We start from the raw sequence: 70,565 nt of genomic DNA, 5'->3' as shown, positions 1-70,565 counted from the left end.
AAATTTAAGGTATTCTTCAGTTTGACCTGACCTCAGTGACCCCTATTGTAGAAGCTAAAAAGGCATAACAGTAGTAGGCTGAAGAATACCTCAAATGTATAACCATACATGAACACGCTCCATGTTGATTATTAAAATTAAGTTTTTACTTTTCACCATTAGCCCTTTGGAAGTATTTACAGAAGCAAAAGAGGAAAAAAATTCCACTAGAATTAATGCCTGACTTAAGAACATGTACCTGCTCTGAAGGGAAGGGTATTTCTTGTCATTGCATTGGTCAGGCTGTGGGAATCCTCAAGAGGTTTTCCCCATCGAATATTGTGTACCCACTATGGAACTGAAAGAATGGTGAGTGGGGAGCTGATACTATGATGAGGTGATAAGCAAGGTAGATAAACTTCTGCCCACACAGAATACAATCATACTTCTTCTTCTACAAGTATTCACCAGCGAGAACTGTAAGTGAAGTCCAGGAAGTGTGGCTGGTGTCTCCTTAATGGTAATTATTTTTTGTGTGTTTAAATGAGAATCTTCTTGCTTCATAAGAGATATATTTAAATCCTCATAGACATTATGAATATATCCACAGAAGATTCAGTGCTAGAAAATAAGTTTTAGAAAATAATAGTTATCAAATCAGCAGAGGTTTAAGTCTGCTTAGTGTCTGGGTGGCCACATGGAAGATAATTGTTTGTTTGTTCTCATCTAGCAGTTCTCAACTTGTGGGTCATAACCTACATTATTATTCATAACAGTAGCAAACTTATAGTTATGAAGTAGCAATGAAATATAGTTTGGGGTCACCAACGTGAGGAACCATGTTAAAGGGTACAACATAAAAAAGGCTGAATTTACACAATATCTGACCACAAGTCCAGCACTACAACGAATTATAGGTGGAAAACCCAATACAAGGAGGGAAACTACATCCTAGTGAAAACAAGAAAATACCTAAGCAAGAAAACCAAAAGAAGAAAGACACACAGGCACAGTTCTACCTCTAAAAGCAAAATAAGCAAGAAACAGCAACCACTATTCCTTGATATCTGTTAACATAAATGGACTCAATTCCCCAATAAAAAGACATAGGCTATCAGACTGGATACATAAACAGAATCCAGCATTTTGCTGCATACAGAAAACTTATCTCAGAGACAGAGACAGACACTATCTCAGAGTAAAAAGTTGGGAAAAAACCTTCCAAGCAAACGTCTCCAAGAAGCAAGCTGGAGTGGCTATTCTAATATCGAATAAAGTAGATTTTCAACCAAAAGTTATCAAAAAAGATAAGGAAGGACACTTTTTACTCATTATAGGAAAAATTTGTCAGGAGGAACCCTCAATCCTTAACATATATGCTCCAAATCCAAAAGCACCGATGTTCACAAAAGAAACCCTACTAAAGCTAAAAAAAATACATTGTACCCCTCACAATAATAGTGGGAGACCTCACTACCCCACTCTTATCAATGGACGGATCATGGAAACAGAAACTGTACAAGGACACATTGAAACTAGCAGAGGTTACGAACCAATTGGAATTAATAGACATCTACATAACATTTCACCCTAAAACAAAAGAATACACCTTCTCAGCACCTCACGGCACCTTCTCCAAAATTGACCATATAATCGGTCACAAAACAAGCAATAGATATAAGAAGATTGAAATACTCCCATGCATCCTATCAGATCACCATGGTCTAAGGCTGGTCTCTAATAACAACAAAGACAACAAAAAGCCCATATACACATGGAAACTAAACAATGCTCTATGAAACAATAGCAGGGTCAAAGAAGAAATAAAGAAAGAAATTAAGGTGTTTTTAGAATTCAATGAAAATGACAACACAACATACACAAACCTATGGGATGCAATGAAAGTGGCACTGAGAGGAAAACTCACAGCTCTGAGTGCTTCCAAAAAAAACTGGAGAGAGCATACATCAGCAACTTAACAACACAGCTAAAAGCTCTAGAACAAAAAGAAGCAAATACACCCAAGAGGAATAGATGGCAAGAAATAATCAAACTCAGATCAGAAATTGACCAAAGAATCAATAAAACTGAGAGCTGGTTCTTTGAGAAAATTAACAGGATTGATAAACCCTTAGCCAGACTAACTAGAGGGCAAAGAAAGTGTATCCAAATTAACAAAATCAGAAATGAAAGTGGAGACATAATAACTGAAACTGAGGAAATTCGAGAAATCATCAGATCGTACTACAAAAGCCTATACTCAACAAAGCTGGAAAATCTGGAGGAAATGGATGAATTTCTAGACAGATACTGGATTATAAAGGTAAACCAGGACCAGGTTAAAAAAAATCTAAATAATTCCATAACACCTAAAGAAATAGAAGCAGTCATCAAAAGCCTCCAACCCAAAAATAGACCAGGTCCAAATGGGTTCAGTGCAGAATTTTATCAGACATTTATTGACTACCTAATACCAATACTCTCCAAACTATTCCACAAGATAGAATCAGATGGAATAATTCCTAACTCATTTTTTGAGGCTACAATAACCCTCCTTCCTAAACCACAGAAAGACCCTACAAGAAAAGAGAACTTCAGACCAATCTCACTTATGAACATTGATGCAAAAATACTCAACAAAATCCTTGCAAACCGAATTTACGAACACATCAAAACAATCATTCACCATAATCAAGTAGGTTTCATCCCTGGGATGCATGGATGTTTTAATATACGGAAATCCATCAATGTAATCCACCATATAAACAAATTCAAAGAAGAAAACCACATGGTCATCTCACTAGATGCTGAGAAAGCTTTTGACAAAAATTGAACACCCCTTCATGTTAAAAGTATTGGATAGAACAGGAATCCAAGGCCCATACCTAAACATTATAAAAGCAATATACAGAAAACCAATAGCGATACCTCAGAAAATTGGACATAATACTACCTGAAGACCCAGCTATTCCACTTCTGGGCATATACCCCAGAGACACCTTAGTACACAACAAAGATATATGCACCACAATGTTCATAGCAGCTCTATTTATAATAGCCAGAAGCTGGAAAGAACCCAGATGTCCTTCAGAAGATGAATGGATACAAAAATTGTGGTACATTTACACAATGGAATACTACTCAGCCACCAGAAACAATGAATTAACCAAATTATTAAGAAAATGGCTGCATCTAGAGAATATCATCCTGAGTGAGATAACCCAGTCACAAAAGAACAGACATAATATGCAGTCACTGATATTGGGAAGCTAAACCCAGAGGCACGCACTGCCCCAGAAACAACTCACAGACTGTATGAAGTTCAAGAAATAAAGAAAACAAAACAAAACAAAAAAAATCTTTACACAACAAGAAAACTTTTACTATTTTCATGTTACATTTTGTTTTACATGTACTTTATGCTCGTTGTAACTATTAAGTTTTCAATGCATACTATCAAACCTTTAAAAAAATCAAGTACTGACTAAAAATATATTTATATAGTTTTATATAAAAATTATTTTAAAATCTGAAAAAAAGTACTGACAAAAATGTATTGTATAATTTTATGAAAAAATGCTTAAAATCTGTACATTTATCTTTGTTTTGTAAAATAAAGTTGTATAAAAAATATACAAAGAACTCAAAAAGCTAGACACCAGAGAATTAAACAACCCCATTAAAAAATGGGGTACAGAGCTAAACAAAACATTCTCAGCTGAGGAATATCGAATGGCTGAGAAACATCTGAGGAAGTGCTCGACATCCTTAGCCATCAGGGAAATGCAAATCAAAACAACCCTGAGATTCCACCTCACACCAGTCAGATTGGCCAAGATCCATAACTCAGATGACAACAGATGCTGGCGATGTTGTGGAGAAAGAGGAACACTTCTCCACTGTTGGTGGGGTTGCAAACTGATACAACCACTCTGGAAATCAGTCTGGCGATACCTCAGAAAATTGGACATAATACTACCTGAAGACCCAGCTATTCCACTTCTGGGCCTATACCCCAGAGACACTTTAATACACAACAAAGATATATGCACCACAATGTTCATAGCAGCTCTATTTATAATAGCCAGAAGCTGGAAAGAACCCAGATGTCCTTCAGAAGATGAATGGATACAAAAATTGTGGTACATTTACACAATGGAATACTACTCAGGCACCAGAAACAATGACTTACCCAAAATTTAAGAAAATGGCTGCATCTAGAGAATATCATCCTGAGTGAGATAACCCAGTCACAAAAGAACAGACATAATATGCAGTCACTGATATTGGGAAGCTAAACCCAGAGGCTCGCACTGCCCCAGAAACAACTCACAGACTGTATGAAGTCCAAGAAAAAAACAAAACAAAACAAAAAAAATAGTCATGCTCAATCCTTACCCACCAAGAATACATTGACAAATTCCGGGTTGTACCCTGTACCACATGTATTGTCTGCTCATTGTTAAAAAAAAAAAAAAAAAAATCTTTACACACCAAGAAAACTTTGACTATTTCCAGGTTGCCTCTTGTTTTGCATGTGCTTTTTGCTCATTGTAACTGGTGGGATCTTGATCACACTATCAGACCTTTAAAAAAAAAAAAAAAAAAAAAAAAAAAACAAGTACTGGTTAAAATGTGTTATATACTTTTATGCAAAAAATGCTTAAAATCTGTACATTTATCTTTGTTCTTTAAAGTAAAGTTGTTAAAAAAAATTAAAAAAATAAAAAGTCTACTACTTAAAAAAACAAAAAAAAAACCAAAAAAAATAATCATAGAATAATATCATTTTCTAACCTTTAACACTTAACATCAATATATCTAATGTGAGTTCTGTTACTCTCTAAATGTTGGCAATTTAAAAAAGTTGAGAAGTTCAGGATTAATAAATTGAAGCCTTGGAATTTAAAAAAAAAAGTGAAATAGATTGCACATATCCATAAAGAAAAAGAAAAAAAAAAGAAAGAAAACCAATAGCCAACATCAAAATTATTGATGAGAAACTTGAAGCAATCCGACTAAAATCAGGGACTAGACAAGGCTGCAAACTCTCACCCTACCTATTCAACCTAGTACTGGAAGTTCTGGCCAGAGCAATTAGACATCAAAAGAAAATCAAAGGGATACAAATTGGAAAGGAAGAAGTAAAACATAACTGTTTGCAGATGACATGATAGTGTATATAAGTGACCCCAAAAGTTCCACCAGAGAACTTCTGCAGCTGATAAGTTCAGCAAAGTGGCTGGATATAAAATTAATTCAAACAAATCAGTAGCATTCCTCTACTCAAAGGACAAACATGTTGAAAAAGAAATTAGGGAAAAGATACCCTTCACAATAGTCACAAACAATATGAAATACCTTGGTGTGACTCTAACTAAGCAAGTGAAGGACCTGTATGACAAGAGCGTCAAATCTCTGAAGAAGGAAATTGAGGAAGATCTCAGAAAATTGAAAGATCTCCCATGCTTTCAGATTGGAAGGATCAACATTGTAAAAAATGGCCACCTTACCAAAAGCAATCTACAGATTCAATGCAATCCCCATCAAAATTCCAACCTAATTCTTCATCGAGTTAGAAAGAGCAAAGTGTAATTTCATCTGGAATAACAAAAGACCTAGAATAGTGAAATCCATCCTCAACAACAAGAAAACATCTGCAGGAATCACCATCTCTGACCTCAAGCTATATTACAAGGCAATTGTGCTGAAAACTGCATGGTACTGGTAAAAAGATAGGCACGTAGATCAATGGAATAGAATAGAAGATCCAGAAATGAGCCCTCATGTATATGGTCACCTGATTTTTGACAAAGGAGCAGTAAACATTCAATGGAAAAAGGACAGCCTCTTCAACAAATGGTGTTGATCAAACTGGCACTCAGCATGCAGAAGAATGAAAATAGACCCTTTCTTATCTCCTTGTACAAAACTCAAGTGCAAGTGGATCAAAGATCTCCACATTAAACCAGGTACACTGAAACTATTAAAAGAGAAAGTAGGGAAAACCTTAGAACACATAGGCAGAGGAGAAAATTTCCTGAACAGAACACCAATGGCTCATGCTCTAAGGTCAAATATCGACAAATGGGACTTAAGGAGATTGCAAAGTTTTTGTGAGGCTAAGGACACTTTCCGGAAAACAAAACAGCTGCCAACAGTTTTGGAAAAGATCTTTACCAACCCCACATCTGATAGAAGCTTAATATCCAAGGTATACAAAGAATTCAAGAAGTTAGACACCAGAGAATCAAACAACCCTATTAAAAATGGGATACAGATCTAAACAAATAGTTCTCAATTGAAGAATATTGAATGGCTGAGAAGCATCAAAGGAAGTGCTTGACATCCTTAACCATCAGGGAAATGCAAATCAAAACAACCCTGAGATTCCACCTCACACCAGTCAGAATGGCTAAGATCAAAAATTCAGATGACAGCAGATGCTGGCAAGGATGTGGAGAAAGAGGAACACTTCTCCATGGTTGGTGGGGTTATAAACTGGTACAACCACTCTGGAAATCAGCTTCCTCAGAAAACTGGACATAGTACAACCTGAAGACCCAGTTATTCCACTTCTGGGCATATACCCCAGAGACACTCCAACATACAACAAAGACACATGCACCACAATGTTCATAGCATCCCTATTTATAATAGCCAGAAGCTGGAAAGAACCCAGATGTCCTTCAGTAGATGAATGGATACAAAAAAGTGTTGTATATTTACACAATGGAGTATTACTCAGCTATCAGAAACAATGACTTTATGAAATTCTTAAGAAAATGGATATATCTAGAGAATATCATCCTGAGTGAGGTAACCTGGTCGCAAAAGAACAGACATAATATGCAGTCACTGATAATTGGATACTCACCCCAGAAAGCTCTGGAAACCCCAGAAACAACTTACAGACTATATGAAGTTCAAGAAAAACAAAGGTTAAAAAAAATGAAAAATCATTATACTTAATATTTACACACCAAGAAAACTTTGTCTATTTCCAGGTTACATCTTGTTTTACATGTACTTTATGCTCATTGTAACTAGTAAGATTTTAAGGCATACTATCAAACCTTTAAAAAAAGTCAAGCACTGACAAAAATGTAATCATATACTTTTATGCAATTGCTTTTAAAATCTGTACATTTATCTTTGTTTTTCAAAATAAAGTTGTTCAATTAAAAAAATTTTTTAAAAAGGCTGAGAAGCACTGGTCTTAGCTATAGATACTGGCCTAAATGTTTGGCATCTGCACTAACGTGGCACTCTTGTCTTTTCTATCTTCACATCTGGTTCAGACGAAGTTCAGAATTTCTCTTACATTTTATGCCAGTGGATACATGAAGAATGTGTAGTTCTGGTTTCTGGATGTTGTTGCATCTTGGTTTCAGGGGAAGAAATAGAAATTATTTCAAGTAGATTGGTTACATGAGTAAAACTTGACTTTCAAAAATGTTTCTTGCCTCTGTCTTAGTCAGGTTTTCTATTCCCGCACAAACATTATGACCAAGAAGCAAGTTAGGGAGAAAAGGGTGTATTCAGCTTACAGTTCCACATTGCTGTTCATCACCAGAGGAAGTCAGGACTGGAACTCAAGCAGGTCAGGAAGCAGGAGCTGATGCAGAGGCCATGGAGGGATGTTACTGGCTTGCTTCTCCTGGCTTGGTCGGCTTGCTTTCTTATAGAACCAGGTCTACCAGCCCAGGGATGGTACCACCCATCATGGGCTGGGCCCTCCCTCCCTTGATTACTAGTTGAGAAAATGCCTTACAGCTGGATCTTACAGAGGCATTTTCCTCAACTGAGGCTCCTTTCTCTGTGATAACTCCGGTTTGTGTCAAGTTATCACAAAACCAGCCCGTACACCTTCTTTCCTTGAAACAGGATTTTGTGTGCACATGTGCTATTAAAATTTGACTTATCATCAAAAAACAAAACAAGCAAACTAACAAAAACAAAAATGTCTTAAAGTAGCATTTACTTATTAGATCAAAATACAAAAATCCAGAAATTTGGCCTAAGTCAGTTTTCTTTACTACTTTATAACATTCTTCTTTATTTTGAGCAAACTTCTGTTTACAAAGAAAAGAGGAACCAAAGTATATAGATTCTAATTCCTTAGGCTGAGAGATTTTGCTGTCTAAAGTACCATATACTTCAATTAGGAGCATTGAAATGTAGTGTTCTGGAGCACAATGAGGTGACTAATCTTCTTGAAATTGTAAAAAGCACAAGAAGTATCCTTGACAAAATGTTTATGGAGAGGGTCCATTAGTTTCCTTATATGATCATAGTATAATATATACATGTGTCATGCCCCTTGAATCTGTGTAACTTTGTTCTCAATTTTAAGACACCTTACATTTTAGTGCTTTGCACTGTGTTATGATTGTCTGTTTTATGTCTTCTGTCTAGACCGTGAACTCTTGTTCCAATATTTTGCTTTCCTTAGGGTGCTTGATTGAACCCTAGAACCTTCTGTGTGGTACATTACCACCACAACACTTTTATTTTTTTTATTTTTTAAGATGTGTTTTATTCATGTATGTCTGTGTGAATATGCTCAAATGTGTGTGCAGGTGACTTGGAGGCCGAAAAGACACATCAGATCCCTGGGGTCTGTAGTTTCAGGTATATGTGGGAATCAGAACTCAAACTCTGATCCTCTGATAGAGCAGTAAGTCTTCTTAACTCCTGAAACATCTCTCCTGCTCCTTATTTGCTTGAGGCGGGATCTTTCAGCTCAGGCTGAACCTCACACAAATCCTCCTGCCTCCGAGAGCTGGTTTTGCAGTCATGAGCCATCATGCTTGGCTGTCACGACATTTCTAAAATAAGGCTTAGTACAAAGCAGGGAATACATGACTCAGACAAGTTCTACTAATTTTTAGTGTTTTTATTTATTCTTAGACAGTCTTATACATATTGAGTACCTTGATCATTTATACCCCTAATTTTACCCCTAACACATGGCCCTCCACCTTCATATCCCCCTTTTTTTAACCCAATGAATTCAGTTAGTGCTGCTTGAATGAGCACAGAGAGCTTACCAGCAAGTTTTATCATTTCAGCCCAATTAACTTATCAGGTTCATCTTGAGAAATAGAAAACCTTTCATTTATAGAAAATTGTGAGAATCAGAGTTGAGGAGATGGCTCGGTGGGTAAAAGTAGTTTATCAGTCATGAGGACATTTCAGATGCCTAAAACCCACATTTAAAAACAAAGGGTGTTATACACACCTTTTTAGTCCTAGCACTGCAGAGTGCAGAAACAGGTTAGCTAGGTCTTACTGCCTGGTAGCCTAGCTCCAGATTCAGTGGAGATGCCTCCGTGGAATAACACAGTTATACAGTGTAAAACATAGTAATAAAATAGACCATGCAATGACTTCAGCCCCATGTGCATGCATCCAGGCACATGTGTATCGATCTGTGCATAAATAGATATATGACATACACAAAAGCTCAAATTCTGAACATCAAGATGAAATTTACATGTGAAAGGTCTTTATAAAGAATGAGCCAAGCGTGGTGGACTCACCTTTAATCCTGGCATGCAGGAGGCAGAGGCTAGTGACTTGGAGGGAAGCCTGATCTACATAGTGAGTTTCAGGATAGCCAGCCCCATACCCACCTCATATCAACTAATTCAATGTGATTTTTGTAGATTTTTTTTTTTATCTCATGTGCTTTGTTTGGGCAATTTTTGAGGGGATCTTATTGGTATTTTGTTTGCTTGTTTAGATTTTTGGTATTATTGAAGTTTTTATTGAGACTCTCCGTTTCATGAAAGAAAGAAAGAAAGAAAGAAAGAAAGAAAGAAAGAAAGAAAGAAAGAAAGAAAGAAAGAAAGAAATTCACTTGTGTAATGATAGTATATGAAACTCCACAAACCAGTTCTCCAGGGAAACAGACCTACAAAATTATAAAACATAAATTGTTCCATAGACATACTGCATTTGAAACATTGAAGAAAACCTCATCCAGTACAGTGAGCTGTTATTGCCTAGACCAACAACAATTTCCTTTTCCCATCTCAGTTCAGAGCACTGGCCACTACAGAAGATGTAGCCATGAATCTCGGACTCCTTCCCTAAGAGTTATCAGGTAAAGGTTAAAGTAGCTTTTTGGAAGATCACCAGATAATTGTGTAATTATTAAAGACAATATATGCATGTATTTCTATAACTGACTGGTGGAGCAACTGTAGAAAACTATATATAACTCTGTTGGGAGGCTATTAACTATGTGGGGGAAGTAGATGTGAGCAAAGCTGTAATTAGAGCAAGCAAAGGATACCAAATGGTAACAAATTCACAGTAACACAGAAGAGAATCAGAAACCATCAAGGTAATGTAATCAATTCTATAAACATACTTGCTTTAAAAAAAAAAAAAAAACTTTAAAAATACCAAAAGAGAAATCCAAACAAGCAAGCAAGCAAAGGACCATTAAGACCCTTTCAAGAATAAAATGCTCAAACAAAGCAAATGATATTAAAAAGTCTACAAAAGTAACATTGAATTAGAGTTGGGAATGGGGCTGGCTCTTAAGTTTTGTTACTACACCCAATGAAACTCCCCTAGAAAAACCTGATTTTTCCTTTGCCACTGAATATGAATTACAGATAGCTTCCGGCTTGTGGGTGTAGCCTGTGCCTACTTTACTCTGTCAGTGTTGGGACCCTGTCTATCATGTACCGGTCTTATGTGTGCTGCCACAGTCTCTGTGTGTTCATATGCTCATTAGACCTTTTGTGTCTTGAAGACACGGTTTCCTTGGAGTCCTCTGTCACCCTCTGGTTCATATACTCCACCTACTTATCTTCTGCATAGCTTCCTGTGCCTTTAGGGGAGGACTCTGATGAACGCATCCCATTTAAGAGTGAGTGCTCCAGAGAATCTCTTCTCCTCTTGCTGTTCAGTTTTGAGTTTTGGTGTTAATTCCCATCTTCTAAAAAGAAACTTCTCCGATCTGGCCTGAGAAAGGCACTGATATATAACTATATATATTACAAGTCATTTTATAGCTGTGTTTATTTAGTAGAATAATAGCATTAAGTTTTTCCATAAGCTCGTGACATATTTAGTCTCAGGTTCTTGGCCACTTTAGCAGTGGTATCAGGTAGTTAGGTATAGATTCTATCTCATTGAATAGACCTTAAATCTAATCAGAAAGTGGTTGGTTTCTCCTGTAACACGTGTGCCACTATTGCAGCAGTAAATCTTACTGGCATGTGGTTGTAAGTTACAGGGTTTATAGTGGAGAGTTATTTATGATTATAGACTACCTTTCAGTTATGGACAGTGCCTTTCAGTATCTAGAACACTAATCATCAGGCTTCTAGTTAGGTACCAGCTCAACTTCTGAGTATTCAGTGATGTAGGTGTTTTTAGAAATAGAGCATCATCATCAGGTTGTAGAGAGCAGCCAATAGCCTATGTTATTTGGAGGTTATTGCTCTAGTGCTGGAAGAAGAGACCATGATCAAAGAAACTTAAAAAATGAAGCATTTTATTGGGCGGGCCCTTTCCTTAAAGTTTCAGAGAGTTACTTCATGATCATCACAGTAGGGAATGTAGCAGCAGACAGACAGGTATGGCACTTTGTCAGGAGCTGAAAGTTTACATGTTTGTCCTTTGAGTAGAGAAAAGCTACTGATTTGTATGAGTTAATTTTATATCCAGCCACTTTACTGAAGTTGTTTATTAGCTGTAGGAGTTCTCTGGTAAAATGCTGGGGTCACGTAAGTATACTATCATATCATCTGCAAATAGTGATATTTGACTTCTTCCTTTCCAATTTCTATCCCTTTGACTTCCTTTTGCTGTCTAATTGCTCTGGCTAGGAATTCTAGTACTAATAGGTAGAGAGATAGTGGGCATCCTTATCTAGTATTGAATTTTTGTGGGATTGCTTCAGGTTTCTCTCCCTTTAGTTTTATGTTCGCTACTGGTTTGCTTTCTATTGCTTTTACTAGGTTTAGGTATGGGCCTTGAATTCCTGATCTTTCCAAAATTTTTAACATGAAGGGATGTTGAATTTTGTCAAATGCTTTCTCAGCATCTAGTGAGATGATCATGTGGTTTTTTTACTTTGAGTTTGTTATATAGTAGATTATGTTGATGGATATCCCTATATTGAACAATCCCTACATCCCTAGGACAAAGCCTACTTGATCATGACAAATGATTGTTTTGATGGGTTTTGGATTTGGTTTGCAAGAATTTTATTGAGTATTTTTGCATCAATGTTCATGAAGAAAATTGGTCTGAAGTTCTTTCTCTTTCTTTGGAGGGTCTTTGTGTGGTTAAGTATAAGCATAATTGTGACTTCAAAGAATGAGTTGGACAATGTTTCTTCTATTTCTATTTTGTGAAATAGTTTGGAAAGTGTTGGTATTAGGTGTTCTACGGAGGTCTGATAGAATTCTGCACTGAACCCATCTGGTCCTGGACTTTTTTTGATTAGGAGGCTTCTGAAAACTGCTTCTATTTCTTTAGGGGTTATAGGACTGTTTAGAAGGTTTCTCTGATCCTTATTTAAATTTGGTATCTGATATCTGTCTAGAAATTTGTCTATTTCCTCCAGATTTTCCAGTTTTGGTGAGTTTAGGCCTTTGTAGTAGGATCTGATGATTTCTTGAATTTCCTCAGTTTCTGCTGTTATGTCTCTCCTTTCATTTCTGATTTTATTATTTTGGATACTCTCTCTGTGCCCTCTAGTTAGTCTGGCTAAGAGTTTATCAATATTGTTGATTTTTTTCAAAGAACCAGCTCCTGGTTTTGTTGATGCTTTGTATAGCTCTTTTTGTTGCTACCCTGTTGATTTCAACTCTAAGTTTTATTATTTCCTGCCCTCTATTCTTCTTGTGTGTATCTGCTTCTTTTTATTATAGAGCTTTCATGTGTGCTGTCAAGCTGTTAGTGTATGCTCTTTCCAGTTTCTTTTTGGAGGCACTCAGAGCTATGAGTTTTCATCTTAGTACTGCTTTCACTGTATCCCATAAGTTTAAGTATGCTGTGCCTTCATTTTCATTGAATTATGAACAATCCTTAATTTCTTTCTAGACCAAGTTATCATCGAGTAGAGCATTTTTTCAGCTTCCATGTGTATGTGGGCTTTTTGTTGTTTTCGTTATTATTGAAGACCAGCTTTAGTTCATGGTGATCTGATAGGATGCATGGGATTATATCAATCTTCTTGTATCTATTGAGGCCTGTCTGTTTTGTGACCAATTATATGGTCAATTTTGGAGAAGGTACCATGAGTTGCTGAGAAGGTATATTCTTTTGTTTTAGGATGAAATGGTCTATAGATATCTGTTAAATCCATTTGGTTCATAACCTCTGCTAGTTTCACTGTGTCTCTGTTCAGTTTCTGCTTCCATGATCTGTCCATTGATGAGAGTGTGGTGTTGAAGTCTCCCACTATTATTGTGTGTGGTGTAATATATGTTTTGAGCTTTAGTAGAGTTTTTTTTATTTATGTGAGTGCCTTTGTATTTAGACCATAGACATTCAGGATTGAGAGTTCATCTCGATAGATTTTTTTCTTTGATGCATGAAAAAGTGTCCTTCCTTATCTTTTTTGATAACTTTTGGTTGAAAATCTATTTTATTTGATATTAGAATGGCTACTTCAGCTTGTTTCTTGGAAACATTTGCTTGGAAAGCTTTTTCCAACCTTTTACTCTAGGTAGTGTCTGTCTTTGTCACTGAGATGGGTTTCCTATATACAGCAAAAAGCAGGATCCTGTTTATATATCTAATCTGATAGCCTATGTGTTTTTATTGGTGAATTGAGTCCATTGATGTTAAAAGATATTAAGAGATAGTGGTTGTTGTTTTCTCTTATTTTTAAAAAAATTATTTATTTATTTATTTATTTGTTTATAAGTAAACTGTAGCTATATTCAGACACAACAGAAGAGGGCATTATATCTCATTACAAATGGCTTTGAGCCACCATGTGGTTGCTAAGATTTGAACTCAGGACCTCTGGAAGAGCAGTCGATGCTCTTAAACACTGAGTCATCTCTCCAGCCCGTTTTCTCTTATTTTTGATTTTAGAGATAAAATTGTGTTTGTGTGTTTTTCTTCTTTAGGTTTTCTTGCAACAAGATTATTTTCTGGTTTCTCTTAGAATGTAGTTTCTCTCTTTGTGTTGGAGTTTTTCATCTATTATCCTTTATAGGACTGGATTTGTGGACAGATATTGTGTAAATTTGGTTTTGTACTGGATTATCTTGGTTTCTCCATTTTTGGCAATTGAGAGTTTTGCTGGATACAGTAGCCTGAGCTGGCATTTGTGTTCTCTAAGGGTCTATATGGTGTCTGTCCAGGATCTTTTAGCTTTCATAGTTTCTGTTGAGAATCTGGTATAATTCTGATCAGTCTACCTTCATATGCTACTTGTCCTTTTTCCTTTATGGCTTTTAGTATTATTTCTTTGCTTTTGTGCATTTGGTGTTCTGACTATTATGTGTCAAAAGGAATTTCTTTTCTGGTCCAATTTATTTGGTGTTCTGTAGGCATCTTGTATGTTCATGGTCAACTGTTTCTTTAGGTCACAGAAGGTTTTTTTTTCCTATGATTTTGTTGAAAAAATTTAGTGGGCCTTTAGTTGAGAGTTTTTGCTTTCTTTACACCTATTATCCTTAGATTTCATCTTCTCATTGTGTCCTGTTTTTCCTGGATATTTTGGGTTAGGAGCTTTTTGAGTTTTGCATTTTTTTGACTGTTGTATCAATGTTTTCTATGTTATCTTTTGCCCCTGAGATTCTCTCTTCCATCTCTTGTATTCTGTTGGTGATTCATGCATCTATGAGTCCTGATCTTCTTCCTAGGTTTTCTATCTCCAGAGTTGTCTCCTTTTGTGATTTCTTTATTGTTTCTATTTTCATTTTCAATTTCTTTACCTGTTTTGTTGTGTTTTCCTGTAGCTCTTTATGTGATTTTTGTGTTTCCTTTTTAAAGGAAACTTATTGATATGTGTTCTTTTGGTTTTCCTGTAATTTTTTAAGGGACTTATTCATGTGCTTTTCCAGGACCTCCATCATCATCATGAAGTATGATTTTTAAGTCCAAATCTTGTTTTTCTGACGTGTTGGCATATCCACTATTCGCTCTGTGGAAGAACTGGGTTCTGATATTGCCAGGTTGTCTTGGTTTCCATTTCTTAGGTTGTTGTGCTTGCCTCTTGCCATCTTATTGTCTGTGATGCTAGGTGATCTTGTTGTCTCTGTCTGGAGCTTGTCTCTCCTGTGGGTCTATGGACTTATGAACTCAGTAGGGAGATTGCTCCTGAGTGCTCAGCTCTCTGTGGGTCGGCTGTGAGTTCTGATAGCAGTAGGCATGCTCTGACTGTGGGCAGGAACTGTCTGTTCCTAGGCTACACCATGCTACTTGCACCCCGAGAGGCCCCTGGTGGCCTCTCCCCTAAGAGTCAGTGGAGAGAAAGTGTGGACTCATCCGTGGGATCAGGAGGGATATCACTACTGAGGCTTCTCTGGATACTCACAATCTGCAGGCAGGCTGTAAGTACTAATAGTGGTGTGCTGGCTCTGGTTTTTTCTTCTTCCATTATTTTATTAAAGGTATTTACTGGTCCTTTAAGTTGGGAATCTTCACTCTGTTCTGTGCCTATTATTCTTAGGTTTGGTCTTCTCATTGTGTCCTGGATTTCCTGGATTTTTTGTCTTAGGAGCTTTTTGCATTTTCTTTGCCTGTTGTATCAATATTTTCTGCCCCTGAGATTCTCTCATGTATAGCCTGTATTCTGTTGATGATACTTGCAGCTATGATTCCGGATCTCTTTCCTTCATTTTCTATCTTTAGGGCTTTTTCACCTTGTGGTTTCTTTATTGTTTCTATTTCTGTGTTTAGATCTTGTATGGCTTTGTCTACTTCCTTCTCCAATTTGGTAGTGTTCTCCTGTATTTCTTTAAAGGAGTTATTGATGTCCTTCCTCAAGTCCTCTATCATAATGAGAAATTATTTTAATTCCAAATCTTGCTTTTTAGGTTTGATAGGATATTCAGCACTAGCTGTAGTGGGAGAACTGGGTTCTGATGATGTCATGTAGCCTTACTTTCTGTTGCTTATGTTCTTGTACTTACCTTTCGCCATCTGGTTGTCTCTACTGCTACCTGCTCTGTCTCTGATTGGAGCCTGTCCTTGAGATTCTAATTGTGTCTGACCTCCTCAGAGCCTAGGTGTCTCTGTGATCCTCTGATTCTAGAATCCTGTGATCCTGGAATCTTGAGTGTGTCAGAGATCCTGGGAATCAAGCTGCCTCTGAGATACTGGGATCTCAGTGTGACCAAACTCCTGATGTCCTTGAGAGTGTCAGAGCTCTAGTGCTCCTGGGTGCATTCAGTCTCCTGGGAGTCTAGCTTCTTCTGTGATCCTGAACCTGTTAGCACACCTGTGATCCTGTGATCCTATGATTTTGGGCATGTTAGAGCACCTGGGTTTGGGTTTCCTTTCGGGGTTGTGAGATTGGATGCAGTACCAGTGCCCAAGGTCTGCTCAAGGCTCAGGTTCAGGCTGCTATTTCCTATTTTTTATATTGTAGATGACAGTGTTTCTTCCAGATCAGTGTGCATTTGTGATTTTGCTTCCTGAGCTCTTTCTAAATTTACTTAATGTGCTTTTTTTTAAACAGATTCTTCTACATAGTTAATATCTAAAAATAAGTCATCTTTTACTTTGGTTTTGGGTGAATGTCTTTTACTGTCATTATTTATAATAGTTGATTGTTAATTGCATTTCTGGGTTAATTCCTGCTTGGTTGTGAGGCACTAACCTCTCCACATTTTATTGGATATTCTAAGTATATTAAAATGTAGCACAGAATTTTGGTGTCTGTTTATGTAATATATCTATGGTTTCCCTTCTCTGTGACATCTTTCACTGCTACTGGAGCAATGTTGGGACCAGAGAATTAACTGAAGAGTAGTCCCTTGTCTAATGATTCATTTTGCTTTTTTTTTTTAACTGCAGTTGACAATAATTTTATCTTTAAATGATCTACTTTTAATTAGTTTATTTGGTCACTTTGGAGTCCAGTAAACATATAAAATCTAATAAGTCTATAAAGATACAACATTTTTATAGAAGTAGAACTTTTCAATGAGTGCTTGTCACAGCAGCATATATGTCATTCTTACCACAACATACATGGGTTTATAAAATGATTTCTAAGCTGTATAACGCAACTTAAGTCATAACATTAAGTAGAAGTAGTATACAAGATGTATTGGTTATTTTCCATAGCAGTTACGTTGCTTTATTAATTTACTCTATAGCATCCTAAGACATATTTCAACTTTTTCAAATTTTGCCAACCACAAGTAGGTATAATAACAGTATCTATATTTAGAATGTACTTTGGAACACTGTGCTAAATATAATAATCTTTAAAGAGTAATAAATTTCAACACTTAGAAGTTGAAAATAAATCATTTAGCATTTACTAAAATCACAACTCTAAATATATTCCTTAATTCAAAATATACATCTACATGCTTCAAAAACATGTTGGAAGCAGTGTATACATTTGCTTATTTTTTTCCAAACTTGGTTTCTTGATACTTTCAAACTAAAAGTTTAATTTTGAATCAATAACACTTTAAATAAATAAATACCATTTTATTTTATTTATTATTTATTTTATTTTATTTTAAGTATATGAGGGTTTTATCAGCATGCAGGTCTGTGTATCATATCCATGGAGTGTCTTGAAGGCCAGAAGAGGGTGTTAGATATCCTAAAACTGAAGTTACATATAGGATGTGAGCAGCCATGTAGGTGATGGGAATTGAGCCCTGGTCCTCTAGAAGAGCAGCCAGTGATCTTAACCACCATCTTTAGCCCTCAATATTGATCATTTTAAATTTAATTATTTATTATTATTAAAATGATAAATAAAAAATAATAAAATAAAATAAGAAATAATAATTATTAAATTATTAAATATTTATTCATAATACTTAGTAAATTATTAAATGAACATTGTCCAGAAAATATTTCAGCCAAAACAAACATTATAAAAAAGCAAGGCTAGGAATGCTGCAAATGTTTTACAGAACTTTTCACTAAACATATTATTTTATAACTTATTTATCTCAAAAAAAATGTCCAACTAAAGTAAAATCCTTTAACTTCTTGTCTCTTATTAGATTAAGGAAAGACAAAAGGACACCCCCCCCCGAAGTAAAAGACCTATTTTTGAGATCATGGACTGCTGGGATGTGAATGTTTCTGCATCACTTCTATGAGACAAATCCCTTGTTGTTGTTGATTGCAACCCGAAGTGCTTCCCTCATTCTTCTCATTGTGGAATACTTAGGCAGGTCGAGAATACTGTGACATGTCAATGATCTTGGGTTATCTTCTTCACTGAAGCCTTCAGGACACCGGAATCGTATTCCTTCAAACTGTAGGCCTTTTACGTGTAGCCTATCACATCCCGTAAGAAACACTAAAAAAGAATATACTTCTGTTAAGAATTTTCATCTATAAATTTTCAAGATAAACATCAGAAGAATTGATGATTACATTTAATAAATATAGAGTGAACTGTTTGTGCAGAAAAACTGTGCAGGGGCAGGGAATGCCTAGAAAAGTCATGGCTTTTGGGGTTTGTATTTGGCAAATATATGTGCCTTGTCAATAAAATGATCTATTACATGAAGATTGGATATCTACTATAGTGCTTACAGAGGAATTTTTTCTTTTTATCCAAAGTTAATTCATGAAAAGCCTTCCAAAACAGTTGAATAGTTGGATGTGATTCTTCATATCCATCTTCATACTTTGAATTCTTGAGAACAAGATTTAAAAAAAAAGAGTTAGAGGAAGTTTTAGGAGGACATGCATCAGTTATTTGGAAAAGTTAGAGGGCACTTAGGTTACCACTTACATTTTGAAATTGTTTCCAGTCACAACTATCATTCCCAGTCAGTGCTTTCATTAGTTCCCAAGGCTGGAAATGCCTAATCATATCCCAGTTGCACACCTTGTAAAATCCTCTATGAAACTCTTCATAAATCGTCTTTATAGAGATGTTGAAAATGTAATCAACACACTTATACACAAAATCTTCCCTTGGGAGAAGAAAAAAAAAAACAGTGACATGCCTTATCCATTAGTATAACACTATCTATTTTTCTCTTTTCACTCTATTGAGAAAGAAAAGTTTATCTTCTGTGTAGCCCACACATCTATGCAAGACAGGGAAATGAAAACCTGGCTAATTAGAAGAAAGCTCCTTAGAGAATATAAGAGAAGGACTCAGACTTTAAGGTATTCTCTTTTTTTTCTCATTCCAAGGAGCAATTGTATCTCCAATCTGAATATTTAACTTTGAAAAGGGACATGTCTCAGTGAGCTCATTATACATAAAAAATGGATTTAACCCATCTGACCTCCTAAATATTGTAGCTTAGCCACTTTCCCTCACTATCCACTTTCCAGCATCAGAAAAAAAGTATTGCATCATATATAGCTAGCTTAGAGAATGGTCAAAGATCCAAAATTTGTGGAATATGATCACTATGTAATGTTATATGCTTTCACATCACAGGAAACTATGGGGATAAGTCCAAGCCTTGCTTCTTTGCCTCTACACATTCCTTTCTGACATCTTTATCTGGCTGCCTCTTGTTCATAGGAAACCACATGGTAAGTATTCTCTCGAGCACAGCATATGTCTTTATGTGCTGCCCTCTCACACTCAAGAAAAGAGGAGCAAGAAGACCACCCACAGATATGGTCCTTGAATTTCCAGAACTGTGACATAAGTAAAAATTCCTTTTCTTATAAAGTTACCCAGCATTTGATATTTTATTATAGTAACGAAAAGTGGACTAATTGGGGCAGCCACTAGAAACGTGTCCACACCACCCCTTTAGACAGCCTTTGGTAACTAGCCTACTTAAACCACCTCTCTCTGTCCTCCCTATAGCCAACAGTGTGCTGCATGTGTAACAACCAGTTTTTTAAAAGGAAGGATGGGGAGGGTGTGATGTAATGAGAGAAAGGAAGAGAAATACAGAGAGAGGGGCAGAGGGAGGGGAAACAGAAAAGACAGAAAGGAGAACCTCATTTGTATCATTTGCCAGTATTTGTGGTCTAAATATTCCTGCCATGGCTGACTTCAAAATACTAATACTTTAAATAACAACCTTTGGACAGTGATGAAAATTTTGCAGTCAGATCCCATAAACCATTATCAACTAAATAAGATGCCTTAACTAAAAAGATACCTTAGAGGACAGAAATATTTATTCTTGAATTATTTCTTCTCTTCCCCTACCTGTTCAGCATTCTAAAAACCAAAGGGGGAAAAAAAAACAACAAACATCCAAGAAGCTCAAATATACTTTAAATTGCATCAATACAAACATCTTATGCCTATTCAAAGTAGGTACTTTAGGTCTCTAAACTTACTTATTGGTTTCATTCACAGGCACAGAGATCCCATCTGGAATTAAATCAACATCTTTTTGATCCCAGTATATCTGTAACCAAAATATAGTCAACTGATAAACATGGATCTGTCATTATTATCCACACATCTTCCCTAAAATTTTACAGAGATAAATTACCTATAAAATATTAATATTTCATATTAAATGTTCTATAATAAAATTACTTTTGAAGTAATATATCTTAATTGTATAATACTCTATTGACATAGTTGCAATCTTCAACAACTCCTTGCAACACTAAAACACACACACATACATACGTGCATACATACATACATACATACATACATACATACAAACAAACAACAACAATAACTGATGAAATAATCTAGCTTTCTTGCTACTCACAGAAAAATACATGTGAAGTTCTTCCATATCACCAGCCTCGCAATTTAGAACTTCCTGCAAATTCCTATTGAAAAATGGATTTAAAATGATATATTTGACACTATAAATTATATAGTAATAATCATTCAATGGGGAAATTAGAAGAATCATTTCATTCAATTTCTATCAACACTTTAAGAAAAATTTGTGTCAGAAAAAGGACATTTTATGTATATCCACTTAGCTCCTAGTAAACCTGAACATGCTTTTATTTTTGGATGAACCATATACATACTCACTTATGGCACTATATCTTTATAAACCATGTATATATGGTATTAAATCAATTTATAAATCATATAAATGTACTATAACACTATATTAATAAACCACATTATATACATGCACTTATAACATGCATCTATTTATAAATAATATCTGTATAAACATAGTCATAGTACTATATTTTCACAAACCACATCAATCTATACCATCTTATCACACTGTATTTATAAACCATATCTTTACATATACATACTTATATTACTATATCCACATCCATGTGATTAAGTGCATCTATGTATATGTATATATCCCTGTATTTATTATAAACCAAATCTATACATATGAACTTATAACACTGTATAAATCATATCTATCTATACATATATGTACTTATAGCACTAATTTACTTATAAACTACATTACATTTACATATATTTTTAAGTATAGCACTGCATATTAGATACATATATATGTACTTATACATTGCATATATATTTAAGCCATACCTACATATGTATATGCACTTATAGCATATTATAACATATATATATGACAAGAAGAATGATCCATGTGCATCCTGAGGACTCCCCTAAGTACTTACTACCTTGATAAAGAGCCCAGGTTCAAGTCTTCATGTTATTAGTTCTTAGATCAGAGGAACATCTGCCTTGTCTTCATTTCTGAAGGATTACTCAACTTCCTGCAAATATGCTTAACTGAAGCCCAACTACAGGGCACACATGTTAAAACTGAAGACCTTACCTGTGTCTCTTTGTGTGTGATATTATCTACACTTAAAAAGATGAGGCGTAATGCTGCTCTTATAAAGCAAATATATTTACTTACCCCCCCCAAAGAAGACTAAGTTCTTTTAAATCTTCCAAACATGGTTTTTGGTTCAAAAGTTTTTTATATAAAGCCAGTGGGAAAGGAAGATTGATAACCTTTACATTGTGTAGAGAGAGTCCACATAAGATCCCAAATAGAAAATATCTTCTCTTTTCAACAGTGGGCTGGAAAATAAATTTGAAAAAAGGATCCTAAGCTATTATAAATAGTCAGTTATACAAAGGCACAAGTAGATAAAAAAATAAATTTTAGCTCCTTTTCCTAATTAACATTACAAGTTAGACAAAAAACAAAAACAAACAAACAAACAAAAAACACCTGGGTTTCAAGAGAATAAAAAAAGAGACTGTTTTATGTTATAATACAATTTAAATTTCTTCCATAATGTTCTTTCTATTTTTTTATGTTTGTTTGCTTGCTTGCCTTAGACATACTGAGGCTTTCTTTTGATAGTTCTCAAAAGTGACTGTAGAGCTGAGGGTGACCTGAAACTCCTCTTACCTCTACCTCCTAAGCGTGGGATTATAGCCATATGCTACCATGCCCAGCTTCTTGCGTAATTTTTAATATAAATGAACAATACAGAAAACATTAAGTGAATGAATTTTTGGTTACTGATAGTCTTTCTGAAATGTATTCGGAAACACTGATAGTATTTCTGAAGCACGCTCGGGAGGCATTACAAAGTTTTCCTTTGGAATTTTAAGGTCCTGCCCTATCAGTTCATGGAGTCAGGTGACAACGAGGTAGGACAGTTGTTCTGCAAGATTTCAATTTAACAGAATGAATGCCAGATGAATGTTCCGGGAATGGTGTCTCCATTTGGCAGTGTGGCCCCACATGAGGCTTACCACTGGAGTGGCACCCATGGGACCGAGTTCTCACTCTGGCATCTTGTCTTACAAGGTAGACTCTGCCTGCAGCTGATCCTGTCACAATGCCTTGTGCCAGGAGACCTTTACACGCTGATTTATGTCAGCATCATTCCCTTGGGCTTCAACCTCTGAGCTCCTTAACAAAGTACTCTGGTGCTTCACTAAAAGGACATCAACCAAAAACAGACCAGTGCAGCTGCCCTCCCTTTTCTCTGCATCTTGTTGTCCTGGTTAGAGAAATCAAAATGAAAAGACAAAAATTTTCCAGGCTACTATCGCAGCCCAGGGAGGGCAATTCTCTAGTGTGACATTCCAGGATTCCTGCTTCAGTGCCTTTCTGGCCGTTAGCAGATTCAGAGGTTCGGTGACTCACTGGATATGTATTTCCCCAGCTGGCCTGACCTTCCTTACTCCACTGTCGGAATTCTGAAATGAGTTCAAACAAACAAACAAACAAACAAAAAAAAAAAAAAAAAAAAAAAAAAAACCAGCACAATCTACAAAGGCCTCCACCAGTTTTCTATCCCATAATTTGTAATATATACTCTGGGTCAACTTGATTTTGCTGTTTTATCAAGCCATATTAAAAAAATTAAAATAAAGTTGTGTGTGTGGTCTGTTTTTTACCGAACAGAACTGTATGAATACACTTTAAAGTGAGGGCTTTGCTGAGTGTGGTGCACTCCTACAAGCCAAGCATTTAGAAGGCAGAGGGTCAGCATCCTCATGGAAGCAGGGGGAGGGGGGATGAGATGGGGGTTCGGGAGGGGAAACTAGGGAAAAGGGATAACATTTGAAATGTAAATAAAGAAAATATCCAATGAAAGAAAAGAAAAAAAAAGAAGGTGGAGGCAGGAGAATTGTGAGTTCAAATCTAGCTTGGAATATATAGTAAGACACTGAATAAAACAAGTTATAAAAAGATAAAAATGAAAAAAAAAAACATAGTCAAAGGAATCAACCAACTTTTCAGCTTAACAGCTATCTCTACTAGTCTACCAACAGTTTCTCTACTCATTTGAAACATTCCGAATTGTAACTCTCAAAATTAAGGACACATGCCACATGTTTTCTTCAAACTGCCTGATCATGCCATAGCATAGCTGTTGTTGGGTGATTTGGAACTACTCAAAATGGAGAAGGCAGGCTGTATGGTCCTAATTTTACACTACGGTTTGCATGTTGCAGCATGTAATGTGTTTTATGAGAAAGACTTACACTGACTGGAAACCACATGTGGGAACCTTTTTCAGGATAGAAGAACATTCCATATTTGGCGTCAGTCATCTCTTCAAATACACAGTGGAAGAACTCGGAACTCACTCCCCAACCCTCAGGACGAATTTCATTAATAAATTCAACCTAAAGAAAGAAAACTTATTTCAAGGCTCTTACTTAAAATATAGATCTTTGCTCTTTATGGAGAAGTCTTCAGCCTGTTCTGGCCTCCTTGCCTACTCTACAGTGGCAATATCCACACAGCTCGTTTCCTTCTCACACCCTGTCTTCCCTCAATTTGCTGCCAAGCTGTGAAAGCCAGGAGCCTATTTATTCTCTGCTTGTTAAGACTGAGTGGATCCTTTAGATTGACACACTTACCAGTAGAAGAAGGAACCATATCTTGATATAAAGTTTTATATACCTTAAACCCATGAGCCATGAAATTCTCAAGTTATTCCACCTTGTCTGTTTCCAGAGTATCTTTCAGACTGAGTAAGCTTGCTTGGTTCTAATAAACAGCTATTTGTGTTCTTCAGCCCCTACTCATAGTACTTCTAGTAAGCAGCCCTTCCAATGGGTGTGGGTTAAGTATATATATGGAATGTATACATCTTTCTAAAAAGAGAATACACAGAGAGACACACAGACACACAGACACACCACACATACACACACACACACACACACACACACACACACACACACACGATTCTCTTTTTAACAGTTCTCCATGTCTCTGAATTTGATGGACATGTATTGACTTGATTTTAGCCTGCTAATTCTGCCAGTTCCCTTTATGGCTGACTTGATTGGTTCCATAAATTTATACATCTGATTTTTGGTGCTAGGGCTTGGATTGGGCCCTCAGCCATGCTAGGCAAGTACTGTACCACTCCCAAGTTTTGTATTTTGAAGAGGAGGATCTTCAAGCTTCATTTTCCCAGCTCTTGTTTGTCTGAGAGAGCTCACCTGCTACTGTGTAGTCAAATTTTTGGCCTGCTCAGGACTCACAGTGATGCCAAGGGTTAGGAAAGATGGTCTCCTCATGCTCAGTCTATTTTTGTATAAGTCTTGAAGTTATCATCTTCCTTAAAGGAGAGTTATTTTCTACAGAGGAAAAAATTTTCTACTGATATCTTCCTCAGAGACAAAATTTAAGAAAACTGCATGCAAAGGGGGTCTGGTTTCTAAAATGAACTTTGTTTTTTCTATTTGAATCACATGCTGGGAAATAGCCATTTGTGGTTTGAGTACTATCTTCCAGGATCTTGTTTTCTTTTTAGGGGGGGGTGGGTGGGAGGAACTGACCACTTAACCCTCTCAGCAAGTATCAGGAAAATCCACTCCCTTTGGAACGCCAGGCTCCATTTCTTACTGGAGCATTTGTCAGTATTCTGCTCTGAGTGCACTATGTATGTATGTATGGCCAGAGGTGCTACATAGTAAACAGTCTACAAGGCATCCACAAAGGATTAAGTGAAGAGGAGCTGGAATAGGAACCTGTATTGTAGAGCCTAGACCTACTATGTGGGGGAAACATGCCTGTTACAGTCGATATCTGTTGGGTGCATGGACAGTCCCAGTTCTTCACTATTTCTTGATTGAATTCTTTTGACTATGATTTTGCAATGACCCCCATTAGTAGGTTAATATATTTTCTGAGTCTTTATCTTGGGTTCATTCATGAGTCTTATTTGCCTCAAACAATATTTAATAGTTACTAGCTTGCATTTCTAGCACCGCACTGAGAAGAACATGCTTGCTGGTCCCAAGAGGAAGAACGACATTAAAGCATAAGCCAATGTCTTCTCCCAGTAATAGCACAGCATAGCCAGTCCCCACCTAACAAACCCAAACAAAAATTTGTATGGTTGAATGTAGCTTATGGTAAAGCACTTGCTTAGCATGTATGAAAACTAACTCTTGTTTTATTCCTAACCTCATACATACACATATTCATTAAAGAAAAGACATTCAGCCATTCAGATGGACTAGAAGATTTTAAAATAAATCAATGTTTTTATGACACTAAGCATTGGAATAATTCATTATAATCATCAACAAGTGAGTCAACCTGCAACTAAATATGTAATTAAACATTCTATTGTCTCAAGGGAAAGGGAGAATTTCTTGAAACCAGCTCCTTAATTACAAAGGTCCCTTCCCACAAAAAGAAGAAAGAGAGAGAGAGAGAGAGAGAGAGAGAGAGAGAGAGAGAGAGAGAGAGAGAGAGAGAACAAAAGGAAGAAAGAACCCAGTGATGTTTTTTATTTTGTTTTTGTTTTTGTTTGTTACCACTAGTGACTTCCTAAGGTCAAAGTCTTCAGCTTGTCTTAATTGACGCAAGGTGTCTTCTACCAGGTGACTGCGTCTGACTCTCAGCATAAAGAACGGGAATATCATCTTTTCTGGAGATGCCATTGCTTCAGACTTTAAAAAAAGAGAGAATTTTTTAGTTGGTTCTCTTGGACCTTTAATACTATGAGGGATAAAAGTGTGAATGGTGGAGCAGGCCTACAATCCCTGGAGTGGAGCCTTAATGATAAAAAATTCAGAGTCTGGGGCTGGTAAGATGGCTTAGCAGGCAAAGGAACTTGCTGTATAGACTCCTAACCTCAGTGGCCTCTCTGGAACCTACATGCTGGAGGGAGAGAACTGACACAAGCAAGTTGTCCTCTGAACTCCATATAGAGATGGCAGCACACACATGTATAGGACATAAATGTAAAAATAATTTTGGAAAAAAAAATTCAAGGCCTTCTTGGCTATATATACAAGGCTCATTCATATTCAAGGCTGGTCTGGGCTACATGGTTCCCCACTTTTTACCAAAAATAATCCCAAACATTTTAAAGTACTTCTTTATTGTTTGTTTTTGTTTTGTTTTGTTTTCCCTCTTGCAAAAGGGGCAGACACCACGCATCCACCCCCCACCCCACCCCCAATCAAGCTTGGGAGCGCTGGAAACACAGAAACATAACATCAGGCTTGATTTATATTGAATAGTTCTAATAAAAGTATCTTTTGTTTCTTACTGCCACTACTCTATATACTTATAAAGTAAGAAAGGTGTTATTAAATTTTGAGATAATACAATTACAGGATCAAACAAGTTGTGGCACCTAGTGTTCATGTGCAAATACAAGGAACCTGCCATGAACAGTTAAGTAGTTAGAAATGTCTATGACCACTGGTCCCCATCTGAACCCACAGCTAGGGCCCTCCCACTGCCAATGGGACACAAAACCTGCCCACAGAGAGCTGAGCTCCCAGGAGCACTCTCACTCCTAAGCCCACACAGGTAAAAACTTATTTTCTCTCCACTGACTGTTGAAAGAGACACTGGCCAGGAACTCACAGGGCACAGTAATCACAGAGCTACCTGGGACTGGACCGTTCTGGTCTCCATCTGCACCCAGTGCTAGTGCCATCCCACTGCATTAGGACCCAAACCCAGTCCACAGAAAGGGGATCACGCAGAAGGACTCACAACCCTAAGCCCACAGGCTCACAAGCCCAGAGGAGGGACAAGTTCCAGTCAGAGGCAGCAAGACCAACTAATTCCTGAGATAACCAGATGGCAACAGGCAAGCACAAGAAACTAAGGAATAGAAACCAAGACAACCTGAAAATATAAGAACGTAGTTCTCCCACCACAGCAACTAGTGGATACACCAACACACCATAAAAAAGAATTTGGACTTAAAATCATACTTCATGATGATGAAGAAGAACTTTAATAAAGACATAAATGAAGAAATAAATTTAAAGAAATACAGGAGAACACAAGAAAACAAGCAGAAGCCCTTAAAAAAAACACACAAAAAAGACCCTTAAAGAGTACAGGAAAACACAACCAAATGGGAAGGATTTGAACAAAACCATCCAGGATATAAAGATTAATATATAATCAATAAAATCACAAAAAGACACAACCCTGGAGCTAAAAACCTAAGAAAGAAACCAGGAGTCACAGATGCAAGCATCACCAAAATAAAACAAGAGATAAAAGAGACAATCTCTGGTGCAGAAGATACCATAAAAAAACATTAACACAATAGTCAAAGAAAATGCAAAAGTCAAAAGGCAAAAGGCTCCTATGAAAAACATCCAGGAAATACAAGACACAATGAGAAGACCAAACCTAAGAATAATAGAAATAGAGAGAGAAGGTGGAAAGATCTCTCATGCTCATGGATTGGAAGAATCAACATAGTAAAAATGGTCATCTGGCCTAAGGCAATCTACAGAATCAGTGCAAGCCCCATCAAAATTCCAACTCAATTCTTCATAGAGTTAGAAAGAGCAATTTGAAAATTCTTTTGAAATAATAAAAAACCCAGGATAGCAAAAACTATTCTCAACAATGAAAAAAAGCTTCCAGGGGAATCACCATTTCTGACCTCAAGCTGTATTACAGATCAGTTGTGATAAAAAACTGTATGGTATTGATACAGAGACAGACAGGTAGATCAATGGAATAAAATCAATGACACAGAAATGAACTCACACATGTATGGTCACTTGATATTTGAAAAAGGAGCTAAAAGCCTTCAATGGAAAAAGGACAGCATCTTCAACAAATGGTGCTGGTTCAACTGGCAGTCAGCATACAGAAGAGTGCAAATTGATCCTTTCTTATCTTTTTGTACAAAACTCAAGTCCAAGTGGATTAAAGACCTCCACATAAAGCCAGCACACTGAAACTAACAGAACAGAAAGTGGGGAAGGGCTTAGAACACATAGGCACAAGGGAAATTTTACTGAACAAAAAAAACAATTGTTTATGCTCTTAAGATCAAGAATCAACAAATGGAACCTCATAAAATTGCAAAGTTTCTGTAAGGATAAGGACACTATCAAGAATATCATATAGCAGCTAACAGATTGGGTAAAGATTTTTACCACCCTACATCTGATAGGTGGCTAGTATCCAATATATACAAATAAATCAAGAAGTTAGACTCTAGAGAATCAAATAATCCTATTAAAAATGAAGTACAGAGCTAAACAAAGAATTCTCAACTGAGGAATATTGAATGGTTGAGAAGCACCTAAAGAAATGTTCAACATCCCTAGTCATCAGGGAAATTCAAATCAAACAACCCTGAGATTCCACCTCACACCAGTCAGAATGGTTAAGATCAAAAACTCAAGTGACAGCAGATGCTAGAAAGGATGTGGAGAAAAAGTAATACTCCTCCACTGTTGGAGAGGTGTAAGCTGGTACAACCACTCGGGAAATCAGTCTGGCAGTTCCTCAGAAAATTGGACATAATACTACTGAGGACCTAATTATACTACTCCTGGGAATATACCTAAAAGAATCCTCAACATCTAACAAGGACACATGTTCCACTATGCTCATTACAGCCTTATTTATAATAGCCAGAAGCTGAAAAGAACCCAGATGTCCTTCAACAGAGGAATGCATACAGAAGTTGTGGTAAACTTAAAGGAGTACTATTCAGCTATCAAAAGCAATGACTTCATGATTTTTAGGCAAATGAATGGAACTAGAAGCTATCATCCTGAGTGAGGTAACCCAGTCACAAAAGAACATTCATAGCATATTCTCACTGATAAGCAGATACTAGCCCCAAAGCTCAGAATACCCAAGAAACAATTCACAGAAAATATGAAGCTCAAAAAGAAGGAATGCTAGAAGGTGGATGCCTCAGTTCTTCCAAGAAGGGAGAACAAAGAACTCATGGGAGGAAATAAAGAGACAAATAGAGGAGCAGGGATTGGAGAAAAGATCATCCAGAGACTTCCTTGCCTGGGTATCCATCCCATATGCTGCCACGAAACCCATTAACTATTGCTGATGCCAAGTAGTACTTACCGGCAGAAACTTGATATGGATGCCTCCTCAGAGGCTCTGCAAGATCCATACTGATATAGATGAGGATGCTTGCAGCTAGCCATAGGACTGAACATGAAGGAGCTAGAGAAAGGACTGAAGGAGCTGAAACGGTTTGCAACCTCATGGGAAGAACAACATTATCAACCAACCAAACCCTCAACAACTCACACGAACTAAAACACCAACCATTGAGCACACATGGAGAGACCCATGGCTCCAGTTACATATGTAGCAGAGGACAGCTTTGTCTGGCATCAATGGGAGAAGAGGCCTTTGGTCCAGTGAAGGCATGTTTTCCCAGTGCAGGGGAAAGCCTAGGCACTGAGGTGGAGAGGGTGTTTGGGTGAGAGAGCACCTTTATGGAGACAAGTGGAGGGGTATGTGAGCAAGGGGGAAGGTGTACCATTTGAAATGTAAATACAGAGCATATCCAATAAAAAATGATAAAAAATAAAGTACATAGCATTAGTTATTTTAGTGTAGTAACAGAAAATATACATACCTGCAGTTTTGCAAATGAGTCACATTGCATTAATTTAATTTTGGATGGCAAATCCAAGATAAATGGAAAATCTCTGAAAACAAAAATATCAACGGATTCTGCAAATAACTAAAAAGAAAAAAAAAGGACTCAAACTACAGTGTTGACAATAAAAAAATAACATTCATTCCTTTCCTAGCTTTATTATATTTACTGCTAAGATCTTTTTAATCTATTTTTTAAAATCTAATTACAATGAAGCACTCCTCCTTTCCTTCTGTCTGTCTTTCCTTCTCTGTTTTTTGAGACAAAATGTCATATATCCTAGCTTGACCTCAAACTCACTATGTCCCAGAAAAATGTCTTTGCACCTCTTTTTAAAATTATTTTTAAGTTTTTAAATTATTTTATAATATTAAGTGTATGAGTTTTTATTGTTGCATGTGTGTCTGTGTACAACATGCTTGCAATGTCTGCAATGTCCAAAGATACCATAAGATGAGATCCGATCTCCTTAAACTAGAGTTGCAGACAGCTCTGAACTACCATGTGGGTTCTAGGAATGGAATCAGGTTCTCTGGAAGAGCATCCAGTTCTTTTATCCATAGAACCTTCTGTCTATCCCTGACCTTGCACCTGTGATCCTCTATCCTCCACCAAAGTATGTTACAGGCACTTACTGCCATACCTGGCTTATGCACTACTAAAAATCTAGAACTCAGGCCTCCATTCTAAGCAAGTACTCTACCAAGTTAGGTACATAACTTGCCATTCAAGATAATTTTATAAGAAAATACATGTATATTATGAACAAAATGTCTAAGTTTTCAATGGCATGCAATTTAGCAGGTTTAGTATTGTAATAGGGACATTTTTCTGATGTGGGGATGACACCGTTGCTAACATGGTCTGCTTTAAGTCATGAACATTCTTACAAAGCGATATGTTATACTTACTAGATTGTTATGCGGGTTGAGCATTCTTTGTTCCTTGAAGTTAAAGATGTCAGAAAGCTCATTTATGATAAAAGCGTTTTCTGGAAGTTGACGGTTGGCCTTAAAGAGAACATGATCTAGAGTTTCACTTTCTATTAATAAATTATGTGACATGTAATACCTAGATTCATATGCATATATACATGTGTCAGTGGTTGAGTAAGTGTGTTTTGTGCTAGTTGAATTGGATGGGATAACCCTCACAGCATATTTTGTTGAAAAATCTATTTCTGCCACCAAGAATTTTCTATCTGCCAGGGGGTGGTTGTGCATTCCTTTAATCCAAGCACTCAGTAGGCAGAGACAGGTGGGTCTCTCAGAGGCTAGCCTGGGCTACAGAGTGAGTTCAAGGAAAGCCAAGGCTACACAAAAAAACTCTGTCTCAAAACAAAACAAAGGGACAGACAAACAAATTTCAAACAAACAAAGAAACGAACAAATACAACAACAACAAAACTTCAATCCTCATGGTATCTATCAGTCAAAAAAAAAAAAAAATCTGACTTCTCCATGGTATCTTTTCTAGTGCCAGTCTCTCTGTGCATTTGCAGGAGAGTTGGTTTTGTTCCCTTTACTTAAATTTACAAATGCTATTTCTATGTCAATCTGTATGCATGTTGTCTTGCTCTTTCAATTTCACACTTAGATATTTTTGATACTTGAGAAAACACTGTGTATACTCCAAAATAAGATCCATGGGAGGCACTCATAGGCATTTCACAAAGAGCTTCTCAATAAACTTAATTAAAAATTTTAAAAAGTATCCTGGGCGAGATATTCCATGTCAGAGTAAGAAGAGAGGTAGTGTAGGTCATAGTAGGAACAGTCGAGTAAGGAGTCCTTTAAAGTCAAGGACAGGCCACAAAGAAGGTGGCAGAAGAACTGCTTAAAACTACATCTTCCAAGAGCAGATAGATGTAAGAACTCCTGAGACATAGCCTTGGAGGCTGCCTGCTTTGACCTCAAGCCAAATTCCCACTAGGCCCTTAAACCAAGACACCTATGACCTTGAGAATGAATTGCTGGAGGCTTACCAAAAAAAACATTTTTTAAAATAATAATTCTATGTTACATATGGTTAACTATACAGACAGTAACAAGCAAACATCAACCTAAATGCAGATAGTAATACTTTGAGCTTGGGTCCACATAGTTTCCCAAAGCTATTCAACCTGGATATTTGGTATCACTCAGGGCAAGCCAATGAGTATGTGCTATGTTAATGTTAAAAGTTTATCTGCAGGAGGCTGGAAAGATGGCTCAGCAGTTAAGAGCACTTGCTGCTCTTCTGGAAGACTCAATCCCCAGCACTACATAATGACTCACAGCTCCAGTTCTAGGGGATCCAGCACCTTCTTCTGGCCTCCATAGATAGCATAGTTTCTTGATTTTGCTTTGTTGGTTTGTGGCAGAGTCTCATGTAGTATAGACTGACCACAAAACTGAAATCTGTGTGTGTATAAACATACATGTAGATACACATAAACAAACACAGAGAGAAAAAGACACAAATACATGCACACAGACTCATACACACACACACACACACACACACACACACACACACACACACACACAAACAGAAGATATCTCTGCCTATATATAGATAAGTATGGACAAGATTAAACTGCTAGTTCTTCTTCCTCTACTACCAAATGCAGAAATTATAGGATGTACCACTATACCTGAGTAGGACAGTTTGATATTGGTAGAGGGTAGGTAAACAGGTGCGTCTGACTACTGAGCATCTGATTTCATTTTATTTCTTATATCTTATTTCCTTGTGCATTTTTACAAAATTTTAACTATCATGTGCTATAGTTTTTCTTCCAAGTGAAGAATAAGTATGGGGGCTGGAGAGAAGGCTCAGTGGTTAAGAACACTGACTGATCTTCCAGAGATCCCAAGTTTAATTCCCAGCAACCACATGGTGGCTCACAACCATCTGTAATGGGATTTGATGCCCTCTTCTGGTGTGTCTGAAGACAGCTACAGTGTATTTATACACATAAAATAAGTAAATAAATATTTTTAAAAGTATTCAATAAATGAATAAGTAATTAAACATTTTAATTGTTCATCCACAAAGTTAAATATATTTGAAGCATCTGATTATCTACAAACAATACTAAAAATCACCAAGGAGAGAAATATTTTATTAAGCAGTAAAATTAATCTATAGGGGAATGTTTAGATTTAATAAGCAGCATATTTCACAGACTGTTGATGGTGCACACTTTTTATCCCAGCACTTGGGAAGCAGAGGAAAACAGATCTCTGAGTTCAAGGCCACCCTAGTCTACAGAATTCCAGGACTGTCAGGGCTGTTACACAGAGAAATTATGTCTTGAATAAACAAACAAAAGAAACAATGACAATAAAAAAGAAGCAGTGTCTTTCTATCATTCCCTCTATGTATCAGGAAAAAGAAAGCAAGAAGCACTATTAGATATGCAGTGTTTGTATCTCAGGACACATGCATGCAACACATCTTACATGCAGCGCCACATTAATGAACTAGATTTTTATTTATCAATTTAGCTGAAGAGACCAAAACAAAAGCTCAGAATAATCAACAGATCATGGACAATAACCTGAGGCAGAATTAGATGGTGGGAGAGAGACATGAGAGAGAGAGAGAGAGAGAGAGAGAGAGAGAGAGAGAGAGAGAGAGAGAGAAACAGAGACAGAGACAGAGAGAGACAGAGAGAGAGACAGAGACAGAGAGAGACAGAGAGAGAGGGAGAGAGAGAGACAGAGACAGAGAGAGACAGAGACAGAGACAGAGAAGATCTCCAATTGCAGTGTCAGGCTCCTTAAGGTAGAAGAGTAGCCTGCTCTTACTCTACAGGAAAAAAAAAAATCTCACCAATCCCTGAGCTTGCCCCAAGACCAGGCCACATAATGCTTTCAATAATCCCAGGGCACCACAGAAAGACTCACCCCCCAGGAAACCCTATACTAGACTCTGTTTCTTCTCACCCTGAGCAGAGGCAGCCATTCTTCTGGAATTTTCCCTCTCAGGAAATCTCTTCTGTGAGATTTGTTGTGAGGTATTCCTCACCTCCCAGCTGCCAGGATGACTTTCCCCTCGGAGATTTAACACTTACACTTGCTGTACACCAATAACAAATATACTGAGCACAAGATCACACACACACTGCCATTAACAAAAATAACTCATCTAGGAATAAGTCTAACCAAGAAAGTAAAGGACCTCTACAATGAAAACTTTAAATCTCTGAAGAAAGAGATAAAGAAAGTAGGAAATGGAAAGATGGCCTATGCTTGTTGAGAGGGAAAATTAACACTGTAATTAATTAATGCTGCAATCAATACAACATTAGTACTGTTATTAGTGCAATCCCAATCAAAATCTCTATAATATTCTCCACAAAAATGAGGAGGGGGAGTCCTAAAAGGCATATGGATCCAGAAAAAACTCCATAGAGCCAAAACAATTCTGAACAAAATGCTGGAGGGATTATCATTCCAGATCTCAAAATATGTTACAGAGACATGGGGGGGTAGAAAGAAATAGGAAAAGTCTGGTCTGGTGTAGGCACAATACCAAACATGCAAAACATGTAGACCAATGAAACATAATAAAAGACCAGAACATGAATGCACATAATTACAGCCATGTGATATTTGACAAAGATACCAAAAACATATACTGGGGGAAAAACAGCATCTTCAACAAATGCTGCTGGGAAAACTGAATCTCTGCACATAGAAGAATCAAAGTAGACCTGTATCTACGCTTCACAAATGTTAACTCTGAGTAGATCAAAGAACTCAATTTCAAACCTGAAACTGATAGAAGAAAGATTGGCTTTATCCTACAGAATATGATTATAGGAAAAGACCTTCTGAATAGAACTTCTTTTGTCTAGGACCTCAGAAAAACTAAAAAAAAAAAAATTAAAATATACTTTTGCATTTAAGGAAATCAGTAGAGTGAAGAGGAAATCCCATGGAGTGGCAAAAAAAAAAAAAAAAAAAAAATGCTACCAACACAAAGGATCAATGTCTAAAATACATAAGGATCTTCAAAAAAATGTTAAAACAAATAATTTAATTTAACAATGGGTTGTAGTAACACCATTGATGAGGTTACCAGCCCATAATTAAAAATTCTGACCCAGAATTTTTTTCCTGTCTAAAAGAACTGCAGGAACAAAAATGAGAAAAGTCTGAAGGAGAAGCGGTCCAGTGATCGACCCAACTTAAGAACCATCTCATGGAACACTGAGACCTGACACCATTTCTGATGCTTGATGTGCTTACGCACAGGAACCTAATACGTCTGTCCTCTGAGAGGCCCTACCAACAGTGACTAAGACAGAAGCAGATACTTATACCCAACCATTCCACTGAAATCTGGGACCACTATGGTTGAATAAGGGGAAGGACTGAAGAAGATGAAGGGGAGGTCAACTCCATAGAAAGACTAGCAGTCTCAACTAACCCAGATCCCTGGGAGCTTCCAAAGACTGAGCCACCAACCAGGCAGAATACACAGGCTGGTACAAGGTTCCTGGCACATGTAGAGCAGAGGACTGCCTAGTCTGGCCTCAGTGGGAGAAGCTGCACCTTACCCTAGAGATACTTGAGGCCCCAAGGAAAAAGGATGCCTGGGAGGGAGGAAAGCACCCTCTCTGAGGTAAAGAAGATGAGGAATGAGATGAGGATCTGTGAGGGGACCTGAAGAAGGAGCATGAATGCATAAAGTGATTTTAGAAAATGAGCTACGAAAAGAGAGTTCTCAGAAGAATAAATAAACATGGCAGAGAAACATCTGAAAAATGTTCATCATCTTTAGAAATTAGAGAAATGCAATCAAAACAATTCTGATGTCCAGTTCTTACCCTAGTCACACAGCTAAGATCATTAGAACAGGTGACAAAAGACATCAGAGAGACATGCAGAGAGGGGAACACTCATTCACTGTTAGTGGAACTGCACATTGGTGCAAACACTCTGCAAATCCATGTGGAGAAACCTCCAAAAGCCAAAACCCACCGTATGACCCAGCTATTCTACTCCTTGATATAAGCCAGTGATTCTCAACTGCCCTAGTGCTGTGACCCTTTAATGCAGTTCTTCATGTTGTGGTGACTCCCAACCATAAAAGTATTTTTTTACATTAGCACTGGAAAAATTCTTATTAACGTCTTTGTGAACCTCCATGTTATCTTTACTTTTCTCCAGGAAAATTAAACACAGCCAATATGAAAAGAAATTTACAAGAAACCATCTAGGATGAAAAAACAACATCATTCACAAAAGCCAGCTCTTCTCAGTTATAACTACAGAGCTGCAATAAAAGCAGACCCTCTGACACCTGAATGATGGCCTTTTGAGACTGGTTTTAAATTTACCTTCAGAATAGCATAATAACTCTTTCTTTTTCTAAGTCACTAACTACATACCACTATAGAAGAAACAGAAAACCAGGATTGTAATTTTATATTAATTTTTAATACTTCCAAGCTGATCTTGTGTTGCCCAGATCCAATGACTATAGTGTGACTTCTATATCCAAGAGAACACTGTAAAGAAGGGGGTGAAAAGATTATAAAGTGGACCAGGAAGTCTGGTGTGTGAAAGAAAGAAAGAGAAGCTACCCCCATGATACCTTAATAATGAGGTTGTCAAAATGAGGATGGAGCAGTGACAATACCTATATACCCTATATACATGCTACTGTGGAAGACAGAAGAGTCACAGTACCAGTGCCCCACCCCTACAAAAAGGACCTCAGTCAACCCAATGGCTGCTGAGAGGGAAAATTAGCTATCTCCAAAAATGATCTCCCAAATGGTTATTTAATACTAAGTGGCCAGTTCTGAAATCATATTACATAGACACAAAGCTAATTAGACTCAATAGCTTGTATTTATTTATACATATACATATACACATACACATACACATACACATACATATATAAAACAAAAATAATTGAGGAGTCCTAATTTGAGAGAAAGTCAGGGAGACAGAAGGGGTTTCAGAGAAAAAAAGAGATGAGGACATTGTATAATTATATTTTAATTTGAAGTATTTTTAAAAAATTTAACTGGATGAAAACTAAGGAATTATTATTTAATAAGTTGGTATATACATTCCTTAATAGGAATTCCTTAGAGGAAACGTTACCTTATGCACTCTTTTCATCACCTCTAAAAGCACTTTAACATTAGATATCCGCTGACACATTAGAACTTTATCTTTCAGTTGAGAGACAATGGTTTGTTTTAACATTTGGACAAGTATGTTGAGTGAAGAAACTTCCAAAGATGCCCAACACTTTCCTGAGGATGTAAAAATCAAATGTGATAAATGTATTCCTCTTCTCATCCCTTAAATCCCTCAGTTTCTCCGGGGATGTTTAAGACAAGAAATAGACAATGATTCCCATATCTACCATCATAACCATAAAATAACTCTTTTCTGGATATTATCAAAAACAACATATTATTCAACAGATGTAGGGTAAAGCTTTAATCTGAAAATAATTATTAAAATTAAAGAAACTCAGATTCTGAATTTGAAGAAAGTTGTTAATGAATGTGATTAACCAATTGAACATAATTTTTGCTTTGCTTCTGCTGTTTTTATTTGATTTGATGTTTCTGAGATAGGGTATTTTTATGTAGCACTTAATATGTAGCTCATGCTGGCCCTAAACTTTTATCAAGCTTCTTGCCTCATGATCTGGGTGCTGGGGTCAAGATCATGTACTGACTTCATTACTTCCAAACTAACAATTTTGTCAAACAGCTACAAAAATCTAAAACTATTCAGATAAAAACCATGCAATATTACTGGCACTTCTACCTAAAAATTAGAAATGCCTGTTTTTAGATTACATAAACAGCTGTCATATATGGATACACAGTTATTTTAAATAGCTAACACCTTCCTTTATGTGGTGAGAAATGCAGTGGATATAGTAGTTAATCTTTATAAAAGTTCACATACTATTTACTAAAATAAGTATTATGAAATCTCTCCAATGTTTGCCATGATTTCTAATTCAGAAGGGATTCTACAGAATATATTTGTAAAATGACATAAATCTTACTCAGGAATGATTGTGACTTTGGTTTCATTTTATGAATAGCTTTTGCAAATTCAAGTGCCAGGGTCTTCCAGTTCTTAGGATCCTGCATAATGGAACATTCTGGGAGCAAAAGAAAAACCAATAGAGCTTCTTCATGTGGAGAGTTGTATGGAAGATCTCTAAGCAGATGCTCCTCAAGACATGTGGTTATCTGTGGCCAAAAGAGGACAAAGAGCAAGTCCAAGTTACAGAAGACACAGTATTGTGAATGACTGTAAGTTGTGGCTGCAGACTTCCTTCCACCATCTTCCAATTACAAGGTTCACTTAGTATTTCTTGAGCCTACTGATGAACCATGGCCAGCCTTTTCATTCACACCCCCTGGAGATAGTTCCTGAGTGAACAATACATGTTATACTATGGAACATGAAGGAAATAAAGTCAAATCGCATGTAGATGGTCATACACCATGAATAGTCAGATTGAAACTAATGCAAAGCTCTCCAGAAAGAATTCTATAAGCTAGTTGCAGTGGCACATATGCAGACTCTGTTACTCAGAAGGCTGCACCCAAGACTCATCTTAAAACAGACATTGAGCTCTTTGACCATTCACCAGGGAGGGTGCCCTGCTTCCCAAACCCCACATCTATCCATGAGCATTTCTAGAAAGAAGCTCCATGTGTCAGTATTACTTTCTTCATAGCGAAAACAAAAGACTGTATCTATTGTGCATTCAATGGTTTAATAAAAAAGTAAATGCCACAACCTATCACAAGGTCTGGACTGAAGTACCTTATATAATGGCCATCTGTTTAGCCCCATGCACAGGTCCTCATTGCCCACCTCCCACCAAAACTAAGCCGCTGTTATATTTATTCCTATAAAGAAGTGTGATTGTGCTGATTCTCAGGGAAGTGAAATAAATAGTGAATGTTACCAAGGAAGAAATCCATTTCTCTGCGGTTAAATTCTTGAAGACATCCCTGGCCAGTTTTAAGTCCACGTTAATGAAATCACTCTCTTCATCATCTCTATAAACACAGCAAGCATTGCAGACAGACAAACAGATGGGAAAAGAGCATGTCGAAACTCCATATGATGTTATTTGGTTTCTGTCTTAGCACACACAAAATATTAACTTTATTCAAAGTTCACCTCTTCAAAATAATAGATTAGAGCAGCATAGAGTGTATAGATGTGTTCTTGTTAAAAAGGAATAAACCACAACTTGTTATTTCCAAATCAGAAACATCAAGCATGGGCTGTAATTTTAGCAAGATTTCTTTTTAAAATCAAACTTAGTTTAATTTAATGCATATTTCAGCTGGAAATAAGCAATATTCCAATTTCACATATTTTGAGCTGATATGGCATTAACTCCTAAAATTCAGTATAGAAATTCCCTCTACATGCATTAAGCATGAGTCTGGAGAAGGAAGGGAATATTGTGTCCTGGAGAGTCTTTCCCTTCCAAACTGGAAAAAGAAAATAGGGGATAGATGGCAGGGGCAAGGAAACAATGTCCAGATGTCTTGTCTCCCTTTGGCAGGGGCCCGTATAGATGCACAGATGTTTTGCAGGCTCTGAAAAGATGATGTCCAGTTAACCATCAGGCAGAAGCCATGGCATATATCTTTCTAAGCTTCTCTAGTTCCGAGTAAATTCTGGCTGGTCGTCATATTGCCAGAAAGTACTTTTAGAGATGCTTGGGGGAGAATCGTCCATAAGAGTCTTATCAGCTGTGGCCTCACCTACAACAGTACTGAGTGTCCAGGTATGAGAAGCTCACTGGTATAACTGCAAATTCTCTAGTAATTACCAACCACTTTCTGATTGAACTTGAGGTCTCCTACACACGAGGGAATACAAAGACCATAATGAGGACGCTACTGCTTTTGTTTTGATAAATGAACATAAACCAATTTTTCTTTGTGAATAATTATGCTTATGCCCAGAAAACAGTGCCAGTGTCAGGTTTGGCCAGAGAAACTTCCTTTAACAGTGGCCCGTGGTAACTGCAGGGACTCAAAATATGGATGGGAGATGGTTAAAGAGAGGAGAGTGTATTTGTGAAAGTCAGAGGACCTGGGCTCTCTAGCACCCACATATAAAGCTGCCCGATTGTTGTGCCTGTCTGTCTGTGTGAATGTGTGTCTGTGTGCCTGTGTGTACCTGTGTGTACTTGTGTGTCTGTGTGCCTGTGTACCTATGTACCTGTGTGTCTGTGTGCCTGTGTGTCTGTGAGTCTGTGCCTGTGTGTGTGTATGTCTGTGTTTGTGTGCCTATGTGTCTGTGTGAATGTGTGTCTGTGTGCCTGTGTGTCTGTGAGTCTGTGCCTCTGTGTATGTCTGTGTTTGTGTGCCTGTGTGCCTATGTGCCTATGTGTCTAGATGTCTATGTGCCTGTGTGTCTGTATGTCTGTGTGCCTCTTTGTCTGTGTGTATCTGCGTGTCTGTGTGTCTGTATGTCTGTGCCTATGTCTGTGTCCGTGTGCCTGTGTGTACTTGTGTGTCTGTGTGCCTGTGTGTCTGTGTGCCTATGTGTCTGTGTGCCTGTGTGTCTGTGTCTGTGTGCCTGTGTGTCTGTTTGCCTATGTGCCCGTGTGTCTGTGTGTCTGTGCCTGTGTGTGTGTCTGTGTCACTGTAGGTCTGTTTCTGTGTGTCTGTGTACCTGTATGCCTGTGTGCCTGTGTTTCTGTAAAATAAAGTGGGAGGTGGAGAATGTTATCTGGGGACCTCCTGGCCATCAAGCCTAGTCACAGGAGTGAGGTTGAGGGCTGTTCCTGTCTAAAAATCTAAGGTTGATGGAGACCGAGTCCCTTCACTGCTGTAGGAAACCAACACACTGCCTCTCAACAAACCTGACTTGTTTGCCTTTATTTCTACCTTTTTACTACTCAATTCTGTTTTCTGACAGTTTCATACAGCTATATGATGTTTCCAGTCACTCTTTCCCCATCCTCTCCTTTCATTCCTACCAGTCCCTTTCCCAGATTCATGACTTTTGGGTGTTTTATTTTGTTCTGGTTTGGCCCCCATCTAACCTGGGATATCCACATAGGTATGGAATTACAACTACTGTGATGGGGCCACCCATGGGTGTGCAGCTGAACATACTGATGCCCACTCTCCCTGAATTAATCAACAGCAAATAGTTCACAAACAAGGGAGAGAACTTGCAGAACCTCACCTCCTCCCATGCCTGAATGCTGATGGGTTCATTTTCATCTATACCCTGTTTAGGCAGTCACAGCCTTGTGGACTTTCTGGTCATGGCTATGTCTTGTCCAGAACTTAGTATTTTCCAGATCTTTTCACCCATGAACATTTTTTTTTGCTCCCATATTATGTGGATGTTCCAGGGGCTTACAGAGAATGGAATGAATGTCTTCTTTAAAACTGAACATTCAGGCTGGAGAGATGGCTCAGAGGTTTAAAGCACTAGCTGCTCTTCAAGAGGTCCTGAGTTCAAATTCCAGCCACCATGTGGTGGCTCACAACCATCTGTAATGCCATCTCATTCCCTCTACTGGTGTGTCTGAAGACAGCTACAGTGTACTTATATATAATAAATAAATAAATCTTAAAAAAAAAAAACTAAGCACTCATCCATCACTTATTCTCAGGACTTTGGGCAGCCATGAATTTCTGCATTTACCAACAATCACTTTGGAAAAAAACTTTTATTAATGCTAACAATATAATTTGTTTTTAAATTTAATTATAAATATTCATAAAAGCAGTTTGATGATATTCCACTTCAGTTAAATAACAGTTTTAGTTCCACCATGGGGTTTATTTTACCCCCCAGCATATGTTTTTGACCAGCTTTCAATACTAGCTATGGTTTTGCCTCCATGGAGTGGGTCTCAAATCCATTCAAGAGAACAGCCGGTTGCACCATTAACAGTAGTGCTCTACTGCACAAAATGGCTTACCTTGCAAAAAAAGATTGGCATTGTAGTTTGTAGGGTACCACAGTTGCCTATCTTTTCTTCCCTAGAAGCCTACAGTGCCCTTCTGAGACTATGAAACTAGCCATCAATCTTGTAGCTCAATTCCAACTTGATTTCTCAATATCATGCAATCAAGGCATGTGGTCTTCAGCAACAGAATCTTACTAACTAGTTCTAGTGGTGGCTTTCTCTCTTTAAAAAATAAAACATAAGCTGCACAGCAAAAGACATCCATCATCCTTTGATGGCTTTCACCTGTATATGCACAAACATTACACATACATATACTGAGGTAGCTAGTCTTATATCAACTTGACACAATCTGGAATCATCGGATTTCTTAGCTTTGACTAAAAATTGTTTCTATTAAGATCAAGCTATAGAAAAGCCTGTAGGACACTTTCTTCATTAGTCATTGATGAAGGAGGGACCAGCCCCTTTTGGGTTGGGCCACCCCTGGACTGGCGGTCTTGAGTTCTATAGGACAGAAAGCTGAACAAGTCCTGAGGAACAAGCCAGTAAGAAGCACCCCTCCATGGTCTCTGCATCAGATACTGCCTCCGGGTTACTGTTCTTGAGTTCCTATCTTGACTTCCTTCAGTGATGAACAGTGATATGGAAGTGTAAACCAAATTAATCCTATTCTTTTCAAATTGCTTTTGGTCGTATTGTTTCATTACATCAATAATAAGCCTAATTAAGACACATGCAAAGGGAGAAACAAGACTTAATGGAATTGCTGAGCATATGAACTGTGTGTGTGTATGTGTGTTATGAGAGAGAGAGAGAGAAAGACAGAGAGAAAGGGGAGGGAGGGAGGAAAAGAAAGAGAGGGGGGGGAGGGAGGGAGAGAGCGCACGCTACATGAATGAGAGCTAGAAGGCTCAAATACTAATCATTTTTTAAAAGTCACTTAAACTGTTAGGTAATGCCAGCACTTAGGAAATGAGAACAGGAGGGTCAGATGTGTAGAGCCCTCCTCATCCACACAGCAAGATCAAGGCCATCTGGGTTACATGAGACTCTGTCTCAAAATTCTAAAGCAAATAAATTAACTCACTCTCAGAATCAGACCTTCCATTAAACCAAATAAGCAAGAATTTAGATTTTTCCCAATAACAATACATGAAAAACAAATGAGCAAGATCTTATTTTTCCATTTATCTGACTCAGTAGGACCTGCACAATAAATTCCTGGTTTTGAAATAGTAAAGTATGTTTAGGCACAGCTTTTTATCTGTAGATATTAAGAGCTGACTAAAACGCCACTCCCTCCAATAAAACAACAGGGGAAGAAATACGTGTATAACATGAAAGAATCCTCTATCAACCAGAGAATTCTGTATGTTGGAATCTGTGTGCTGACAAAATTCACACTCAACCTGGTTCTACATGTTTCCTTTTACACAGTCACCAGAATTTTAAATAAAGGTAATTTCCACTGAAGATTTATTTACCTTTTCTTCAAAAAGCTTGCAGTCAAACAAGCAGAAGATGAAAATATCAAGCTGATTTCTCTGCAAACATAACCACAAGGGCAAAGTCACAGTTGGTCAGAGTGTCCAGCCTTTTGACATTGTGAGGTGACATAGTCATATTCTGGCGCTTCTCAACCTATGAATTGCAACCTCTTTGGGGGTCAAATGACAGTTTCATAAGGCTGGCCTAAGACCGTTGGAAATACCAGATATTTACATTTATGTTTCATAATCGTAGCAAAATTAATTAGGAAGTACCAATGAAAGTAATTTTATGGTTGGAGATCACCACCCATGAGGGACTGTATTAAAGGGTCACAGCATTGGGAAGGTTGAGAACCAGTCAACAAATGTGTTGAGCAGTACTTATAGGTAGCCTAGGATTCATGTGACCTGTGTGCTGTAGTTTAGATATACTTATAGCCTCCTTTATCTTACATACAAAAAAAATGATAGAGCTCTAGACTCAGTATTAATATCTACATCATGAGCATACAACTTGTATGCAACTTGGAGATGTTACCACTGAGTCTCACCAAAACTCTTTATAGTTAAATTTCTGTGCATTTGCAGTCACTCTGAAGACCTAAATCCTGAATCAACGAATGAAGACCTGAAAGCAGTACAACCTACTGCTAAGACCCTTTCATACATCTCCCTTAATTAGAAAGGCACAGGCCATATAAATTCTCCCTATAGCTCTTATATTAGATAAACCATTTATTACTGTGCACACCAATGACTGATCCAACCAAAAGGTACTAAAAGAGAATCATACCCAAAATGTAAATTCTGTTAGGACAAAGCCAAGCCTTCTTTCTCACCGTTAGGGCAAAGCAATTAGGATTTCAGAAACACAGAAGGGGCTCTAAGTCATCAAGCTGCGTCACCTTTTGGCATCCTTACGATCTTTTCCTTTGTTTGCTGCTCTCCATTTCTTTACCAATGGCTGGGAGATTCGGATCATTTCTGGCAGGATTTTCATGGAAACATTTGTGGACCTAGTACGCTTTAAGGAAGAAAGTAAAGGCAAAAATGACCAGGGAAATGCACAAACACATTAAGTAACAATCAGTAAAGCATCTGGCACACTCAAGGCTTGTCTTCTTGTGCAGATGATTGGTGGGCTAAGCTTCTGCATCAGGGCTGGCCCAAACATTCTGTTTCCTAACTTGGGCCATTTTGCTCAGTCTGCATTTTTAAAAAGTGCACAAGAAAAGATTTAAAATAGACACTAAGCTGGGTGCTTATAAATCAATATCCATCTTACCATCTTTCAAATGGCGACCATGAGATGAAAATAATGTGTCCATTAATAAATTAATGCCTTTTCAACATGATAAACATAATATGCAGTGAACTATTGTTTAGCACTGAAAATGATACTCTGCTATAAGGTGTGTGCAGTCTAGGCCATGCCAAGTAGAAATTAATCAAATAAAAATAGGAGACATTTTATGATTACACTGATATTAAGCATGTCAAACTTATAGAAACAAAGGAGAAATTACCTCGGACTAAGGAGGTCAGGGAACGGGGAATATTGTTTAATAGATATTAGGTTCTATTTGAGAAGTCATGATGATGCTTGATGGCATCATGAATGCAATTAATGTCACAGAAAACTGTAGGCAATGCATTTAAAATGGTAACACATACCACATACACATATCTTATATGTGATCTGAGGTAGGTTAGCCAAGAGTGACAAGTGAAATCCTCCTGCCTAAGCTTCCCCAATATTAGGTGCTTGGTATAGCACACACACACACACACACACACACACACACACATCACTTTTATTCAATCAAATAAAATTCTTTGGGAAAACATGTGTAAATACAAAATTTCAAGTTTCCCTCACCCACTGAACTAGTGATGGGGTCTGTGCCAGGATTTTGTTTACACTCAGCCAAGGCTCCACTGAGACACACTTCCAGCTTCTACCTGAGCACTTTGATTTGAATCCCAATGGTGTTGTCTATCAGTCAGGAGGTTTTATTTTTTCTCTTGCATCTAAGCATCTTAGTACAACAATCTGCCCCCTGCTGGCCCTTATGCATCATTTCTTTTCTTCTTCAAAGTCCCTGGCTTCTCTTTGAAAACTTCACAAGCACTGTGGCTCTTGAGTGCTCACTGCTGCCTCTGTCCTCACCTTCCCTGCCCTCATTCTGGGCAACTTCAAAGTTGATGACAATAGTCTATCTCCCGCTTCAGCACCTCAGCTCCCAATCTTATCCCCACCCCTTTCTCTCCTCACTTTAGCTACTCCAGACAGGAATAAGGTGTCAGAGCTGAAGCGATTGACTCCTGGGATTAGATAATTCTTTGATGTGAAGGATCCTACACATTTAGTACTTATTGTTCCTACCTTTTACCCACTAGAAGCCAGTGGTAGTCACTGCCAACATACCAGCCTAAAATGTCTTCAGACACAACCAAATGAGTGTTATAATGCAAAATCACCCTTACTTGAAAAGCACCAACTTATGTTTAGGGTGAAACTGGACTTTTCCATTAACAAAGCCTCCATTTTTAAGTATCCGTTCGGAATATTCTCTCTGACCATCACATATTATTTTTTTTTTGAATCATTTCCTTTATAGTGAAGCCCCGGGATAGAATTGTTTGCTGCACTAAGACCACACTCTGTGATCGTGTCCTTATTGTTGAACTAGCTTAGTTCCTATGCCTCACTCCTCCAATCCCTCCCATGACTCCTTTGTGCCTCCCGTCTTGGACTACAAAATTCCATCTGTCAGTACATCCAAGTCTGGATTACTCCAAAGTCAATTCCCAATGCCTAACATCACTGAAGACAACTGCCCAGTGTGTGGACCAAGCACACTCAACCTATGATCACAAATTTCAAATGGGCATTTCCAAAGACAGCTGCTTTCTCCTACTCTGAGGAAACAATTGCTCACCTCTCTTAGCCTTTCCTCACATTCCTCTCCTTCTCTCCCTCTCACCTCATCAAGCGCTAACTTATCACCAGCTCACCATCATCTCCTCATCTACAGCCATGATGGCATACTTCATTCCTTTGACATCTCAATTCTATACTTAACCCTTTGTCAACTTGACATAAAGCTTAGGGGATCTCAATTGAACTGACTCTATCAGATTGGCCTATGGTTTTTGTCTCTAGAGCATTTTCATGATTAATGATTGATGTGTAAGGGCCCAGCTACTACTGTGGGCAGTGCCATCCCCATGCAGGTGAACCTGGACCATATCACAAAAGTAGCAGAGCAAGCCACAGCAAGACAGTAGTCAGTGTTTCTCCAAGGTCTCTACTTCAGTTCCTGCCTCCAGGTTCATACCCAGACTTCAGGGTGGACTAATAAGCTGTAAGCCCATTCAACCCTTTCCTCTCCAGTTTGCTTTTGGTCACAGTGTTTTATCAGACACCGTGAATAGAACTAATACAGTACTGGATTCTGTTTTCTCTCTCCTGCCCTGGGACATTCTTCTGCCACTCATGAGAAACCTGCCCATGAACTTCTAACTTTACTTTCCTGTCAAAATGTCTCTGTTATCAAAATCCTTGTTTCAACTTCTCCTCTTCTTGCAAAGACACCCCCACCAGGCAAGTTTATTGCTCCCTGTTAAAAATTAAACTCTGTGCTTGTCTGTCTTGACTTTCCTGCATATTTGCTTCTCCCGAAAAGCTGCCTCCTGGCTCAAGTCAGAAACCATTCTTTCACGTCTTCTTTGGTCCCTCCTCTGCTGTTCAAACTGTGCCCTGCAGCCTGATTTTGTACCTCGTTTTCCTCTCTGTCACAGACATCCCCCCTGCCACATCTTCCCTCTCTTCTTTCATCTTAAGTTTCCACTCATTGCCCACATCCTTCTCCTGTCATTCCTACTTTGGGACCAAATCCAGGGCTCTTGCTTTCGCATGCCATATCCTGAACCCTCTATTCATTTTTTGAGACAAGGGCTTGTCTACCACAAGTTATCTCACCATTGCATGTGTCTACACGACTGTTCAGGTGGTATCTTTAGGCCTAGGATCAAGTCACACAAGCAACCCAACTCATCAGGAGGCCCTTAACATGTCTACCTCTTTATCAGAGTAACACATTATTTTAGTAAGAGATCTGAAAATGAGTAATATCCTATCTCAAACGATAGTCTGGAATTTATGTAAAGGGGTACAGTTGAGAAGAAAATGCTTGCCTAGCATATAAAAGGTTCTGGATTTGGGTCCCCAGCACCAGAGAAAGAAAGAATTCCTGAAATCCAGAGGGGGGGAAAATTCTAAAAAAGAATAACACATAATGATACCTGATGAGTTGTCACAAAGTTGGCGTGTGCTCCGGCAAAAATGTCTTTGACTTCAATATCTACAAGGTCTAAAAAAGTAACACATCCATGTTCAGAGTTTTACCAGGGAATAATAAACCCATACATGCCTAAGTTGAATGTATTAATTTGTTAGAAATTTATACTCTCCTAAATTTTGACGACAAATAGCATAAAAATTAATTTTGACCAGATCAAATGTTATTTATTCACACAATAAACATTTATAGTTGTCTAGGTCCTTGCATAATGAATCGGGCTTGACTTGCTTAAGTGTTTGCTTGAATATATCAAACCATGTTGTTAATATAATTAATTTAATGTCTTTTGAATCACTAAAATTTCTTTTAGAAATAATTAACTACTACTCCAGAAAAAAATTCAGCAATTTAAAATAAAAGTGCTAAAAACTGTAATGATAGTTCAGTGGGATGATGTGAAAGAAGGCTGACCGGGAGAATGGGACGTCTCCTTCAGTCAGTCACTCATGAGGAAGTACACATACCCTTTGCAGATAGCAGGCAGGTAATGTCAAAACTGTCTGCTGGGGCCTTCTGATGAGTTGGGTTGCTTGTGTGACTTGGTCCACAGCCAAAAGTTACCACCTGGCCAGTGGTGTAGACATATGCAATGGTGTGATAACTGCAATAGAAAATACGATACAGCGATGATACAATCGTCTGAAGAACCAATAAGTTTAAAAAGAAACAGAAACGACAATTTACCTTCACCGTGCAGCTGGCTGTCTCATTATAGTATTAGTGTTACAGGGTGCCGGGTATCCCTCAATCCCTGAAGAGGCAGTATTAACTTACTAGTAATACTAAAGACACTATTAGTGGGGGATTTACTGTGGTTCCTATCATGTGGCATTTTGGGTTTGTGTTGAGACAGAATCTCATATAGACCAGGCTTGCCACCAATTCTCCATGTAGTCAAGGGTAACTTTGACTTTTTGATACTTCTGCCTTCACTTCCTTAGAGCTGGGATTAGAGGCATAGCTCACCACCATCACCACCACCATCACTACACCTGGGACCACTGCCCCCATCACCAGGCTATGTGGTTCAAGGGACTCACACCAGGACTCTGTCAGTGTTAGGCAAGCACTCTACCAGTGCTCAACATGTCATGGATTTTATTAATTTATCTTAATTTTAAAAACAGCATACAAAATATCAGGCTTCATCATGATGCTGTCAAGTGCTCGTTTTTTATTCATTCCCTCTGCCATATCCGCTCATATCTTTCTGTGTCCCTGCTCCTTTATCCTTCCACAACCCCCTACCCCTTGCCATGGCATCCTTTCTGTTCATGTCACATGTTCCATTACCCACCTTCCTCAACACTTCTTTTCTCCCTTTATAGTCTCATGACCTATCACGTTCTCACCCACACATATACATACAGACAAACAGTAAAAGCTAAGATCTGCATGAGACAGAACAAGCATTCATCTGCCGGAGTCTGAGTCATCTCTCTTAAATAGCAATTTCCAGATTTATTCATTTTCCTGGAAACTTTATGTTCCATTTTTTTTCTTGATAGCAGAAGAAGATTCCGTTGTATATGTATGTCATGTTTCCATGACCTGTCCATCTATCAAGAGACATCTAAGCTGATTTTATTTCCTGGCCTTTATGAATACTATGCAAATGTCTCTGTGGTAAGATATCGGAGTCCTTTGGGTGCATGCCCAGGAGTGGTACAGCCCAGTCAAATGGTAGCTCTACTTTTAATAGCTTGAGGAATTTCTCTTCTGATTTCCATGGTGACTGTACCAGTTTACATCCCCACCAACACGGCCTTTTTCTCTCCCTCACCAGGATACTTTTTGCTTTTTTTTTTTTTTTTCTTGGTCACAGATGGTCTGATATGGGTGAGGGTTGGCTGAGTGAGGTGGAATCTCAAATTAGTTTCCATATGCATTTCCCTGAAGGCAAGAGATGTTAAACATGTCTAAAAATGTTTGTGGTTATGTGGGCTGCTTATTGTGAGACACTTCTGCTTAATTCATGACCCGTCTATTAGCAGTCTGGGTTTCTTTATATGTTCTAGATCTTAGCCTTCTGTCTGAGGTAGCTGGCAAGGATTTTTTACCGTTGTAGAATGTCTGTTAACTCTGTTGATAGATTTTCTTGCTGTGTTTAATCCTTTAAATTCCACTCAATCGAACTGCTAATTCTTAGAGTTCTTCCTATTCTAATGGAGTCCTTCAGAAAGTTCTAATTTGCCTGCCTGTATCTTGAAGGATTTTTCTCCTGTCCCTCTCTCTCTCTCTCTTTCTAGCATTTTCAGGGCTTTGGCTTTGAAATTAAGGTTTTAATCCACTTGAGTTGGCTTTTTTTTCAATTATCTCTGTGTGTATGATGTCCATGTATGCATGGTGTTTATGCATGTATGGTGTTTGTGTGTATAGGCATGCATACACATGAGTGTGGGCAAATGTATGTGTGAGCCTGTTGGGTCCTTGGGCCCATGTCAAGAACCTTCTTCCAGCACTTTTATTCCTTCCTCACTAAGGTAAGAACTATGAATAAACCCAGCCACAGACTGCAGACGTGGCTAGTCTCTTGGGGAAGCCCCTGCTCTTCACCTTCCAAGGCTGGAATTACAGGTGGACTGCCACACTCACTGCCATTGGCAGGGTCCTGGGAATGTGGTCTCTGGTCCTCATGCTTGTGCTGACAGCACTTGAATCACAGAACATCTTCCATGCTAACTTCGAGTTAACTTTTGCAGAATGAGAGATAGTTTCTAGTCTCACTTTTAGTCAGGTGGAGATCCAGTTTTTCTAGCACTATTTGTTGAATAGAGAAGGAATTTGCTTTGTTTTGTTTTTCCCCAAATACTATGTAGCTCTATCTGGGTAAATTTATTTCTGGGTCCCATATTGTATTCTAAATGGAAGAATTTTATTTTAATGTAATGGGTTAGATACATAAATACTCAAAATGCTCTCATAATTTATCTAAAACCCTCAATATATGTTCATCATCATCGTGTCCTGAATGCCTGGGATTAATTATTCTCATCTACTTAAGCAACTTTGGTTATAAAATCTCACCTTTGCTGTTTAATTCTCTCCTACCTTCTACTCAGAGTAAGGCAGTCTAGATGTAGTAAAATTTTTAAATAATTATTTATTACATAATTGCTAGTAGAAATAAAAATTTTAAACTAAAATGTATCTTAAAGGAGTAAATTTTCACAGAAAAAAAATCTTTATTAAAAGCAGAGTCGCGTGTCTTAGGATTTCTAAGAAATGAGCATAATGCTTTCTATTCGAACTTTTTCAAAAGGCCTGATACCTTCCACACTCTATCTGTGAAACACGGCCACCAATCCCTTCTATGAGTTGCGGACCTCTTCTTCCACTCCTGGGGCTGTGCTGTAACTGTTCACAGCTATTGCCTCCAAGTGTAAACACTTGTCCATCCTGTTTAAGAAATAAGAAACCAGATCAATTTCACGTTTTAAAAGGTTTTAACTATCACAAGATGTTAATATAAAAGTGGTATGTAAAAATTTTCATATCTTTTATGATTTGATTTATAAATTTTCATAAATTTATTCTGAAAGTATTTATATATTATCTTTAATATAAGTTGATGAGACTAATTAACCTCATGAATGCAGAACATGATGACTACCAGCATATATTGAGAGGTATAGATAACCTAATTATGTGAGCCTTTTGAATACTTATGTATCTAATCACTTACATTAAAACTATATATCTATTATATATTTATAAAATTTCATGACTATTCAAAAAATACTTATATCATCATTCCAAAAAATTATTTACAAATCATTTATGGAATTTTCTTTAAAACTATGCACTTTGAATATGTTAAGACTGTATAACATGCTTAAATTTGCTATGAGAGGGGATGGAAAGATGGCTCAGCATTTAAGAACATGTACTACTTTGCAGAGAACCAGAGTTTGATTCCAACATCCATATTACACAGCTTACTGCCACCTCGAACTCCAGCTCCAGGAAATTGAAAACTCTTACACTCATGTGTGTATGCACAGAGAGAGAGAGAGAGAGAGAGAGAGAGAGAGAGAGAGAGAGAGAGAGAGAGAATGAGAGAGAGAGAGAGAGAGACAGACAGACACAGAGGAAGGAAGGGAGGAAAGGAGGGAGGGAAGAAGGGAGGGAGGGAGGAAGGGAGGGAAAGGGGATTGGTTAGAGACAGAGTTATGAATAATAAAATAAAATTTTTAAAATTTTAAAATGCTGAGTATATCTTAAATATTCTCATAATTCTCTTCTTCTTCTTCTTCTTCTTCTTCTTCTTCTTCTTCTTCTTCTTCTTCTTCTTCTTCTTCTTCTTCTTCTTCTTCTTCTTCTTCTTCTTCCTCTCCTCCTCCTCCTCCTCCTCCTCCTCCTTCTTCTCCTCCTCCTCCTCCTCCTCCTCTTCCCCCTCTACCCCTTCTCCTCCCTCTCCCTCTCTCTGAAGGATACTTTTTCTACACATATACTATCAGGAGGTATATCTATAATTTTTTGAATTGTGTTCCAATAAGGCTAGGAAAAGAAGAACTAGATACTTTTTATGTTGTTATTTATTTATTTATCTATCTATCTATCTATCTATCTATCTATCTATCTATGTATTTATTTATTTATTTATTTTCATCTTTAATGTTGCTCCCTCCAGTCCCCCCTCATAGTCCTTCCTTTTATTCCCCCTACCTTTTACCTCTGAGCATGTGCCCTCCTCCCAACTCCCAAGGCATAAGAACTAGATATTTGATGTGTGTTTGCTGGCAACCAAATCAATAACTTAACTGCTTAAATGCTAACACTAACATTAAAGTGTTTGGTTGGCTGCTTTATTTACTTTAGTCATTTCCTGAAAATACTCTCTCTTCAAAAGATGATTCTTAATGGCTGGGGAGATGGCTCAAAAGCCAAGAGCACTCCAGAGATTCAGGGTCCCATTTCTAGCACCAACATGGCAGCTCATAGCTATCTGTAACTCCAGTTCCAGATCCAGGAATCTGACACCCTCACACAAGCATACATGCAGGCAAAACAGCAATGCATATAATATAAAAATAAATAAATCTTTTTTATAAAAAAATGATTTAAAAATCTTTTTAAAAAATTTTAAAGGTGATTCTTTATTTAAAACAAATCTAGAAGCTTGGGGAAAATAACTCAGCAAATTGTTGGTCACATAAGCATGAGAAATTGAATTCAATGTCCTGCATTCATTCACATCAAAAGCAAGGCACTGCAGAGTGCATTTGTAAACCCAGTGCCAGCAATATAGAAATTAAGGATCCCTTGGGCTCCCTAATCTTTGGATTAACATTAAGCCCAGGCAAATGAGAAAGACCCTGCCTCAAAAAACAAAGTGGATAGCTCCTGAGGTGCAATACCAAAATACCAAAATGTTATCTTCTGGTCTCCACAGCACATGCATGCATACACAGACATAGACAGAAACACACAGAGGTCTACCTTTTTCTTGACAACTAAGATTAATATAATTTGAAAAGTTGATTAATATAATTCAAACAATTGAGGTTTCCTAATTTAAGTCATCGTTTTAAAACAAGTAATAAAAATAATAAAATAAAAATAATTTGGTGAACTAGGAATGTAGCTCAGTGGTGGGCACTTACCTAGATTTACTAAAGTACTGTATTCTATTTATTGAAAGTAACTATAGTTATTAATAAATTTTAAAAATCATTTGATGCATAATATTTTTCTAGTGATGATAATCAACTTCAACATCCAGGCAAATGTTCTACCTTTGATACCCTACCTGGTCCTGCAGGTTTCAGGGCCTGTTAAAAACCTGCAGTTTTTAAATGAACGTCTGAATTATAGAAACCGTTCTCAAGTCTGTTTCTTATGATGATGGAAAGAATCCATCCCATTTGAATCCACTGGATAGCCAGGACAAGAGGCAGAAGAAGAAACTAACAAAATTGACTGCCATTATACCAATCAAGGAATGCGACAAAGTGTGTTCTGTCTCTGGAGTGGGTTATTAAAAATGATAAAAACAAATTTTTCTGTAGATCTACATTGCCAATGAATAACTGCCTAAAAGATTGGCTTCTACATTAGCTTCCATTACAGTTTCTAGAAGCATCTACTGGTTTATATTTAGTTCAGTTTTCCACTTTAGGCATAGGTAGGTTTAGATATTGAAATTCATTTTATGTCATATCTGAGCATTTATGTTCTTTTAAAATTCGTTTATGAAAATTCTAACTTCTGGGGTCTGGAGAGACTGTTCAACAGTTAAGAACCATGTTGCTCCTACATATGGTCTAAAGTCTGTTCCTAACACCCAGAAGGAGCCTAACAGCTCTGTAATTCCAGAGGATATAGCCCCTCTTCTGGTCTTCGTGATGCTCAGACACACATGCATACAACACACTTCTATCCACAAAATAAATCTTTAAAACAAAACCCAATTTCTAATATAGCGCTATTAGAAAATGGAATCAGGCCTTTGTCAGATGATCAAGTCGTAAGGACAAAGCCTCCATAAATACAGTTATTTTCTTTATAAAAGTAAACTCAAGCAGAACAACCTGAGCCCTTCTACTGTGGGAGAACTGGGCAAACCTGTCATTTTGGAATCAGAAAGTTGTCCATCATTACTGTTGGTACCTCTCAGATGTCCCAGCCTCTAGAGCTATGAGAAACCATACCTCTGGAGTCTCTGAGCTACACAGTTGGTGGAGTTTTGTCACAGTTACCTGGACAGAGTAAGATCACTTGCTTTTGATAATAAACAGCACAGATATGTTTTTAGTAATTCTCCAATATCTAAAAAGGAGAAGCACATTTTAAGTTACCTTGGTAAGCACTGCAGTGTGCTCATAACCACAGCTAATATAAACCACACTCAGATTCTTCAGGGCACCAATGGAACGAGGCTTGTAGATTTGTTGTTCTGTTGGAAGAAAGAAGAATTTCTAGAATACAAGGGAAAGATGGAGAGCCATGGTTGTAAGTTTGAAAGCAGCTTAGGCTACCAACAGAGGCTCTGGAGTGTATAGGGGAGACAGTCTCAGAGTTTCGTATCTGCATATTTTTATAACTTTTATAATCTCTACATTTCTGTCTTATGACTCAACATAATTTTAAAAGTGAATATGTAGAGGTATTAAAAATAAAAATTATGCTTTGGTGGGAAAAAGATGCACTCAGTGAAAAAAGTTGAATCAGTGATTCCCAAAGCCTGAACATTCCAACACCATGGGAATCCATACCAGTGGCTCAAGCCTGACTGTCATTCATAGACATTCTCATCAAGGTTGTATGGAGCTTAACCTGGGCATCAAAGACTTTAAAGGCATCCTGTGGTAGAAAAATGGTTTACATCCCAAGGCCAGAGCTTGTAAATATGATAGGTTACCTGGCCATGAGCCATTAAGGAAGCCATTTTAAAATGCTAACCAGTTAACATTAAAATAGATTAGTCTAAATGACCCAGGTGGGCCCAGTAATATTCCCTTAATTAAGGAAGCTGTCAGCAAAAGAGCCAGTGTTATCACAGCAAGATTTTGAAAAGACTTAACCAGACACCACAGGTTTTGCAGAAACAGGGAAATATCCTATTGATAGATTCCTATAGGAGCTAGAAACTACAAGGAAATGGGGATTCTCATTCAGAACCTTCAGGAAGCAAGGCAACCCCTCTGGATAAGACTGAGTAACAACTCCTCCGACTCCACATAAAACATGCATTATTTTATGATATTAAAGTTTGTGATATCGTCCTGGAAGCAAGAGAGGAAGCTGATCCGGCTTTCCAGATAATGATAAAGTGATCTTGGGAAGCACTGTGGCGTTTGCTGTGGCAGGGTGGCAGGTCACCCTTCCAGCTACGATGGAATAGCAGCTTGTTACAAGGACAACACTACTTTCTTACCTTTAGTACTGTCCCCACTGAGGGCCAGCTGCCCCGATCTGTTGCTCCCCCAGCCAAATGAGGTCCCTCTGAGAGACAGGGCAAAACTGTGTGTGCCACCTGCAGCCACCTGAGCCAGCGGGAGCCCCTCCAGGGACTTCACTTTCTGTGGGATGGCTTGGGAGTGAAAACTGTTCCCCAGGCCAAGTTGTCCTTGACTATTACTTCCCCATGAAAACACTTGGCCATCTGTAAAAATGAAAGACACCTACTAGATTCCCAACACAGTAAAATCTATCCCCTCAGTTACACACAAACACTCACACACACACACACACACACACACACACACACAGAGGCTTTACAGAGGTATCATTGACAAAGGAAACTTATTATCTATCACCTCAATTACAAACACACACATGCACACACACACACACACATACACACACACACACACACACACACACACACACACAGGCTTTACGGAGGTATCATTGACAAAGGAAACTTATTATCTATCACCTCAATTACAAACACACACACACACACACATACACACACTGGTTTCATAGAAGTTTCATTGACAAAGGAATCATACATATTTGAAATATTGAAGTAATATTCTAATGTACATATACACTGTAAAATAAATGCCAAAAATAGCTAAATAAATTTCTTCATTTGGGTTGTTTTACTGTTTTGTTTTATTTTTCCAAATTCTACTTGTAGGGCTGGGGCTGTAGCTCTAGAGTGTGCTCAGACTAAGTAAGGTCTTGGGTTCAGTGGCTGCCCAGGTCCAAGAAAATAAGCAAACAGGAAAGTGAAACAAAGCAAAACCCTACTCTCTTAGGAAAGATCAAGTATACAATGTATTATTATTAACAACATTCACATCATGGGACAATGGTTTCCAGACTCCATTCATCGTACATGTGAGTTTGTAGCTTTTAAACACTTCTCCTTTCCCCTACCTGCATGTTCCTGGCAACAGCCACTCTATTCTGTTTCTATTGAGTCCATTGTCCTCTGATTTTACTTGCAGATGAATTAGGCAGTATTTGTCTTTTTGTGTTTGGCTTGAGTTACTACTATAATATCCTAAAGTTGCAAATGCATGATTACCCTATTTCTTTGTAAATGACTTAATTCTACAAACCTTCAAAAAAATAAAACCAAAATAAAAGAGAAAATATGACTAAAATTTCTGGACAAAAGACAAGGAGTATTCAAGAGCCTTTTGAAAACAATGTCCATTCTTTCCCTTGCAAAGGCAACTGTGTTCTTACAGCTTTTCTGCCACTAAATATTTGGAGTTGTCCTTGGCCTGTGTTTTCTAGCTTCAAGCTAGAAAATCCTAAACGCCCATTCCCCCCACTGCCAAATCTATGCAGAATTCAACTTTTTCTCATTTCTTAATTGTTACCACTTTAGCCAAGATAGGAAATTATAGTAGTCTCAACCTGGTGTCCACATGCCTTCCTTACTTTCGACAGTCTTTTCTGTGAAGAACAGCCAAAATAATCTTTTTTTAAAAATTAAGTCCAGTTCCTAACTCAGGGCACACTGCAGCTTCATCCTGCAGTCTCTCTTCTTCTCTTTGGGATTCACCAGATAATAGGCTCCTAACAAGGACCTTCTTGCTGGACCATGTTACGGGAAGACACAGGAAACACACTCTGATCCCCCTATGAAGATTGGGATAGATATATTCTCCAGGCCAAGCCCAGCATACATGTCCTGTACTAGAGTGCAGCCTCATATTCTTCCACATCCACATCAAAATTATAGGGCTAGAATTAAAGATAGATTAATGCCAACTTAATAATAGCAGACAATGTTGATACCTTACTTTCTCCAATAGATTGGCCATCTGGAGAACCTAACAGATATTTTCAGAAATTTCACCGAAACAACAAAGAATATGTATTCCAATGAACAGCCCATGAACATTCCTCTAAAATACACCACATACTGGCGCGCGCACACACACACACACACAAAATCTGAACAAATTCAGAAAAAGCCAAATAATTCAGAATCCTACTTGATCATAATAAAATAAAATTGTCAGCAAACAAATCTCTATCAAAATACAAACTCACTGAGGTTAAACAACTCATTAGTTGGTGATGAAAGGTCAAAGAATAAATCAAGAAAATAATTATTAAATTTCTGGAAATAAATTAAAATAAAATCACAATACACACAAACCACTGGTACACATTAAAATGTGAAATTAGAGAAAAATGTAAGCTCTAAGCTCCTACATTAAAGACTAGAAAGATTACAAATAAATGACTTCATGATGTAACTGAAGAATCTGGAAAAAACAAGAACAAACTAATCCCAAGTCCAGAAGACAGCAAGCTATAATAAAGATCAGTACACAAGTCAATGAACAGAAACAAACAAAGCAATAGAAAGTTCTTAAAGCCAGTGGTATGAGACAATAAATAAGATAGACACAGTGACCCAACAAATCAAAAGAGAAAACTGAAGACATATTCCAAATGAACAGAATCAAACATGAACATATAAACGTTACAACACATACCAAAAAAAAAAAAATTAAGACTATTATAAGGGAACACTTGAAAAACTTGTAGTCCACTAAGTTAGAAAACCTAAAGAAATGAATAAATTTCATGATTATCCAAACCACCAAAGTTAATTCAAGAAGTGATCAACAACCTAAAAGAAAGAAAGTAAGAAAGAAAGAAAGAAAGAAAGAAAGAAAGAAAGAAAGAAAGATCATAAGAAAGAAGGAAATAGAAATTGTACCAAAACCCCTACCAACAAAAACAATATCAGGCACAGATGAATTCACAGCAAAATTCTACCAGACTTTCAGAGTAGATGTACAACCAATACTTCTCAAATCATTCAAAAAAAAAAAGAAAGAAATGGAAAGAATACTGCCAAACTCCTTTTTTTAAAAAGATTTATTTCTTTTCTTTATATGAGTACACTGTAGTTATCTTCAGACACACCAGAAGAGGGCATTATATCCTATTACAGATGGTTGTGAGCCACCATGTGGTTGCTGGAAATTGGACTCAGGACCTCTGGAAGAGCAGTTGGTGCTCTTAACCACTGAACCATCTCTCCAACCCTCCCAAACTTTTTTACAAAGCTAATGCCAGTCTATACCAATGAAAGAGTACAGCAAGTAGGCCTAGACTATAGGCCAATATCTCTTATGAACATAAATTTTAAAATGCTCAATAAAATGCTTTCAAACTATGTAGTCAAAAGATCATCAAAGCTGGCTCTATCCTAAAGATACAAGAATGCATCAAAATATGAGCTTGATAAATAATATGAATAGCCTTAAGAGGAAAAAAAATCACATCATAGATACAGAAAAAACCTTTGACAAAATCCAGTATGCTTCCTCATTAAAAGTTCTAGAGAGAGAACTTTTAATCTAGAAACATTCCTCAACATAATAAAGACTGACTATGAAAAATCCATGGCTAACATTATCCTAAATGGAAAAAAACTTGAAGCAACCATATTAAAATCAGGAAGAAGACAGGGCTGTCCACAATCCCCATTTTTTTAAATATAGGTCTTAGTCTTCCAGCACTAGCTAGAGCAATAAGACAAGAAAAAAAAGTGAAAGGGATGCAAATAGAAAAAGAAAGTCAAATTAATTTATCAGTAGATGATAGGATATTAGACATCCAGGATTACAAAAATTATACCGAGAAGCTTTTAGAAATGATCAACAATTTTAGCAAAGTGGTGAGACACAAGACCGACTTAGAAAACTCTGCAGCCTTTCTACACAACAATGAGTTTGCTGAGAAAGATCACTGACTCAACTGCCTCAATGAATATAAATGTCTAGGAAGAAACCTGAGATGTGAAAGACATCTCTGAGGAAAACTTTAAATCCCTGAAGACAAAGACTGAGGAAGACACAAGACAATAGACAGTCCTTTCATGGAGGACATGGATGGACAAAATTAATATTGTGAAAAGAACTGTTTTATCGAAAACCACTGACAGATTAAACAAAATTCTAAATAAAATCCTCAAAGCACTCTTCATAGAAACAGAAAAAGCAAAACACCCTAAAATTCATTATGAAACTACAGGAGACCCTGGGAAGCTGCAGCACTCCTGAGCAAAATGAACCATACTATTAACTAATCTAGGTGCTGGTTCTTTGGGAGATAAACAAAATCAACAGACCCTTAGCCCAATTAATAGAAAGAAAGACATGTCCAAATAACAGAATCAAAAATTAATATTGAAATATTACAATGCATGCCAAAGAAATTGAGAATATTAAAGGAAAATTATTTTTTAAAAGAAAACTTGTATTCTATTAAGTTGGAAAGTCGAAAAGAAAAGTACTAATTTTTAGATTCACCCAAACCACAGAAGTCGAATCAAAAAGAAATTAACACCCTAAGCAATCTCACAACAAATGAGGAAATTGGAACAGTAATAAAAAGCCTCCAGCTAATATAGACTTAATGAAAAGATGAATATTTCAATAAATGCAAATGCCTTTGACAAAATCCAACATACTTTCATAATAAAGTCCTAGACAGAGTAGGACTAGAGGGAACATAACTCAAATTAGGAACTAAGAAGATTAATTTTAAAATTAAAAATTAATATATGAGAAACATCCTTAACAGAGAAAAACTTGAATCACTCCTATCAAAACCGGGAAGATCATAAAGCTGTCAGCTGTCCTCTCTTTTCCATACAGTGCTCTGAGCACTATCTGGGGCAGAACGTAACGGAGGAAATTTAAGAGTCAAATTCAAAATGAGAAAGTAAAATTTCTTGTCAGAAAACTTCTAGGAAAAAAAGCACAATAATTTTAGCAGAAACAACATTATACAAAAATCAACTCATGAAAATCAGTAGCCTTTCTAAAGCCCATCAATAAACAGTATGAGAAAGGAGTGATGGACACACACCCATTCACAACAGCCTGAACGAAAATACATCTCTAGGAACAATGCTATAGAGGTGAAAGACCTCTTCAGTGAAGATTTGAAATCACTGAATGAAGAGATTTGGAGACATTAGAAAATGAAAACTCCTGCCATGCTCATGAACAGGCAGAAACAATATTATGAAAAATGACCATCATACCAAAAGCGAGTGACAGATTCAGTGCAGTCCTAATCGAAATCCCCACAACATTATCTTAGTGACAGAGGTACCCAACGTATTCTTTACCTTCTGATAATGCCAAAGAATGGTAGTGTCCACAGGAAACTTGAATTATTTTTATGCCATCCAGAGCTATTATTTTTCTACAATAAAATAAAATTCACAAAATTCATTGAACCTTCTTTAGAATGGGTAGTTATCAAAGAAATTATAGACATTTAAAAGTATTTTAGAGAAGACAGCAGATCTCAGGGAACAATTTTATTCTGTTCTTCTGGAATACTACTATCCCAAAGTGTCAAAGTTGTTGTTTTTTCTTTCTGCTTTTTATGATTTTAGCTAGTCAAGGGAAGGGTTTCACTCCCAGCCTCCGAGAACTGCAGAACACCTCTGTTCCTTTGTGAAGACAGTAGTGTCCGGGTTCCTCCACCTAGCTGCACCTCCCATATCTCTGCAAGAAACCAGAGTCTTCTTTCCCACACTGACCCTGCTAATGCCACTCCAACCACTATAGTTTCAATGGCTTCAGTGTTTGGGGACAGCAGGAATGTCATTTGTCTAAGTGACAAGGCATCTGACCACCAGGCAAGGACCACGAGTCCCTGCTCTGTACTCCCTAATTCTGCATCTTCACTTCCTCACACAGAACACAGCCAAAATCACCCAGCATCCTTTGCCTTTCTTTGGTGTGGGTTGGGGCTTTTCATTTGTTTGTATTTGTTTGTGGGACTTGGGGACTTTAAGGGGAGGAGGGTAAGAAAGGGTCTCACATAGCTCTGACTAGTCTCTGATTCTCTATGCAACTGAGGATGTCCTTGAACTTCTGATTCTCCTGTTTGTGTCTCAGCAAATGTCTATGTGTTTTAGAGCTTCGGTGGAGGAGCGCAGCATGTTCCATTAGCCTTTTTCATCATAATGGTAATGGATAGTCTCTCATATAGGAGCTTCAGTATTTGGGAAAATACGTAATAAGTTAATGTGAGAGGCTGGGCTTCAGTCAGATAAAAAATAATCAAGTAAGATTTCCTTCTGAATCCCTCTTATCTTGATAACTGGTACTTAAAATGTTTATTTACTTACTAATTATGTATTTAGTTACTGTAGAAGTTCAAGTGGGTTCCCATACTTATAATAAGTAATACCAGGACTTCAGAATCTTATATCATTTTATCCTTACTTCATGGCCCTCTGTTTAATCAACTGATTTTATACATGCTTTCCTGACCACTTTTCTCACTGCATGGTACACCTTGAGGCTAGTCGTCTTTGTGTCCTGGCATCTGAGTGCCTAGTATTCAAAAATATTGGGAAAACGGTGATTTGAAATACTTACGTAGGCACAAAACATATTTCCTTAAATTCTCCAGTCCCCAGCTGCCCTTCAGAACCGGCTCCCCATACGAAGACCCTTCCTTTGGGGCAGACAGCCACAGAGTGCTTCTTCCCACAGCTCACCAGGTCAATTGGGAGAGCGTCCAGTGCCTGAATTGGTTCTTTGGAAACAGAAACAAATAATAATAATTTTAAAAAAGCTTTCATAGGATTATAAACATCTAGAGCTAAAGACAGTAATTGCCTTTGGAGAAAAGGAAGGTGGAGGAGAAGGGAGGAGGAGGGGGAGGAGGGGGGAGGAGGAGGAAGGAGGAGGTAGGAAGAAAGGAGGGGGAGAGGAAGGAAGGAGAAGAAGAGGAAGAGGGGAGGAGAAGGAGGAGGGGTAGAGGGAGGAAGGAACGAAAGGAGGAGGAGAAGGGGAAGGAGGAGGAGGGGCAGGAGGAGGAGGAGGGGGAGAGGAAGGAGAGCAGGAGGAGGGGGAAGAAAAAAGGGGAGAAAAAGGAGGGGGAGGAGAGGGAGGAGGGGGAGGGGGAGAGGAAGGAAGGAGAGGAGAAGGAGGGGGAGGAGGAGGAGGACTTGCCAAGATTCTTTGCCTCCTGCTATGTGGGTTAAATCAAGTCTAAAGTCCTTACTAAACATTGTGAGGAAACAAACCCTATATGTTTACACACGTGTGGGAAGACAGCTGTGTTGTATGGACTACCTGGATACAACTTGGCTGGCAAGGTTTGAGCACCTTCCGTTTCTATAGGAGCAAAGTGGAACTCAGTGCAAGATGACTTGCACAGCCTAAGGAAACGAAACTGAAAGGTGTTCGTTCACGGCTGGCAAAGGCTTTATCTTATTTCCTACAGGTTCCCTAGAATCTATTATCCAACCTCATGGTTTGTTAAATACGGAACACAGGTTTCTAAGTCTAAACACCTCTTCTCATTCACTTCCTGTGAATTCCTGTATACATACAAATTGCCCTGTAGGTAAAAGACTAATAAAATCCCAATCTGGCTTTTGTTTTGTTTTGTCTGTTTTGGGGGTTGGTTTTGGTTTGTGTTGGTCTTACTATTCTTGTTGTTGTTTTGCCTATTCATTTTCTTCAGTGAACTTTGCAGCTTCCAGAAACAGAATCTAAAAGGACAGAGGAATCCTTTCTATTTCCTACTTAATTCTCCAAATTATTCTACACACGTAATAAAAATATAGCGAATGGAATGTAAAATAGTCCAGTGGTAGAGCGCTTGTTTAGCATATAAAGTGACAAAAACCTAAAACGGAAAAACAGAAAATACACTAGAACTTTTTTTTAGTTCGATCTATACTTACAGGTGAATCAGTATCATATATACAATCCCTTAGTGAGTTAATGTTTTGGTTAAAAACACAACTTGTTTAGATACAATTACAATAATTTATAATGACCAGATTTCTATGAGAATTAAATATATAAGCAGAGAATAAGACAAGAAGGAGCCGCAATGTTCTGACAGCTGCCTTTGGTGTGATTACATGTAGCTTCTTTTGAAAACTATTTTATTATTTTTATTTGTCTCTCTCTCTCTCTCTCTCTCTCTGTGTGTGTGTGTGTGTGTGTGTGTGTGTGTGTGTGTGCATGTGTGTGCTGGCACCCATAGAGGTATCGGATCCTCTGGAGCTGGAATTATAGGTTATTGTAAACTATTACAATACCCCGCATGTAGCCTGCCGCACAAGCACTAGGAACTGAATTCTTAACCACTGAGTCCTCTCCAGACCCTACAGGTGGCTTCCTTAGTGTGTTCCACATCAGCCTTACTGCCCAAAAATGCTATTATACTGCATTTTTTTGTTTTTTGTTTGTTTGTTTGTTTGTTTGTTTGTTTGTTTGTTTTTAACTTAGGAGAAAAGATGCCCCCAAGGTATTGCTAAGCTAGTTAGAGGCTTAGAAGCTACTCAGTTTGGAAGACACACCTTCCCCAGAAAGTTCTCTCAGGCTTAGCTTGGTAAGGGGGAGGGACCTTTTTCGTGTTTAGAGAGAGGAACGCAAGCAGTTCTGTTTAGCTTTCAGTTTCTCAATGAAGAGGAATTGGAAACTGAAACAAATACAAACTCTAGAGCTCTGGGAATCGAAACAGCTGACCAGGTGACGCTAGCTGCTTAAAGCGTGATTCCCGGCTTCTAGATATCCCTGATCCAGCCACCCGGCATCCCTGATCCTCTGGTCCAGCGACCCGAGGCGCCCACATGCGGTCCTGAGCACCTACTCAGGACCTTGATAGTCACCTGGCCGTTTGGTCCTCTGCTCTCTCCTCTGGCCGAGTTGACCACAGCTGTTGTCCCCGCAGGAATACACTCTGTGGTTGCTGAACAGTAGCAGAGAGTGGCCTTCCCCGCTGGCCGCCTGCAAGAGCTTAATGCCAGTTCCCGCCTCCAGGCGCTGAGGCTTCTGGCTTCCTGCAGCCCATCTGAAGTACATCCCTGCTGTGCCCAGCCACCCGCGGGGCTCTGCTGTGTCAGATGGGTTCACAAGTGCAACTGACCTAGCTTCCCTAACTCCGCCCAGTCTCTTACATCATAGCTCTTTCTTGAGTAAGTGCCTGCTTGTCCCATGCCACTAACAGTTTTCCCATGGACTTCCTTCTCCGGTCATCTTAAAACATGGCTGCTTGAATGTCAAGTACTGAGTATCTGAGAAGACCGGGAAGAAGAGACTATGTCCACCATGAGTGAGTCCTGCCGTTTTGGGCAAATTGCAAGGTCTGTGAAATATGTATTAAGTGACAAGATTCACAAGTTATAGCAGTTTCAGTGGCAGCCAGTTCCCAGGGAACCAGGCAATTCTAACTGGGGTTCTTTTATTCTAGTCTTGATTATTAATCTCCAGATCACACATTAAGCATCACATAGTAAATCTGTATATATAATAAGTAGATATGGATTGTGTACAGGGAGGTTAAAGAACTTTTTAAAAGTTTCAAAGAGGCCTAGAAAGCCAATGAACCCCAAACTAAGCTACAAGGGAGAAGCTGTTGTCCAACTGGATCCAACTGCAGAGTAAGGGCAGGGACCAGGTGCAGAGAAGTGAAAATCTTCATATCAAAATTCACAAGCAAACAGAAAAATAAAAAAGCCTCTGATTTGCAGGATTTGCTGAGCTGTAAAGGGAAGAATTTGATGGCGACATCTCCTTTAGAGCAGCGTGTTCCAAGGTGAATTAAGCTCTCCCTCTCCCTCTTCCCCTCCCCCTTTCCCTTCCCCCCTTACTCCTTCTCCCCCCCTCCCCCAGCCTTCTCTCTGAAAACAAATGCAGCTCTGAAACAGCTGTGGCCTGCTGCATTTCTTCCCCTCTACTGCAGGATAAAGCCTCTAGTGATGGCTGAATAAGGCGCTGACATGAGTCTAGCAGAATATTATTGAGTGATTTTGTTGATAGTTATATTTTAGTTAGACCAGTAGTAGTATTTGGTTTCATCCTAGGTTTCTGGCTTATCCAAATTCTGGTTCTTGGTTACCTAAGCCGTTTCAGGTATGGGTTCCATCTCATGGTGTAAGTCCTAAGTCAGATCAGAGATCCGTTGGTTACTCCCTCGGTGTCTGTGGGACCATTGCCCTAGCATATTTCACAAGCAGGACAGATTGTAAGTCAAGGGTTTTGTGGTTGGATTGGTTTACTCTTCTCCTTTAGCAACCTGCAGAGTCCCCTTCCATGTGACAGACATTAGCATGAGGGGTAAAAGTTCTATGCAGGCACTAGCGCTACCTCTTCACACTCAGTGCATTGTGTGGGTGTCTTCTTCAGCAAAGACCCCTTGCTATCAGCTTGTTGAGGGCAACCTATTTTCTTGGCAACAGCCTGGATTATTCATGGGGACCCTTTCAGTCAATAACTCAATTGGATAAAACTCAGCCCCAGACTGAAAGCTTCCTTTCGGCACAGGAGATGGCCAGTTGGGGTTATATTGCCCACATTATTTAGAGATTTCATTAGGATCACCTGCATATATTTTAGGAAGTTTCCACTACATTAGGTTTCCAAACTGTCCTTCAGATGGCCTTCAATTCTAGCTGTTCCTCCCTCACTTCCTCTCTCAATTTTATTCCCTCTCTTCCTTCCCACCAGAACCTTCCAATCTCATGCCTTCTCCTCCTCTACCCATAAAATCTTCTCTATTTCCCCATTCCAGGGAGATCCATGTGTCTCCCTAGTTCCACCCTCTATGCCTAACCTCACTGGGCTAAAAAGATACAAGAATACACAGAATACCAAATAGGCAAGATCAGAAACAAAATTGCTCATACTATTCTTTATCATGCAGTCATCTAGTCTGACTAGAACCATTTTTTTTTTTTTTTTTTTTTTTTTGGAGTTTCTATTTTCTAGTATGTACTTCTAGCGTCTTTCTCAAAAATCACATATCTATAGGTGCGGGGACTTATTTCTGGATGTTCAATTCTATTCCATTAATCAACATGCCTGCTTTCATGCCAATGTTATACGACTTTTATTGCTATAGCTTTGTAGTATAACCTGAGACCGCAAACAGTTCTTTAATTGTTTAGGATTGTTTTAGCTAGTATCAATTTTTTTGTGTTTCAATATGAAGTTGAAAGTTGTTCTTTCAAGCTTTTTGAAAGATTGTGCTAGAATTGTAACAGGGATCTTGTTAACTCTGTAGATTGCCTTTGGTAGGATGGCCATTTTTACTATGTCAATTCTATGAATCCATGAACATGAGAAAACTTTCCATAGTCTGATGTCTTCTTCAATTTCTTTCCTCAAAGACTTGAAGTTCTGTTGTACATGTTTAATAGACTTACCCCCAAGATTTGGAATTCCATAGAAAGAAAAACCATATTAACCAAGCAGACACCCCAGAGCTCCCATGGACTAATGCACCAACCAAAGAATACACAGGGAGGGGCCAATGGATACAGCTGTATATGTAACAGAGGATAGCTTTCTCTGGCATCAGTCAGAGGGGAAGCCCTTGGTCCTATAGGGGAATGCTAAGGCTGTGAGGCCAAGTCAGTGGGTGGGGAACCACCTTTATAATCACAGGGTAGGGATGGCATAGGGGTTTGCAGCAGGAAAACTGGGAAGGGGAATAACATTTGAAATGTAAATAAATAAAATAAATAAGAAAAAGGAAGACTTACCCCAAGATACTTTACATTATTTGAGTCTATTGTGATGGGCACTGTTTCCTGGATTTCTTCCTTAGTCTGTCATTTTTAGGGGCTTTACTGATTTTTTTTTCTATAGTTAATTTTGTGTCCAGATACTTGTTGAAATTGTTTATCAGCTGTAGAAATTCTCTGGGAGAAATTTTAGGGTCTCTTATGTATACTACCACACCATCTGCAAATAGCAAGATTTTGACTTCTTTCCAATTTGTATACCTTGGGTATCTTTCCTTGTCTTATTGCTCTAGCTAAGACTTCAAATACTATATTGAATAGAATGAATACAGTGTACAACTTTGCTTTGTTCCTGATTCTAGTGGAATTGTTTTGATTTTTTTCTCCATTTACTATGACATTCACTATAGGCTAGATGCAAACTACCTTTATTATATTGAAGTATATTCCTTGTGTCCCTAATCTCTCTAGCACTTTTACCATAAACGGGTGTTGGATTTTGTCAAAGGCCTCTTTTGCATCTAATGTAGCTTTTCTCTTTGTTTATATTTATTAATTTTCATGAAATTATATTTATTACATCTATTAATTTTCATATGCTGAACAAACATATTTCTTCATCTCTGGGATGAAGGCTACTTGATTGTGTGGATTTTTGTATTCAGTTTGAAGGTATTTTATTGAATACTTTTTGTATCCATGTGCATAAGGGTGTCAGGGTAACTGTGAACTCATAAATGAATTAGACAATGTTTCTTCTGTTTCTAGTTTGAGGAATAAATTTAGAAGTACTGGTGTTAACTCTGAAAGTCTGGTAGACTTCTGTGTTAAGACCATACAGCCTTGGGTGGTTTTGTTGTAGTTGTTTTGGTTGTTTTTATTTATTTATTTATTTTTGGTTGGAAGACTATTATTACTGACTACTTCTATTTCACTAGGGGCTATAAGTCTATTTTAATTGGTTTTCTGATTTTGATTTAATATTGGGAGGTAGTATCAATTGAGAACATTATTAATTTCTTTTGGATTTTTCAATTTTGTGTAGTACAGGTTTTTGAAGTAAGGCCTAGTGATTCTTTGGCTTTCCTTGGTGTTTCTTGATATGTCCCCTTTTTATTTCTGATTATGTTAATTTGTATATTCTCTCTTTGCCTTTTAATTAATTTGGATGAGGGTTTGTCTCTCCTATTGATGTTCTCAGAAACCCTTTGTTCCATTGATTCTTTGTATTGTTTTCTTTGTTTACATTTTATTAATTTCAGCCCTCAGTTGATTTTGGGGGGGGGGGCATCTACTTCTCTCAAGTATGATTTCTACATTTTTTCCTAGAACTTTTAAGTGTGCTACTAAGTTGCTAGTATGGAATTTCTCTCCTTTGTTTTTTCTTTTTTCTTTCTTTTTTTTTTTTTTTTTTTAGTGCAGGTACTTAGTGCTATGAACTTGCCTCTTAGAACCATTTTCCTGTGTCTCATAAGCTTGAATGTGATGTGTGTTTGTTTATCTTCACTTAATTTTAGAGTCTTTGATTTCTTTATTTGTTTTGATCCAGTAGTCATTCAGTAAAGAGTAGTTCAGTTTCTATGAGTTTATAAGTGTTTGTCCTTTCTACTGTTGATATTCAGCTTTACTCCACATTCAATAACTCGCTGAATCCATTGTCTTTCTTTGGTGTGGTGGTGGGGGTGGTGGTGGTGGTGGTGGTGGTGGTGGTGGTGGTGTGTGTGTGTGTCTGTGTGTCTGTGTGTCTGTGTGTCTGTGTGTGTCTGTGTGTGTCTGTGTGTGTTTGTGGGACTTAAGGTTACTATGGAGAGGAGGAGAGGAAATGGTCTCTGACTCCCTATGAAACTGAGGAGGGCCTTGAATGCAGAAAGTTATTCCATTTTCTCCTATCTGCTGAAACTCGCTTTATGTCTAAGTATGTGATCAGTTTTGAATAAAGTTCCATAAGGTGTAGAAAAGAAGGTATATTCTTTTGTGTTTCAATGAAATGTTCCACAAATAACTGCTAGGTCCATTTTTTTATACTGTCTGTTAGCTCTAGAATTTCTCTGGTTAGTTGTTGTCTAGATGACCTGTCTACTGGTGATGAAAGTGGCATATAGTTAGTTATCATGTTCACTTTGTGAGGATGGACATGTGGTTTAAGCTGTAGTAGCGTTTCTTTTACAAATGTGGATGTCTTTGTGTTTGGGGAATAAATGTTAAAAATTGCAATGTCCTCTTGATGAATTTTTCCTTTGGTGAGCATGTAGTACCCTTCCTTATTCCTTCTGATTAGTTTTGGATGGAAGTCTATTTTGTTAGATATTAAAATGGCTACACCAGCTTGCTTCTTAGGCACAATGCTTGGTATATCCTTTTCCAAGCCTTTAGCCTGAGTTAATTAATGTTTATCGATATTCACAGTTGTAATAAACCACTTTAGGTTGGAGTTTTCCTTCTAGAACTTTCGGTGTAGCTGTGTTTGTAGTTAGATATCATTTAAATTTGGTATTATTGTGAAACATTTTATTTTCTCTACCTATGATTATTTAAAGTATCTATGTATTGAAGTCTAGCCTGGCAGCTGTGGTCTCTTAGAGCCTGCAGCACATCTCTCCAGACCCTTCTTGATTTTAGAGTCTCCACTTAGAAGTTGGGTGCAATTTTAATAGGTCTGTCTTTATGTCACCTGTCCTTTTCACCTCACAGTGTTTAATATCCTTTCCTCTTTTCTGAGTGTTTAATGTTTTGATTTTCAAGTGGTGAGGGGACTTTCTTTTCTGGTTCAGTCTTATTTGATGTTCTGTATGCTTCTTCTACCGTTATAGGCATTTCCTCCTTTAGGTTGGATTTTTTTCTTCTATAGTTCTGCTGAAAACATTTTCTGGTCCTTTAAGCTGT

At 37.8% G+C, this 70,565-nt stretch overlaps 1 protein-coding gene across 1 annotated transcript; it reads right to left on the bottom strand.

Moving 5' to 3' along the window:
• Positions 1 to 18,096: 18,096 nt before the first annotated feature.
• HERC6 (HECT and RLD domain containing E3 ubiquitin protein ligase family member 6) lies at positions 18,097 to 65,019 on the bottom strand (the record flags this gene model as incomplete). Its single annotated transcript, XM_080932148.1, has 23 exons — positions 18,097 to 18,469; positions 18,709 to 18,811; positions 18,911 to 19,094; positions 20,440 to 20,510; positions 20,829 to 20,892; positions 21,939 to 22,105; positions 24,035 to 24,178; positions 26,333 to 26,467; positions 30,406 to 30,513; positions 31,341 to 31,439; positions 37,542 to 37,696; positions 38,470 to 38,659; positions 39,388 to 39,481; positions 43,863 to 43,922; positions 44,774 to 44,892; positions 48,177 to 48,244; positions 48,700 to 48,836; positions 51,507 to 51,634; positions 55,036 to 55,133; positions 56,115 to 56,342; positions 61,305 to 61,381; positions 62,572 to 62,731; positions 64,827 to 65,019. 23 exons carry the CDS (start codon positions 65,017 to 65,019, stop codon positions 18,261 to 18,263), a joined length of 2,991 nt encoding a protein of 996 aa, XP_080788274.1. The 3' UTR covers positions 18,097 to 18,260.
• Positions 65,020 to 70,565: the final 5,546 nt, after the last annotated feature.

This window comes from Micromys minutus (genome assembly GCF_963924665.1).
Source record: "Micromys minutus genome assembly, chromosome: 18".
In the NCBI taxonomy this organism is placed as follows: Eukaryota; Metazoa; Chordata; class Mammalia; order Rodentia; family Muridae; genus Micromys; species Micromys minutus.
Note: the sequence above shows the minus strand (reverse complement) of the source record. Positions and strands in the feature narration are given on the sequence as shown.